The 72,089-nt window shown below is 42.8% G+C and overlaps 1 protein-coding gene and 1 long non-coding RNA gene across 3 annotated transcripts; both read left to right on the forward strand.

The window, feature by feature from the left end:
- Window positions 1–1,790: 1,790 nt before the first annotated feature.
- LOC134338200 (platelet-activating factor receptor-like) lies at window positions 1,791–33,324 on the forward strand. Of its 2 annotated transcripts, none has more exons than XM_063033856.1 (3): window positions 1,791–2,022; window positions 28,473–28,566; window positions 31,857–33,324. In XM_063033856.1, the coding sequence occupies exons 2-3, from the start codon at window positions 28,499–28,501 to the stop codon at window positions 32,884–32,886; spliced, it is 1,098 nt and encodes a 365-aa protein (XP_062889926.1). In that variant the 5' UTR covers window positions 1,791–2,022; window positions 28,473–28,498; the 3' UTR covers window positions 32,887–33,324. The 2 variants fall into 2 exon arrangements, with proteins under 2 accessions (XP_062889926.1, XP_062889925.1); XM_063033855.1 differs by lacking the exon at window positions 1,791–2,022 and adding an exon at window positions 20,833–21,103.
- Window positions 33,325–64,377: 31,053 nt separating this feature from the next.
- On the forward strand, window positions 64,378–70,497 carry LOC134338270 (uncharacterized). Its single transcript, XR_010016181.1, has 3 exons — window positions 64,378–64,474; window positions 67,103–67,162; window positions 70,198–70,497. It is a non-coding gene; the product is annotated as an uncharacterized LOC134338270 (long non-coding RNA).
- Window positions 70,498–72,089: the final 1,592 nt, after the last annotated feature.

Consider the following 72,089-nt stretch of genomic DNA (forward strand, 5'->3'; position numbering starts at 1 on the left):
CACAGACCTTTGATGGTCCTCGCAGTTAGCTTTTGGCGCGAGCCCTTTTAATGTCTTCTGAGGTCACCGACTGTGACCCCTCCGTTCCGGATACATTGGTTCTTCCGCGGTGAACCCGGCACCCAGGCAAGGGCGGACACACACACCGGGTTCCCGCCGATCGTACCTTTTCACCCTGTGCGTCTATGATCGGTCCCGCGACCAGACCTCCAAACTCTTACCAACTTGTGGGGGCACACCGCACTTCCGGGGTCTCATTATCTCGTGATCTTGTGGTGTCTGTCTTGCCTTAGCGAACCTGTTCCTTTTATCCCCCTGCTGGGGTATCGCCTATCCATCAAACTTCAAACAGTTCAGGTTCAAAGCAACCGGTCTGTCAATACTCGGGACGGTGTCTCTTTTCGTTAATCTCTCTGCTCTCTCAGTAACATTTTGAACGTTTCTCTATTTGTCTCTCTTATCTCTCTCATCAGCATCAATCTTCTGATAACTTGGTCTCTCGTCACATCCCTCACTTCCCTCCGCAGACTGATTTCCATCTCACCTGGTCATGGTGAGTTATTGAGTGCCGGCAGCCTTTCTGGTACCTCCTCTTTGCCCATCTGGAGTTTTCAAGTGAGATTTGAAACTTGTATTTTAGTAATCATGAGACACTTGATTTCAAATGATGTGCACATTAATTCTTCAAAAAGGTAATGGACTAGGTGCGGTATGATTTTAAGGATGAGGGATTTCAGCTGTAAGTTTAGACTCTTGATTACACTGAAGCAAGGAAGGTTGAGAAGATCTTTGATAGAATTGTGAGGTCTTGACTGGTTTGGAAAGAAAGAGTAGTTATAGGGAAGATGTGGGGAGGGGGCGCACAGTGGCACAGATAACAGAGCCACTGCTTCATGGTGCCAGAGCCCCAGGTTCAATATTGACCTTACACTACATGCTGTCTATGTGGAACTAGCACCTTCTCCCTGCAACTGCACGTGTTTCCTTCTGGTACTCTGGCTTCCCCCCACGTCCCAAAGAACCAGGGTGGAGTCACAAACATCCCAAATGTTAAGTGGCCTCTGTAACATGCTGGTGACTGGGGGAGTTGTTGGCGAGAATGCGAGAAGTATTAAAAGTGGGACTGACGTTCGGGTAATATACGTGGATGCCTGATGTTTATTGCAGACTAGGTAAGCCGAAGGGGGCCTGTTTCTGTCCTGTATTGCTCTATGACGCTTTTTATACTCCCACAAGACAAAGGTTCAAAGACCTGGAGGCAGAGATTGAGATACAAAGGGGATGTGAGGAGAAATGTTTATTAATCTGAGAGCAGTGATGATTTGGAATTCACTGGCGTGGAAATAGAGTCAATGAAGAGAGAGATATGATAAAGGGAATTGTATAGGCAATTGAAAAAGAATAATTTCCAAAGCAAGGGGTGAGAGCATGGAAATGGGGCTGGCAAGATTGCTCAGCCAGGAGCTGATGTAGACTCGATGGATGAAATGGCATCTTGCTAAATTGCAGCAATTCCGTGATCCCACATGTGAGTGGAGTGTTGGTTTCAGCCGGTGTGTGTCATGGTCTGGCTCCGATGATTTAGGAGCACAGCTGGTTCAGCATGTGTTGTTGTGCTTGGTACGTGTGTTTCATAGATCACCCAGTGGAGTCAGGTACAAGTACAATGGGAGGGATCATTAAAACCACAGAGAAATGATTGCTGTGAGCAGGTGCTTGTGTCGCTTCTATTCCAATTAAATGCATTGCACTGGTGGAAGCTAACTACCACGGACAGATGGTTTCTTCATTCAGGATTAGTTAACCAGGAAAATGAAGGAGATGTCATTTAGATGGCAAGAAGGCCTGGGCAAACTGTTCACTGTGCCTGAAGTCCACGTTCCCCAGGAACTACAGTGACTGCAAAAGCATGTCACACAGACACAGACATTTTGTTTTTGCAGTCTTTTTTTCCCTCCCTCTTCATTGCCTAATTTATTTCTTTGTGCGGTCTGTACCTGGATGCCAGACAGACTGCTGCAAGTAAGTATTTTATTGTACTTGCATCTTAATGTCCTTGTGTGCATGATGATAAACTCGACTTGCCTTGACTTCTTTTTCATAAATAAACTCAGTCTGAGGGTACTTCAGCCATGAAGAATTGTACAATTATTTCCAAAACACACTAAGGTCCAAGTTTTTATATATAGGCATCCGTTAGTCTCATGAGACCATGGATTTGCACCTTGGAAGGTTTCCAGGGCGCAGGCCTGGGCAAGATTGTATGGAAGACCAGCAGTTGCCCATGCTGCAAGTCTCCCCTCTCCACGCCACCGATTTTGTCCAGGTAAAGGACATTAGGACCCATACAGTAGAGAAATGTGTGGTTAAGTGCCTTGCTCAAGGACACACACGCTGCCTCAGCCAAGGCTTGAACTAGCGCCCTTCAAATCACTAGACGAATGCCTTAATCACTTGGCCACACACCAACACCACTACTTTAAAAGTCCTGCCTGTATTCACAGTTCACTCCTAAGTATCAAGTCATCTGAAGATCTGGAAGTTATGTCCCATAGAGCTGATTCGTTCAGAGTCCCCGTGAACCTATCCGCACCCATCAGCTTTCTTATGTATGAGAGATAGAATGATAGAAGAAGACAGTGAGGTGGTGGTTGGGGTGAGGGTGGAACGGGTCCAGAGGTAATAGTGGAAGTCTGGAGAAGAAGGTGGGATTGGAGATATGAATGGAGATTGGAGGTTGATGAGGGTTGAGAGGTCATGGTAGGGACCTGGAATAGTTTCGTTCCTTCTTCTGATCAGTCTGCACCCCGTAACGTGTTGTCAGGTTCCTCACCGGTGCAGATCACCTTTGGCTCCATTGAAACTTCATTGCCAATGAGGTCACATCAAGCTGCTGTCCTACGTTTCTGGAGAGCTAGGTTCAGTGCTGACCTTGGGCACTGTCTATGTAGACATTTCACCTTCTCTCTATGACTGCACGGGTTCCCTCAGGGTGATATAATTCTACTCCCCTTCCCCTGCATATCCCAAGGTTGTGTATGTTTCAATGTCAAAAGTCAAAGTTTATTGTTATATATATTTTTGTGTTTAATTACTTTTTAAAGTGTTAATTTTATCAAAGTCAAAATTCTATTAATTGTCATATGCACAGGTACATATATGCACATGTGCAATGAATAACTTGCAGCAGCATCACAGGAACATAGAGGCAGTGCTCACAAGAAAGACATGTATTAAACATAAATCATAAGTTTTACAAGAAAGAACACACAAATGTCCATTTTAGTGCAAAATAATTGAAGTGGTTATCGAGCTGCTAAACCGTGGTGATTAGGGTTGTGATGGTTGGTTCAAGAACTGAATACTCGAAGAGAGGGAGCAGAAGTGGTGTGGAGTTCGAGCTTCTCTACCTCCTGCCTGATGCTAGCTGCTAGAAGGTGACATGGTCTGATTAATAGGGATCTTTGATGATGGATTGTTGCCACCTTGAGGCAGTACCTCCAGTAGATACTATGAATCGTGTGGAAGGATGTGCTCATGATGTATTGGATTGAGTCACTGCTCTCTGCAGCTTCTTATGTTCTTGCACATTCAAGTTGCTGTAACAGACCAAGATGCAACCAGTCAGGATATTTTCAACATTACATCTGTAGAATTTTGTCTGAATGGTCAGTAACATGCTGAACCTCCTTTACTGTCGAAGAATTTAAAGACACTGGCCTGCCTTCCTTGTGATTGCATCTATGTGCAGGACCCAGGACTGGTCAAGCAATATGTTAACACCCAGGAATTTGAACTGCTGAACCTCTCCCTCAATGTTGACTGACACAGGTTTGCTCTCCTTCCCCTCCCTGAAGTCAACAAGCAGCTCCTTAGTAAAGCTGATTGTAGGTTAATTGGCTACTACTGTGCAGATGAACGGTATAATCTGAGGGAATATGTAGGGAAAGGAGTGGGACTGGCTTCGGATTTGTCTAAGTGTGTGCCTGGGGCAACACAGTAGCGAAGCGGTTAGCGCTATGCTGTACAGTGCCAGCTGTCAGATTGGAGTTCGATTTCTGTTGCTGTCCGTGAAGAGTTTGTGTGTTCTCCTTGTGACCTCAGGGGTTTTAGTTTCCTCCCATATTCTGAAGACATACGGTTGTGGGCATGCTACGTTGGTGCCAGAAGCGTGGCGACACTTGCGGCCTGCTCAACATGGCCTTCGCTGATTTGATTTGGTGCAAATGATGTGCATGGTGACAAATGAAGGTGGTCAGTAAAATCTTAGTGATTTCTGGGCCCGATGCTTCCCACTCCCTGGATTAAAGATATTAAATATTAAAAATAGTAAAAATTAGTAAATATTACGAATTTAAATTATAATTCATAAATAGAAAATAGAAAAGGGAAAGTAAGGTAGTGCAAAAAAAACCGAGAGGCAGGTCCGGATATTTGGAGGGTACGGCCCAGATCTGGGTCAGGATCCGTTCAGCAGTCTTATCACAGTTGGAAAGAAGCTGTTCCCAAATCTGGCCGTATGAGTCTTCAAGCGACTGAGCCTTCTCCCAGAGGGAAGACGGACGAAAAGTGTGTTGGCTGGGTGGGTCATGACCTTGATTATCCTGGCAGCACTGCTCCGACAGCGTGCGGTGTAAAGTGAGTCCAAGGACGGAAGATTGGTTTGTGTGATGTGCTGCGCCGTGTTGACGATCTTCTGCAGCTTCTTCCGGTCTTGGACAGGACAACTTCTGTACCAGGTTGTAATGCACCCAGGAAGAATGCTTTCTACAGTGCGTCTATAAAAATTAGTGAGGGTTTTTGGGATCAGGCCAAATTTCTTTAGTTTTCTCAGGAAGTAAAGGCGCTGGTAGGCCTTCTTGGCAGTGAACTCTGCTTGGTTGGACCAAGTGAGGTCATTTGTGATATTGACCCCGAGGAACTTAAAGCTTTTGACCTGTTCCACTTGTGCACCACCGATGTAAATTTGGTCGTGCGGTCCGCTACTCCAGCGGTCCCCAACCACCGGGCCGCAAGGCATGCGCTACCGGGCCGCGAGGAAACGATACGATTTGGTGATATGAGTCAGCTGCACCTTTCCTCATTCCCTGTCACGCCCACTGTTGAGCTTGAACGCACACGAGGTCATTACGCATGCGTCATCCATGTCAGAACGGGAAGGAGATGAACTCCTCGAGCTTGCAAATGACGGCGGGCTGAAAAGTATGTTTGACATAACATCTCTGCCAGCATTCTGGATCAAAGTCAAGGCTGACTATCCTGAGATAGACACGGAAGCACTGAAAACGTTGCTTCCATTTCCAACATATCTCTGCAATGAATGTGACGAAAACTAAATTGCGGAATAGACTGGACATAAGGAACCCATTTGAGTATCGCTGTCTCCCGTCACTCCTCGATAGGACCGTCTTGTTGCAGGAAAACAAGTATTCAGCCCAGGGCTCCCACTGATTCAGCGATATTGGTGCGTTGCAATGATTTTATATGTTCATATGAGGAAAATATGTGCTGTGTGTTTAATATCCAAATGTTACTTAAAATATTATGATGCTATTAACTTATAAGTGACTTATATAACCATATAACAATTACAGCATGGATACAGGACATCTCTGCCTTTCTAGTCCATGCCGAACGCTACACTCACCTCGTCCCACCGACTTGCACTCAGCCCATAACCCTGCATTCCTCTCCTGTCCATAAAGCTGTCCAGTTTAACTTTAAATGATAATATTGAACCTGCCTCTACCACTTCCACTGGAAGTTCGTTCAACACTTACTTCAAGCTCCCCTGTCCTCCCCGATAATTGACTTATCGCTATATTCATGCGAGGAAAATATGCGCTGTGTGTTTAATATTAAATTCATCAGATAAACCCTTTCAGAAACGAAATTGAGTGTATCAGCCACTTATCACCTATATTCTGGTCGTGATTAACACCCCGCCCCCGGACAGAATTGTCAAAAACGATATGCAGAAAAGAAATCGGCACGTGCACGCTTACGCATGCGCACTGGTGCCCGCGCAAGGCTTCATGGTCATTGTAGTCTTTCTCGGGGTAAACACAATGTATTTGACTGCTACTCTTGTCCGTTGGCAACCATTCCCCCCCCCCGCCCCCCCAGTCGGCCGGTCCGCAAGAATATTGTCAATATGAAACCGATCTGCAGTGCAAAAAAGGTTGGGGACCCCTGCACTACTCCTTCTGAAGTCAACAACCAATTCCTTCATCTTGCTGACGTTGACGGATAGGTTATTGTCTTCGTACCATGCCACCAGGTTCTTAATTTCCTCTCTGTACTCAAACTCATCATTACCCGAGATACGGCCTACAATTGTGGTGTCATCAGCAAACTTATATATTGAGTTTGATGGAAACTTGGCTACACAATCATGGGTGTACAGTGAGTACAACAGGGGGCTGAGTACACAGTCTTGTGGGGCACCGGTGCTCAGAGTGATCGTAGAGGAGAGCTAAGTAGGCCCTTCCTTCTCTGAGGCTCAGTATGCATTTGAATATTGAAAGAAATAACATGTTAATGGGTGGAAATGTCCTTCCTTGGACTAGTAACTTGGACTTTCTGGATGAATTTAGATGGGTTAAAACAAAGGCTGGATGCTGAACATGGAGTTCAAAGTATTTATGCTTCTATCAAATGGGTCTCCATTTAGCTATTATCAATTATACTTTTTATTTACTAGCATCTCAGCTGTTAGTAGATGAAGGAGCAGTTTAGATCCGACACACTGACCTGAAAGGAAATCTCATTCATGTGAAATCTTTTATGAGAGGGTCAGGCAGACAAGAGATGCAGAGGGACAGGCCAGCTCAGTGTGCTATTGAATCGCATTGTAACCTTGAGGGTGTGGCAGATCATTAACCTTTTTTACGTTTTTAAACTCTTATAAATACACATATATTTTGGAAGCATATTTTGTGGCTAAATTTAAATGCTCTAAACTATTTTTATCATGACAGGAAATTAGAATGTCTGCTTGGTACCCACACAAAATGGAAGTTTAATGTCATCCTAAATTCTTTCTAGAGTTACACTGCACTTTGCATTCCCACCGGGGTCATCCACTTTCCTGATCTAAAGCAGACTGCAGATGTCCTCTCAATTTATACAGAACTATGGATTATTTTGTTCTGTGACCTTGGGCATAGACCCAACAATTTCATTTGGCACTTTTTCAGATGTTATGGGGCATTCATACCAACATACATTCAAAGCACGATTCCAGTCAGTGAGTGGCCAAAATTATGTTTGTAAGTTGGGATAAAACAGTTCCTTCAAATTAAGTGACACAATACTTGCAATCATTCTGACTTTGATCAGATAGAACAAAAGGACTGAAAGAGGAGAGGGAAGGTTCCATCAGATATGAAAAGTCCATCGAGTTATTTCTGTTATCTCAGACTACTGAATCAGTACATTTCACCACATAAGTCACACAGTCAACCGAAGAAAAGTCATGACCAGTGCAAATGCAACAATTTTTAAAATCTAATCTTGTGCAGAAGGAATTCGTAGGAGGAGAGAATAAACTGCACCAAAACCTGACAAATAAACATTTATAATCTCCATTAACTGGGGGACCACTTCATCGAGCACCTCCACTTCATCTGCCAAAAGCAGAACTTCCCTGTGGCCAAACATTTTAAATTTGATTCCTATTCCCATTCCGACATGTCAGTCCATGGCCTCCTCTTGTGCAAAGATAGGGCCACCCTCAGGGTGAAGGAACAACACCTTATATTCCATCTGGGTAGCCTCCAACCTGATGACATAAATATTGACTTCTGCTTCTGGTACAAAAATATGTTCCCTCCCCCTCTCCTCTTCTTCTATTCCCCATGCTGAGGCCTCTTACCTCTTCACACCTGCCCATCACCTCCCCATGAGTCTCCTCCTCCTTCCCCTTCTCCCATGGTCCACTCTGCTCTCCTTTCAGGTTCCTCCCTCCAGCCCTTTATCTCTCCCACTCACCTGGCTTCACTTAGCACCCTCCAGCTATCCTCCTTCCCCTTCCCCCACCTTTTTATTCTGGCATCTTCGCCCTTCCTTTCCAGTCCTGAAGAAGGGTCTCGGCCCGAAACACCATTTGTTTATTCACTTCTATAGATGCTGCCTGGCCTGCTGATTTGATCCAGAATATTGTGTGTGTTGCCTTGGATTTCCAGCCTTTGCAGAATTTCTCATGTTTGTTATAATATCCCAGATAGTTAAGAATACTATTGGTGATTTTGAGGAAGAAGGATGGCTGTTTCTCCAGACTCCATTTCAATAGTAAGGAACTTCGACTAGAGTGTCTAGAGATATATAGAATTTAATAGGGCTTTGCAGACCTTCAGGCTGTTGAAGATACAAAGGCCCAACAACCAATTCCCAATTCACCACCCTTGTCAGCAATACTAGGCTGATCAAATATCACTGCTTCTTAAATTAGGGTCTGTGAATCCTTTGGCGGCATTCCCGGAAACCGACAGAGAGTTCCTCCCGCTGCACCCCTGGCACTTTAACGGATGTGCCCTAGTTCAAAGGCTATAGTTAGGAGCTGGAGACAGGCCCTTGTGCGGGTGAGATCAGTATGGAATCCTGTCAGCAGCAAGCGCAAGGCTGAATCAATGTAACTCTCTGAGACAACCATTTTAATTTTCATTATACATGAATTCCACGTTGCTGTAACATAATAGTGTTGTCAGAGAGAGTAAACACTACAACAGAAAGAAAGCAAGTTGAGTTTATTGTCATATGTAAAGGTGAAATGAAAAACCTTCTTGCAGCAGCATTGCGGGCACATGGCATCATATACACAATGTTAAATAAGAAAAAATACAAATTAACAAGATAAATCAGAATCTCTTGTCAATCCGCAGTCTCTTTTGATCTTGTGCATTGGAGCCTCCAGAATCAGGTTTAATATCATTGGCATATGTCATGAAATTTGTTGTTATGTGGCAACAGTACACTGCAAAACATAGTATTATAAAAACTGTAAATATATATATAGTATATTTATAAAGTTAAATTAAATAAGCAGTGCAAAAAGATTTAAAAAGTAATGAGGTAGTGTTCATGGGTTCATTATCCATTCAGAAATCTGATGGCAGAATGGAAGAAGCTATTCCTGAATTGCTGAGTGTGTGCCGTTAAGGTCCTGCACTTCCTCCATGATGCCAGCAATGAGAAGAGGACATGTTCTGGGTGACGGTGGGGTGCGGGGTGCTGGGGGGTGGGTGAGTTGGGTGGGTTTTTGATGATGGACGCTGCTTTTTTGAGGCAGCAATCCTTGAAGGTGTCCTGGATGGTGGGGAGGCTAGTACCCATAATGGGGCTTGACTGAGTTTTCAACTCTCTGCAGCTTATTTAAATCATGTTCAGCAGCTCCTCCCCACCCCCATACCAAACAGTGATGTGGCCAGTTAGAATGCTCTCCACGGTACATCTGTAGAAACTTGTGAGTCTTTGGTGACATACCAAATCTCCTCAAACTCCTAATGTAATATAACCATTATCATGCCTTCTTTGTAATTACGTCAATATGTTGGCCATAGGATAGATCCTCCAGATGTTAACATCCAGGAAGTTGAAATTGTTCACCCTTTCCACTTCTGATTCCTCTATAAGGACTGGTGTGTGTTGCTTCATCTTACCCTTCCCGAAGTCCACAATCAGTTCATTGGTCTTACTGAATTTGATGCAAGGTTGTTGCTGCGACACCACTCAACCAGCTGATTATATCTCGCTCCTCTACGCCTTTTCATCACCATCTGAAATTAGGCCAACAATAGTTGTGTCGTAGGCAAATTTATAGATGGTAATAGAACTGTGCCTAGCCACACAGTCATGGATGTAGAGAGGGTAGAGCAGAGGGGGAAGCACACATCATTGAGGTGCACCTATGTTGATTATCAGTGAGGTGGAGATGTTGAGAATCCAATGGAGATGCAACCAGGTAGAAAACTCTCAATGGTACATCTGTAGAAACTTGCTAGAGTCTTTGGTTACATACCAAATCTCCTTAATATCCTAATGGAGTATATGGGCTGTTCATGCCTTCTTCATGATTGCAAATATTATCACCTTTAATTCAATCAACACACAACATGCCGGAGGAAATTAGCAGGCCAGGCAGCATCTATGGAAAAGAGGAATCAGTCAATGTTTTGGGCCAAGACCCTCATTAGGATCTGAAATAATCATAAGAGCATAATAGTCTGTTTTCAATTCCTGTGCAGAATGCTTCTGAAACGTGTACCATGTGGGTTTCACACTATGGTCTTCTTCCACTTTAACCTATCAACAAATCTACAAAGGCATTGCATCTGTACAATAAAGCACATTTTGGTTAAGAGTTGTACTTACATCAGGAAGTGCATATTTGGTAAAATTTGCAGTTAGATTTTCCTGAGGTCTTTCAGATTGCTGAACCCAGTTGGGCACGAGTGTAACCATAGGAACAATTGCACATTTGGAATTTTGGGATTGGGTGGGATGATGATCTGGCTTCCAGACGTGAGTCCTGATGAAGGGTCTCGGCCTGAAACGTCAACCACTTACTCTTTCCCATAGATGCTGCCTGGTCTGCTGGGTTCCTCCAGCATTGTGTGTGTATTGCTAGGATTCAATATTACTTTTAACTATACAGTACTGTGTAAAAGTGTTAGACAATTATATATAACTAGGGTGCCTAAGACCTTTGCACAGTTCTGTTGTAATTTATGTATTGCACTGTACTGCTGCTGCAAAAAAACAACAAACACATTTCATGACATATGTGAGTGATGATAAATCTGATCCTGGTATTGTGGACTGAGAGTGGGAAGGGGGCAGGGGGAGGGGAGTCATTGTTGGGAAAAGAAGAAGGGGGTGGGGAGGGAGTGGGAGGCATTAGAACATAGAGAGATGCTCTGTAATGATCAATAAGCCAATTGTTTGGAATCAAATTATATGCCTGGTGTCTCAGGTCTGGGTGTGTCTGCACCTGTGCCCCCCACCCCCCACCGCTAGAACATTTTCTCTGCCACCTGTCCCACAGCCTCCTTGCCATTCCCAACAGCTGCATCCTTGCCAATGTGATTCTGCTGATTCTAAACATAACCCTCTCCAGTGATCATTCAGGGCCATTGGGTTCTGTAGAAACACCTGATCAATCCTGTTCACTTACTGGTTGCCAAAGAAGCCACTGATATAACACTATGCTATACTGGTCTCTATGACCTTACCTTCACTCTTGGTCCTGCCTCACCTGCGGCAGGTCTGTACCTCCCACGTTGACCTTATCAGCCTCCCTAATACAGGTCCACAATCCCTTATCTGAAATCCTTGGGGCCAGTTGCATGTCGGAATTCAGAATTTTTTGGATTTCGGAAAATTGATAATTATATTGATAATTAACCTGTTTCAGTGCTGGTGGACTTTAGGACCTGGGGGAGATCCAGACCTACACACATCCTCCCATATACTTTAAATCATCTCTAGATTACTTATAATACCCAATACAATGTAAATGCTATGTAAATAATTGTTATACTGTATTGTTTAGGGAATAATGACAAGAAAAAAAAACTGTACATGCTCAAACAACGAGTGCTGGAGAGAGAAATTCCAGGTTTTCCCAATCCGCGCTCTTTTACAAATACTATTACAGTTTATTTATAGAGTAATATACTGATAAATGAAATAGTGGGATAATTATAGACCATAAATACACTAGTACATTTTATTTCTAACAAAAACATTCAATAAAACATAAAAATATACAGCTTTAAACGAACCGAATGAAACACATGGTAAATGCCTTTTAGGAATAAATGTAGAACGTAAATACTCTAGGACATATACAAGTTCAAACTAAGCTAAATACGTACAGGTACCTCTAGTTAAGTTGCATTACATCTGGCAAACAAAGCTAAATACTCTACAGGTACCTGATGGGCCAGGAACAGGATTCTCAAGTTTTGAAGCAGCACTACGACAGACGGCATTTTTAAAGACTTCTTCAAGTGTCATCTGTCTCATTGACATAGGTTTATGTCTAAGCAATCTCTCTTTAACTGAGTAAACTGCCATAATCTCTTGCTCACTGATAAATGCACGTTGTTCAAGGCCAGCAATTAACTTGAATTGAGTGACGTCAGCTGTTGGTGCATCTAACAAGCCTTGTCACGACACGCTCCACACTCCACAAAAAAAAACTTCGGTTTCCGGAGCTTTTCGGTTTTCAGAATCTCAGATAAGGGATTGTGGACCTGTACTCATAGAGCTGAACTGGAAGCAAATCATCCCTGACTCTGTGGAAATGCCTACAAAGAAGGATTAAAACAACCAACACAGAAATTTGTGGAAGGCTGTCTGTGATAATTCATCTATTTTGAAAAAGCATCTTTTGATTAAGCGACTTGTGAACAATTACCATATTGGAGGGCTCCTGAGGAGGGACCATTTCTCCAGGTGGAATCCCTGATCTGTGAAGACTTCCCCCATTGTGGAGAAGATCACCTTGCACATTGGCAGTGATGAGAGTACTGACTCAGAGGATGTGCCCATGTCTGAAAGCCAGATCATCGTCCCACCCTGTCCCCAAATTCCGCATGAGCCTTTGTTCCTGTGGCTACACTTGCGCCCAACTGGATTCAGCAATCTGAAAGATCCCGGGAGTATCTAACTACAAATTTTCCCAAATAAGCACTTCCCAGGGTAAATACAACTCTTAACAAAACTGTGCTTTATTGTACAGATGCAACCCTTTGCAGATATGTTTATAGGCTAAAGTGGAAGCAGACCCCGGGGTGAATCTCACATGGTACAGGTTTCAGAAGCACCCTGAGCAGGAATTGAAAGTAGACTATTACGCTCCACGTATGATTATTTCAGACCATGTTGCTTGGCAGGCAGCCTCTAGGGATGTTTCAACAGAGCATAGGCAAACAAATATAAAACAAAAACAGAGAATTCTGGAAATACCCAACCAATCAAGCCATGTATGTGGGAAAAGAAACAAGCTCAGTAATTCATTTTGAGGACCCTTCTTCAAAACCATCAGATTTCATAGAAAAATCACACAATATAACAAATTTTATACTGTTACTTGGATTTCTGAGAGTCTTCGAGGAATATTTTTTTTGAAGTGTGACTCTTTCTAGCCAACAGTTCAATTACCATAATGAATTTCACAACAAATGACCCACAATATTTCAGGTGTCCAAAGGAATAATGCAATGGAGAGCTGCCACACAGATCAGACTGGTTTTCTGCAAACTCATCACCTTGTTTTGTCAGCATTGTGAAGTCTCCAAGCTCCACTGAGATTGCGCCAGGGGTCCCAATGCACAAACACTGATAAATTTTATTGTTGTCGTATGGATCGTAAGGATATTTCTACATAAAGATGAAAACTTTATGTATCGATATCATAAAGGTGCTGGAGGCAGATACGATAGGGTCTTTAAAGAGACTCCTGGACAGGTACATGGAGCTTAGAAAAAAGAGGGCTATGGGTAATTACAGGTAATTTCTAAAGTATATGTTCGGCACAGCATTGTGGACCGAAGGGCCTGTATTGTGCTGTAGGTTTTCTATGTTTCTTTGTCTATGTTTTTATCTGCTTAGGTGTCTTCAGAAACAATAAGGTTGGGAAATAGTGAAAAATGAAAAGGATTTTTTTGATTTATTTTGTAGCTGTCACTTTATACTGTGCCATGGCATTCAACTAAGTGACGCAAAGCTATCAATGTATCAAGGGTGGGTCAAATGGTAGCACTTTCTATTCTGTGGTGTTGAAGGTTCAAGTCCTACACCAGATACTCGTGTCCAGGAAGAGCCTCCCGTGCACTACTGAGGAAATGCTGTCCTGTTGGAAATACCGTCTTTCAGAGGAACCACCAGATCTCCAAGGCCCCACTTGCCAGAAGGACTAGATAGAAAGGTCTGCAACAGGTCTCTTTTTCAGAAAAATGAGGGAATTACCCAAGGTTGATGCTTATTCCTGCAACAACGCTCCCAAATCAGATTATCTGGTCATTATCACAATACTGGTTGTCAAAAGTCGCTGTGTGCAAATCACCTGCAGCATTTCTCCTTAACAGGTACACTTTTATAATACTTAATTAGCTGGAAAATGCAATGGGATGTCAAAGAATCCTTCCTTTTAGTTTCATTATAATAATTCCTTTTCAAATTTTGGATTTTTTTTACCTTTTTATTGCATTGACAATAAAGACTTTCCTTTTCATTCATGGTTCAATCATTTCATTCCTTCCTCTTACAAAGAGTTGAGAGATCCTGGCCTTCCAGCATGTGGAACCTGCGTTACAGCAGCTGCCTGTAGCATTCTCTTGTAAGAGCCGGCCTGTGTCTAAGACTAAGGTTATAGCTGAACAGCAGCTGCATTTGATTGAAGGGAAACTGTGCACAACTGTTGTGGAAGAGATTTAAAGGTGCCCCATGAGTACTTGCAGAGGAGCCGAGTTGAACTGTTAAGTAAATTTATTAATGGTTACTGGAAGTCATTTTTGATTTTGTTGTTTGTTGAGTTGGGTCCTTTCAAACTAAGTAATGGAATATATGCAGCTTTTCCACAATCCTAACTATTATTTTCATGGTCGCTAAGATAAATATTTCAATTGAAGTTTTTTTGTCCTTTATTTCCTCTCTTTCCCAGCATTTTCTCCCTTCCAGGTTTTGGCCCTGTGACTCTGAGCAACACACACAAAAATGCTGGAGGAACTGGGTAGGCCAGGCAGTATCAATGGAGGGAAAGAAAGATTGTCCTCTCCTATCAGATTCCTTCTTCTTCAGCCCATTACCTCTTCCACCTATTACCTCATAGCTTCTTACACCACACCCCACTCTTGAAGCATTTTGGCCCAAAACATTGACTGTTCCATTTCCCTCCATAAATGTTTCCCTAGCATTTTTTGTGTGCGTCTCTGGTGTCAGCAAGCTATTCAACTGTGGGATGATCACACATAATTCTCAGACATGACAAAATCTGCAGATGCTGGAAATCCAAAGCAACACATAATTCTGCTCTGTCTTCAATTAGTGTCAACACAACAGGAAATGGATGGCAGTCTGCTGTAACAAACAAGTGCAATTACTGCTTATTAATTCAGGGGACTTTCCAGATCTCTTTCACTCATCTATAGACTCTCTTAACTGGCCAAATAATTAGGAAATAATTAGAAATTATAATAATAGCCTATACACCTTCACTTACAACTTTCTTGCAGATCCGGTCACTAGATTACAGAAAGGATGTTGGGTGCAGAAGAGGTTTACCTGGATGCTGGCTGGGTTTGAGAGTATGAATGATAAAGTGAGGTTGGACAAGCTTGAGTTGTTTTGTTTTCTGTAGCATACAGAAGCATATAAAGCACGTGTACTTCGATAATAATGCACTTCAATAATAAATTTACTTTGAACTTTGCTAGGCTTTGTTTCTGCCATTAAGGAGACATCTGACAGCCACTTTGCATTATTACTGTCCATATCATATGGCAGATAAGGCTGAAAATATGGGAAGTGTATTCTTGTCGAGGTCTAGTTATATAATTGACTTCACTGCCATTTTTGTGCCAAAAGAGAAATCTTTTGATAATGTAGTGAGAGGCATAGATAGGGCAAACAGAATCTTTTCCCCCAGGTATAACTGTCATATGGGTGGGAGGGTGTGGAGATATGTCTCTCCTTCCCTCCACTAGCCAGTAGATCACCCTTGAACAAGATGTAGCACCTACTTCGCCCCCCCCCCCCGATCAGGGTCATGTGAAGCCATGGGGGGGCAGGTAGTGAATGGTCGTATAAGCAGCTGGTGCATATCACGTGCTGGTTAAGCGACCACTGACCCCAGGCAGACAATCTCTGAAGAGTATTGATAATGGCTGGGTCACCCTTCCTGTAAAGGCACTGCCCAGAAGAAGGCAATGGCAAACCACTTCTGTAGAAAAATTTTGCAAAGAACAGCCACGGTCAAGACCATAATCATTAATGTCATATGACACAGTGCATAATGAATGAATGAGTAAACGTCAGGTATTAAAGGCATGCATTTAAGATGAGAGGGGGAAAGTTTAATCGAGACATGCAGGAGAAGTTTCTATCCCCATACAGAGAGTGGTAGGTGAATGGAACAGGCCTCCTAGGGTAGTGCTGGAAGCAGATAAATTGGTGGCCTTTAAGGGGCTATTAGACAGATGAATGTGCTGGGAAAGGAGGGATACATGTACAGGCAGAAACAATTTAGTTTAATTCGGCATTGTGTTTGACACAGATATCACAGCCGAAGGGCCAGTTCCTGTGCGGCAGTGTACTTTGTCCTGTGTCCATTTCAACTCTAAGTGGACAGACAGTGACATTATCTAATGCTAATACTAAGGCCACATTTAGACAGAGATTGAGAAGCACACTCTTGAACAATCAGCTCGTTACTTAGCCTCATTCCTTCCCCACAGGGACCACTTTCCTTTGATCTTCACCCAGGAAGTATATCTGACGGAATGACTTTGAGAACTGAAGATGTACTGTAAATGCTGCAGGATATGAAAACTTCAAAGAATTTCAAAGGGTGCAAAGTGCTTTACAGCCAGTGAAGTAAATATAAACTACCTTGGCAATTACTGTGTAAGAAAAAGGTATCCGAAAGTCGCATCTTGTTGAATTTTGTCCTATGTACCGAGGTATGTATCTTTTTTTTGTAATTTATTTTTTATTAAAGTTCATCATCAAACAAACATTTCCATAAGATGTATTTCAGATATTGTACATATATATCATATAATCATATTTGCCACAAATCTCCACACAATATACACCTATAGAAAAGAGAAGAAAGAAAGAACAAGGAAAAGGAGAAAACTATGTACAGAGTAGGGAGTGATCTTATTTTTTACAACATATTCATTGATTTGTGAGAATAAAATCAGGCCTATGAGGTGTTATGTAGTTGAACCATTTTTCCCAGTATGAATCAAATTGTTCCAATTTATGATTAACAGATGCTGTTATCTTCTCCATTTTGTAAATGTCCATTGTAATTTCCATCCATGCGTTTAAAGTTGGGGTCTCCTGTGATAACCATTTCCTGGTAAGAGTCTTTTTACCAGCCACCAGCAGTATATTCATTAAATATTTATCTCTTTTCAACCATTCTTGAGGTACATACCCAAAATATATGGTCTTACTTTCTAAGGGTATTTCACATCTAAAAATGTCTTGTAGGGCATTATGTATCCCACTCCAATAGTCTTTGATAACGGAGCAATCCCAGAAAATATGATAATGGTTTGCATTTTGATTTCCACAATTTCTCCAGCAGACAGGGAGGTTACTATCATAATTGGATTTCTGAGAGGGTGTAATAAAATATCTTATCAAGTTTTTCCACCAGAACTCCCTCCATTTCTGTGAACTGGTACACTTCCATTGATACCTCCATATTATTGTCCATTCTTCCTCAGATATAATTATCCCTCCTTCCTTCTCTCATTTTGTTTTAATGTATGAAGTCGAATGTGTTTTAAGATTTGACAAACCCTAATGGAGGTTTAGGTGAGATCCATACGTAAGAGTGAATCAGTAGATAATGAGCTGTGGATCTGATTGGGTAGCAGTCTTAATGTAATTGGACTAAGGGTGATTGTGAAACTTTACCTCACTTTTTGTGGAACTATATTAGAACAAAGTGACAAAATGTGTGATTCTGGAGTCACATAATCAAAAAGGTGTCTCCAGGTGAGCTTGAGAGCTGGCATGAACTTTATGGGTTGTATGGCATGCTGCACTGTCATACGAAGACATGAAGTATAGCTGAGAGGAAGGGGTCAGCAAGTAATTAGTTTGTGATTGTAAGGTGTTGGTTTAAATGTGATATGAAGAATCTGGAAGTGCCGAATGAGTGTTTTGGCGTAGTCGGGTATTTGAAAGAGGGGATCCACTCTGTGCCTACTTTATTAGGTACACCTGTACATCCGCTTGTTACTGCAAATATCTGACCAGCCAATCATGTGGCAGAAACTCAGTGCAGAAAATCACATAGACATGGTCAAGAGTTTCAGTTGTTGTTCGCACCAAACATCAGAATGTGGAAGAAATGTGATCTAACTGACTTTGACCATGGAATAATTGCTGGTGCCAGATGGGATGGTTTGAGTATCTCAAAAACTGGATTTTCACGCACAACAGTCTGTGGAGCAGAGGTTCCTAAACTGGACCCCTTGCTGAATGGTATTGGTCCATGGCATAAAAAAGACTGGGAACCCCCTGCTCTAGAGTTTAAAGAGAATGTATGAAAAACAAAAAAAAAATCCAGTGAGCAGCAGTTCTGTGGGTGAAAATGTCTTCTTAATGAGAGAGGCCAGAGGAAAATAGTCAGACTGGAAGGCAACAGTAACTCAGAGATGGTCTCTGCACACCACTGTTGTAATGCGTTATAATAGCGGTGTGCAGAAGAGCATCTCTGAACACACAACACGTTGGACATTGAAGTGGATGGGCTAGAGCAGCAGAAGACCATGAACGTGCACCCAGAGGCCAGTTCATTAGGTACAGGAAGTACCGAATAAAATGACTACTGAGTGACTAACTGGGAGAAAGTTTCTGGAAATGCACGCGGAAGGTTTAGGATTCATCATGATTCCCATCAAACAGATCTACTCTAATAAGGAAGTCCCTGAACTGATAACTCCAATCATATTTTGGAGCAGGCTTTGATTACATCATTAAAAACCTCACTGGTGGAGCCTGATTCCCAAACACGAAATAAATCTGAACTTATACCGATGCTCTAATAGCCTGTGAATGCTTCAGGGCCTGAGGACAGTGGGAAGGCCGTGGGGTGAGAGTTTGCTACCCTCAATCATTCATTCACCCGGCTGAATCACCCCTTTAAAATCACCGAAAAGGTTTTCTTCATCTTAAATTCTTTGTTTAAAATGAAGTCTTAACTTATTATTGAGGAGTTCAGAATGGAGCAATGTGACAAACACTCCATAACAAGGCATAAAAAAAAGAGAGAAAATCTGCAGATGCTGGAAATCTGAGCAACACGCACAAAATGCTGGCCCGAAATGACGACTGTATTTTTTTCCGTAGATGCTGCCTGGCCTGCTGAGTTCCTCCAGCATTTCTACTCACACTCCTCTCCAAATGAATTTCCTGGTAAGGTTTCCATCCCTTGCGGTGGAGCATTTTGCCCTCAGCTATTGTTGTGTACGAGAGGGAGAGTGCAGAGCATACCAGGATGCCTCCATACGGGATACTCAACTGAACTTTATTGATAACCCTGCTTGTGCAGTTTGTGAACTCCTTCCATGTGGGGGTGGCACTGGAATAACATCATTAACTACCACTATAATTATTGAGTACAATTGTTCATAGATTCACTTTTTCCCATAGTGTATTGTGGGAAAAACGGCATCGTAGAGCAAAGGCTGCTTTCCAACAGTGGAAGGAAAATACTTTGCAGGTCAGACGAGCAGAGACTATGGGCTGAACAGTTAGCTGGAGCCTTTCACTAAGGCATGGTGAGATGTTAAAGGTAAGAAGCTTGAAGCAGATGTGCTGAAGGACTGAAGAGCAGTGGGACTAGCAGAGACAGCGATGATGGATGTTGTATGTGCGAGAGTTGATGATTAAATGAGGGAACACAGAGCAGTGCAAAGTGCTTATTCATGAAGTTAACTCCAATGGTGGCAGAGCTCCGGGTCAGTGTTTCTGCAGCGCCTGGAGGGTGATGGGTACGGATCGTCAGTGGCTCGGAAGTGGATCACGAAGGAAAGGCATCAAAGGAATGCTGGTGATGAGCATTACTTGTTCAGTGTCAGGCAGTTCGGAAGATTAAAGCATTCACATCCAAATTTATGTATGCTCGGGTAGAGGTTAACAAAGGTCAGGTAGTCACTCCATGGCAGCATAGTGGCATGGTGTTTAGCATTATGCTATTTACAGGGTGAGTGACCCGGATTCAATTTCCGTAAGGAATTTGTATGTTCTCTCCGTGACCCCTTGGGTTTCTTCCCACATTTCAGACGTACAGGGTTAGTAGGTTAGTTAGTCACATGGATGGGCAGTCTGGGCTCGTTGGGCTGGAAGGGTCTTTTACTGAGTTGTATCTCTAAATAAATAAATTTATATGTAGGATATGAGGTGACGAAGAGACGGTATTGAGTGGATCTACCTCACAGATGAAAGCTGGTCTCCTGGTGTAGGAGAAACTGTTTTAAGGTATTTGAGAACTCATCGAGAGAAACCTGCTATGATGAATGACAATGTAGGAGGCTTGCTGGAGGAAGATGCAGTGGTCACAGTCAAAAAGAATATCATTGGTGTTGCAGAGATAGTCAGGCTCTGAACTGGAGGTTCTCTGATAGGGCATTCCAAAGAGCTTGGCATGAAATGACATGAGAATGCAGCTGATTTTGTTTTTTCAAATACTTGCTGACTACAACTACCACCGTAATTTGTTAACAAGGCAAGCAGCTTTTAGACAATAACCATTTTCATTTTGCGATTCAGTCTTCCCCAGATTCAATCTGCTTCCTCCAGTGGATTAACTTGCCTCTATGAAGGAAGAACATTGTTCATTTTAACTATCAAATGTCCTCACAAACCATTAGCACTATTCCCTGATTAAATTATTACTGGGATGAGATATGTGACCATTTCCTCTTAGCCTGCAAACTAGATTAAAACACTGATACTGGTATTAAACAGAAAGTCCCGTAGACAATTAAGTGATAAAAAAAAACTCCACTAGCTCCCCGAAGTGCTAAACCAGTGTAGTCAGTAAGATACACGTACACACAGTAATTTACAGGAAATCAGAATTTTGATTAAAGTGGTGAAAAGAGATGAAACCCAAGCCGTCATAGAGTTCCAAAACAAACCACGAACCAATGAATTAGGAGAGGTGTGTCTAAACAGCAACTGTCAAAAGGGCTAGGAATTCCAACTTTGTTTTGGGTTTTCAGTTTACATGAACAATGACTGCTAGTGTGTAAATTGCACCAAGAACATGCCACTGCAAGATTATCATCCAGTTTATTTCTTCAGCACATTCTGAATCCACAGATAATCAATTACTGACTTGGGGACACTGGTGAGTACTTCAATTCAAATTTCTAATTTATTAGCATAAAGAGGCTCGAAGGTGTTTATACTTCAATCTTACCTCGTTTGCATCAGATAAAACTCCTTTACTTCGCTGTATAGTTGGCTGCCTGTTATTTTCTGTGCCTTTTCAAAGTACTTATCAAATGATGTAGGCAGTATAACCTGAGATGTTTATGTTGAGTTTCAACCCCTGACTGAAACGTGGGATGACTAAGGTGACCCCCGCTTGGAGCCCATCAGTGTTGCAGTGCCTCTCTCTGATTAGAGAATGAGAGTAAATGGATTGAATCATCTGTTGTTTCAGTCTTCGGTGTGGGACAGTTTACTTCTCTGGTTTAATGACTCCCCCCACTTTCTAATTTAAATTCAGAGCATGTTGTGTGGAGGAAGGCCATTAACCCATAACCTGCTCCTTAACATCATTTCTGTAATTCAAATTATACAAGCACACCAAGATTTTTGTAGAATGAAGAAACTGCCCAAGACTTTTGTAGAACCAATAATTTCAAAATTGAACCCATGTACACTACCTTATTACTTTTCTTTGTTGTACTTATTTTAATTTAACTATTTAACATATATATACAGTATACTTACTGTAATTCAGTATTTTTTCTTTATGTCTATTTCTCATATATTTCATTGTACAGCTGCTGTAAAGTTAAAAAAATTTCACAACATATGCCGATAATGTTAAACCCAATTCTGAAAAAGATAATAATGAGAACCCTCTATAATTTGCAAATTGCATTCTTGTTTTTTTTCTGTGAGTAGTCAGCAGATCAAAAGTGAATTTTGTCCTGTATTTTATTAGAGAGTAAGGGTTAATGGGTTGAGTATGAATTTAAGTATAATGGGCAATCTAGTTCGTATCATCCGAGTTATCCAATCACCAAAAGCTTATTCATCAGTGTGCATGCTGGCTAAATATAGAGCTTGTTCAAATTTCCCTCCTTGGCTTGCTATTGGTTGTCTGTTCTCTTTGCGTATAAAATAGGTACTGTTCACTTAAAGGAACATTGTCCTCAATTATGATGTCTTAGGTGTTTTATTGTGATGAAGTTAATTAAGGTTGTATTAGTTTAATGGCAATTGATGTAATAAAATGAATCTGAAAATGACATTTTGAGTACTTGTAGGATCAAATGCAGTATGAACTTAATCTGACATCACACTGTTTCATGTTGATTAACATTTCCAGCTTGCTCCAGATATCAACCCTACTTTCAGAGTTCTCTGATACAGTACTGTGCTCGAGCATTGTGTTCTGTGCTCACTATAACAACTCAGCAACTGATTCTCAGTCTCCATTTCATAGGTTACAGACACATAGCACTTTCTCAGTTTAACTTCTCACTGCAGGTTTGTATGGCTCATAATTTTTAACGACCTTGTTGAACCTAATTAGTTCCTTAACCACCCCCAATTACTCTTGAGAGTAATTGGGTCATTTAAACTTCTGGTGATTGCGTAACTTGGGTGACAATGAGTGGATTGCCCGTTTTTACTTATCATCGACACTATTTCCATTGAAGTTAAAATGAATCATGTTGAAACTGCAGGTGGTCTTGTCAGCTGTCTGGTACGTTGCTCACGTGCACAGCCAGTTACTCAGGGGCATTCTGCATTCGTTATGGGAGAGTATCTGTACTTACCTCTGGATCTCAGATTCCATTGACGGATTGAATTTAACAGACGTGAGTGCGATCCGCAGAAAGATATCCTCTCGTGCTTTATGTGCTGGCGTCCAGAGACAAACTTCTTCCCTTTGAATGGTGTTGAGGCACTCAGGCAAGGGGGCTAATGCAACCCAATCTTCTCTGTGCCTTGTTTAACATTAATGAATATATAAATGAACAGTAATCAGGCTTAACTGATTGTTCAACTCTTTTATTTTCTCATTTCCATTCTAGGTTGATTGAAGGCAGAGAGTTATGATTTCTCCCCTTACCTACAGACACTTTGACTAAAATTCACTAACTTCATAGTTTGAGAATCTGTTCTGGGTATTTTCCATTTTTGTGAATCTCGGTATCATGCATGCAGCAAATGGCTTTAATGTATTTATGATAATGCCAAACAGTTACACTTGTAAGCATAGTCATTGTGATAAGTTTGTTTCACATTGTACATCATGCAGCCCCCACACTATCGATCTGTGGTGAATTTTCTAAAATTACTATTACATCAATGTCAAACATAATGACAAAAAATGGCCGTGATGTTATTTCCACATGCTCCTGCGAAAACAGAAAGGCATGTCACAACATGTTTATTTATATGTTAATAAGCGAATGAAATTTAGTTACTGCAAACATATGCGAAACTAACATTCAAATATAATCCTAAATTGTCCGCATATAAATACGTCCCAGAAGTCAGCAGAAATTAAATGTCCTATGAATTTATGGAAAATACACTTCATTTTAAAATTATTTTCTTTTCTTTTCCTTTGCTTTTGTAGGATCTCCTTGGTCTGCAGTTTCCAGAGCTCCATCATTAGCGCCTGATGGTGCATGGGAGTGTCTGAGACTAATGTTTATTTAACATCTCTTCCTGTGGAAATTAATTGGTTCTCTGTTCATCACTTTCCCAGAGAGACATAAACATGCATCCCAACCATCTCCTATGTGCATATTGGAGTTAACATTTACCGGCTTCAATGAGACCTTAAAATGAAAGCTGTTTTGGAACTAGCATTTGATAGAACATAGAACATTACAGCCTAGTACAAGGCTTTCAGCCCACATTGTTATGCCAACCTTTTAACCTACTGTAAGATCAATCTAACCCTTCCCTCCTCACTATCCCTCAATATGTCAATCTAAAATTTCCTTAAATGTTCTAATGTATCTGTTTCTATACTGCCCCAGCAGGGCGTTCCCCACATCCAGCATTCTGTGCAAAAAATGTAGATACTGTGCAAACATCTTAGGTACATATATATAGCTAGGTTGCCTGTGTCTTTTGCACGAATCTGTAGTAATTTTATGTATTGTGTTGTTCTGCTGCCACACAAAAAAAATTCATGACATATGTGACTGATGATAAACCTGATTTTGACTTGGGTTTCTATTGTGGGATGGGGGCAGGGAGAGGAGAGTCATGGTTGGGAAAGGGGGAATGGAGAGGGGAGGGAGCAAAACGCACCAGAGAGACTTTTTGTAATGATCAATAACCCAACTGTTTGGAATTAAATGACCTTGCCTGATGTCTCAGTGCTGGGTGCATCTGCTCCTGTGTCACCCCCTACCTTTGGCACTCCTTCTCTGCCACCTGTCCCACAGCCTTCCTGCAGCACTCCACCCTTTCCATTCCCAATATCCTTTGAACCCGCCAGATTTACAAACTCGCTCTCCGCGCCATATTGACTAATAAGGTACTGTGCAGAAGTCTTAGGTACTCTAGCTACACGATACATACAGGTCCAAGACCTCTGCACAGGATGTACTTTGATATCCTCCCTATATTTTCCTCCAACCACCTTAAAATTATGCTCCTCATATTAGCAATACAAACGTCTACGCTTTAAAGTTGTAGCGGACAACTTTGTTGCTCTCTTGATCAGGGAACCACATTTTACATAAAGCAGAACAAAAAAAGCCTGTGCCAAATGCCAAGTGAGAACTCGGCTGATTACAGAATGTTCAAAACACAAATAATAAAGGAAGTAAGGGACATATAAGAGAAAATGAGAGAAAAATGGGCAGCAAACATAGAACAGAATCTAAAAGTATTTTACAGATATGTGAACAGCAATAGAGGTGTAGGAAGGGAGGGGAGGCTGAAGGGAGACGGAGGAAGGAAAGCTGCTCGTGGAATCAGAATTTATTATCACTGACACAAGTCATGAAAGCTGTTGCTTTGTGACAGCAGTTCAGGACAATACACAAAACATACTATAAATTACAATAATAAATATATATCAAATATGGAATAAGTTGTGCAAAAACAGTGAAGTAGTGTTCATGGATTCATTTATCACTTCAGAAATCTGACGGTGGAGGGGAAGAAACTGTTCCTAAAACCCTGAGTGTGTGTCTTTGGGCTCCTGTACCTCCTTTCTGCTGGCAATAATTTGAAGGGAGCATGTCCTGGGTGCTGGGGGTCCTTTAATGATCGATGTCTCCTTTCTGAGGTTTCTCTCTCCACAGATACTGCCTGATTCAAGTATTTAAGTATGCCTGCCATTTTACCTTTGGTTTTGCTTCAAAGTTTTAGAATTTGCTGTTTCAAGGACAGAATGGTGAAGAGGTTTGATTTGTCGTGGATGGAATTTCACACCAAGAAGTGTGAAGTGCTAGCTTTTGGCAGAAAGGATGGGAAGAAGCAACAAAACTGAATGGCACAATTTGAAAGAACAATAATTCATTGGCTGTGGAGGCCAGGTCATTGAAGTGGAGGTTGACAGGTTCTTGATTAGTAAGGACATCAAGGGTAATGGGGAGAAGGCAGAAAAATGGGGTTGACAGACATAATAAATAAGCCATGATAAAATTGTGGAGAATTCTTGATGGGGTGAATAGCCCAATTCTGCTCCTCTGTCTTATGGTCCATGGCCAAGAAGAGCAAGGACATTTCAGAGTGTATATACATTGTTGATCGGAAGTAGTGAGTCAGATTCAGAAAATGATTAAAAAGAATCTGGAACCCTGAGCTCTATAAGGAGAGTAATTCAGTACAAGAGCACAGAAGTCAAGGTGGATCTTTATAAAACACTGGTCTTAGGCAGATGGTTCATGCACCATAAAGATGAGAAGGCTTTAGAGTGGGTACAACAACAAAATACTGAAATGACAGCAGAGCTGACGGACTTCAGTTATGTGGATAGATTAGGGAAGCTGTCTTTGCTCTCCAGTACAGGAGTTTCTGGGTGCCTGATGGTGATATTTAAAATCATGGCAGGTAAACTGGGTAGAGGACAGAAAATGGAGGTGATTGTCAAAGAGAATCAAAACAAACTGCAGAGAATTATTTTATGCAGTGAGTATATGGACACTGAGGCTTTCATCTTAACCACTTAGCCACATTTACCAAGCAGGTGGTGTACCAGTTTCATAGGTGTCAAGGTTATTTGCAGTGCAGCTACAGTCAACGTGTTGGAAAGGTATGAACGGATAGCAATTGTATTTAGATCTCACAACGCTGACCAGTTTAGGAGATCATCCATTTTGACTATCGAGCAATCGAGTGTGGCACAGACTTCGCAGCTGCTAGTGTGATAAACATTCAGCAAGTGTATGTTTCATTTCAGACCACGAACCTCAGGGCTGTAATTAGAAGTCCAGGCTACAGTAGGCTTTTCACGTGAATGAGAGCCAGAGCAGGTGGTGTCTGGGTAGGTTGTAGTCTGACTAAAACATCACAATACATTGTTTCTTCTTAGAATTCTGATTTCCAGTGTCAAACTCAGCACGCCTTTTCTGTCATAATCAAAAACTCAGCAACTGTGGAAAGACAAACGGTTAATGTTTCAAGTCTGGGACCTTCGACATAATCAATCTTATCTTCACTTTTTAATCCACAGCAGTTTGTGGAGAATACGGGTTAATGCTCCACACTTTTACCAGCTTTACTGTGAAATTGGGAGGCATGCACCGGGCTAAATTCCAAGACTCAAATTTTATTTTCTCCCTGGGAGGAATCTCTAGTTCAGGCACCTTTGGGACAATAAAGTAAAGGGGTGGAGGAGGGTAGACACGAGTTTACCTTTTAATCTGACACAGCACAATTGCACACATTAATGCTTTGTGACTTCCAGCAATTCTGCTACTGGCAGCAGGTGAGGAATTGTGACCAAGATCACTCCCTTGGAGATGATCGTGGAAAATAGCTGGCATCCTGGGCCTGGTTTTTGGAGGGGAGAAAGTCTACCACTACTACCAAGTTACACTTCTTCACAAACCACAGGTAGAATGTACTGATTAAAGTCTGCTTAATCTTTTGCAAACTATAATCAAGACGCCTTCATTTATTGGTCTGCCCTGATTTGGTCTTGAAAACCTAATCCGTTTTTCACAGTTGTTGACTTTTGTATCTCGAATCACTTTCGTATAGGCACATATAGAAATGTTGAACCTCTAACACCCAACATTTTTTAATTATCTCAGCCTATCTAGCGCGGTAGAGTTGGAGACAGTATGCTTAGCGTTTTAGCATGTGGTTATACTGAATGATACATAGGGGATTTCTGCAGGATGTGCTATGCTGTTGTTATTGATTTCTTATAAATGTGTCATTTACGCAGAAAGTGTGTCGTAAACTCAGCAGATGTTACTGTGGTCCTGAATGCCTGTCTCACATGGACAAACATTGTCAGTTGGTAATTGTTGGTACTGCAATTCACTTTGCCATTCATTTAGAACATTCTGGACAAATAATGAGAACTCCACATAGTAGATTCAATGAAAGGCTATCAGCCTAAAGCAGTTAGCTCTACTCTTCCCTCCACAGAAGCATCTTGACCAACTGAGTTTTTTACGGTTTCGTTATTTAATTGTTGAATGGTGGAGTTTGTAAAGTACAGGGTTTAACATCTCCTACTGAAGGATAATCCATCCTGAGATAAGGCAAGTGTCATACTGAAAGAAAAATGACATTTAGGAAGAAAAATAAAACCATAAGAGCTTTTACAAGTGTATAGAAAGGAAGAAAGTAGCTGAGGTAGAAGATGTGGGTATGAAAGAGACAGAAGAACTTAATCACAATTGCTGGAAAAATGTACAAGGCAAACTAGTGGGACTGTAGGCTGACACGCCCCTGAACTTGATGATCTGCCTCCCAGAGCTTTAAAATGTAGGAGGTGTAGAAGTAATGGATGCATTGTTTACGATCTTCCACAATTTCTTAAATTCAAGGAAGTTCCAACCAACTGGAAAATGATAACTCTAATCACTACAGTTCAGCAATATTATGGCCACTTCGACCACTTTGCATTTAAATTGACATTTTTTTGTTCTAATTATGTTCTTTCTTGTAAAAATTGTGTTTAAGTTCTGTTTTCCTTATGAATGCTTCTTATATTTCTAAGTACCTGTGATGTTGCTGAAAGTACATTTTCATTGCAGTTGGTCATGGGCTGCAAAAGGCTCTTGAACCTGGTGTAAACTGTAGCACTTTCTGACATACATTTCAAAGTTGCTGGTGAACGCAGCAGGCCAAGCAGCATCTGTAGGAAGAGGTGCAGTCGACAAGGAGAGGAGACAAGGGTCTCGGCCTGAAACGTCGACTGCACCTCTTCCTACAGATGCTGCTTGGCCTGCTGTGTTCATCAGCAACTTTGATGTGTGTTGCTTGAATTTTCAGCATCTGCAGAATTCCTGTTGTTTCTGACATACATTGTTCCATTCTTACAGGCTGTGTGCTGCAGAGGGATCCAGCTATGGAAGAAGCTATGAATGCAACATTGTCGCTGCGGTGGAACGTGACTGACGAGCCCTTAAATATGATGTAAGTTTGCATTACAGTTTGGCTGTCCAGTGTCCATTACTAAATAGGACGCTTATTAATGTTGCGTCTCTGCCGACTACCACGTTGGTGTTGGCTGCTCCCTTCAAAAAAAGAGAAAGATTACAAATGCATATTCCAGAACAGTAAATTGATTCGTTTCTGTCTTGCTCACTGAGGGAGAAATTGTAGAAAACATCCTCCTTTTAGTATAATACTGCTCCTAAAAATAAAACTTCACTTAAAATGCTCAGACTTTACCTCATGCTGCCATCTATTTGAACACTCTGTGGGTGAGACGGTAAGTTGGTTGCTTTTTTCCACCTCCATTCAATATGATGCAGAAGTAAGCAACACATCTTGTGGAGATCTGACAGCTAACGGTGCCTTCTGTTTGAAAAATATCACATACTGTAGAGATACCGATGGTGAGAAACTATCTCATCATTTTGATTACATATCTCACACCTGCAAAAAGGCATTCTCCACCGATTTCCTGACAGTGAATGGAATGTGTGAAAATATTATTGCATCAGAGGCAATCTTTTCCCATCAGGTAAAACAGAAAATAAACTTAAATAAGGTGCAGAATATGATAGGTTCAGTGAAATATACAATAGAAAGGTGTAATTGCGATACTCAAACTCTGACAAGAAATAACCAGCATCGGAAACAGTTTGCTCTTTGGTGGCTGTAGGACCTGTGCTGTGTTTTGGAACATGGAGCCACCCAACTTTAGCTCAGATTCAGTGCTGAGCTGAAATCAGTCTAATTCACATCATTCAGCTGGTTCCATACAGTCAGATGACACTATCATGTGGTGGGCTGCCAGGAAAGAGTTCAGTCAGTTCTGAACTAGATATGGATAGTTGATAAGTTTGTGGCATAAGGTAGAAGGAGTCAACTTTAGACAATGACTACAGTTACTGGTATGTTAAAGCAAGCATTTTCAGGTTTTTCTTTCCTCTCAAAAAGAGTAAATTAATTAAATAGGTGCACGTAGCTACTGTCAGCTAATGCGATTATTCCCCCAACGACCTCCCTGCTGAGGTTGATAACATGCACATCATTTGAATGAGGTTGTCCTTCACCAACTGCAGTCTAATGACAGTGTGTCCCACTTGTACTGAGAGAAGCCAGCACTGTTTGTAGTTGCTGCAGGAAAGTTGACCTGGCCGACCAAGTCCAAGGTCAATGAGCCCAGTGCTTGAAGTCAACATCAGATAGAACCATATTAGATTATAGTTCTGTGCAAATATCTTTGGCACATATAGATATTGCTATGCTACCTAGTACAATTACACAGTACTGTATTTGTCAATATGAAGTGGAAGGCGAGATTGTAAATCTGGCGGGAGCAAAGGATGTTGGGAATGATGAGGGTGGAGCGCCACAGGAGGGGTGTGTGACAGGTGGCAGAGAGGGAGTGCCAGGGATGGGATGTGGCGCAGGTGCAGTCAAACCCAACCCTGAGATGTCAGGCAAGGTAATTTGATTCCAATCAATTGGTTTATGAATCGTTACAGAATGTCCCCCCGGTGTATTCTGCTCCCTTCTCCCTTCTCCCAACCATGATTCCCGTTTCCCGGACTCCTTCCCACTCAGAGTCCAGAATAGAGACCCATATCGGAATCAGGTTTATCATCATGAAATTTGGGTTTTTATTTGTGGCAGCAGTACAGTGCAGTCCTTAAATTTCTATAGCGCGGTGCAAAAGTCTTAGGCACCCTAGCTATATATATATGTATGTGTGTGTGTGTGTGTGTGTATACACACACACACACACGCACATGCACACATGCACACACGCACACAGGCACACACACACATATATACATAGCTCTGCTGGCTACCCTTACCTGGTTTAGCACGTCCATTAAAGGGGTCACATGCAAAAGGCTACTTGGAGCAACAGGGGAGTGCTGAGTGTCCAGTGGGGACCAAAGGTGAGAGAGCTGCCCCAGAATGGACCCGACAAGCCCCTTCTCCAGAGGCGCTACCCCTCCCTGGACACCCATACACCCCAGCAGTATGGGCTATATCGTAACTGCTGTCTATTCTACAATCCCTTTGGTATTCACTTCCATAACTGTAAGTTCTTGATTAAAAGTGTGCAGTTTACAGTAGAACACAGGTTTATCCCATGTTAGCTAAAATGCATCAGATTACTACTCACAATACATAAAGGAATTTTTTCATGTAAACTTATTAAAATTAAAGTAATTCTGAAGAGAATTTGTCAATTAAGACCAAAGTGAAATTCTTGATTATATATATTTTTCATATGTTTTCTTTAGTCATAGTCCTGTCTGCTCCTCATTAAAACAGCTGCTTCTCCTTTCAGCTGCAGTGACAGACATAATGATGGGGCTATTACAGCATTAGTCTCCCTGTGGGCAGTTTATGACATTGGGATCAGGCAGCAGTAAGGCAGGAACATATGGCTATAAATCTGATCAGATTCATATGTACATTACAGCTGCAAGTGAAGCAGGAAAACGACGACTGTGTGGAGCGTGAATACATTCCATTCTTATACTTGGTATATTTTGTCTTGGTACATTTATAAGAGGCCATCAGATATCGGAGCAGAATTGGGCCATAGTGCCCATGGAGTTTGTTCTGCCATTCCAATATTACTGATTTATTATCACCCTCAACCCCAATCTCCTGCCTTCTTGTAACCTTTGACATCTATTAACCTCTGCTTTCAATATACCCAATCATTTGACCTCCATTATCTTCTGGGACAATGAACTCCACAGACTCATTACCCTCTGGCTAAAGAAATTCCTCGTTGTTTCTGTTCAAAAGGGGCATCCTTGTATTCTGTGGCTGTGCCCTCTGGTCCTGGGCTCCCCCACTCTCCATGTCCAATATCTAGGCTTTTCAATATTTGATAGATTTCAGTGAGATTTCAGCCCCTTCCCCCATTCTTCTAAGCTCAAATACAGGCCCAGAACCATCAAACACTCCTCACATATTAACCCTTTCATCCCCAGCATCATTCTCATGAACCTCCCCGGGACCCTCTCCAATGCCAGCACATCTTTTCTCAGATAAGGGGATGATAACTGTGGCTGATAATAACAGTTAATTGCTTATGAAAGATTTTGGCTAAAATAGCAAAATCAGAAAATGTTCCTAAATTTAAATTTTTCCCAGAGTTTTAAACTTGACTTAATTTTCAGTTAGTAATTTTTCAAATATTTGTTGAATGCACTTTTATGATGCCCTGTAATTTCTAAAGTGTACCTTTTGAGTTAACCCATGGTTTTTTTGTTGTTCTACAGAGAGACAGCAATGAACTACAGTGACAACCGCAGTTTGATTGAGAGAGCTGTCCATGAGGCATGTATCACCTGGCACCCAGTTCAGAACTTCATTCTCCCACTCGTCTACGTGGTGGTTCTGTTTGTAGGACTCTTCGGCAACTTCATTGCACTTCTCATTTTCCTTCAGAATGCCTGGAAGATCAAAAAAGCGATCCGAGTGTACCTGATTAATCTTACGCTGGCAGACATCACATTCAATGCCACTCTGCCTTTCTGGGTGGTTTACTACTTTAAAGGTGGAGACTGGATCTTCTCAGAAGCCATGTGCCGGATGGCAGGAGTGTTCTACTATGTGGCGACATACAGTGCCATGACCTTTATGATCCTCATTAGCATTAACAGGTACTGCACGGTACGAATGACAAAGCTCCCAATTCCTCTGAATGAACCAACGGGATCTCTGTACACCTGCGGCTTCGTCTGGATGTTTTGGTTAGCTTGCGGCATTCCCGCTTTGATGCAGCGACAAACGAACAGGTGGGGACTTAACGCCACAAGGTGTTTCGAAGAATACTCTGACAGAAGAAGTTACGTGTATGCATCTTTCGTATTCTTCCTCATATCCTTCTTGTTCGTCCTACTGAGCTACATTTCAATTATGAAAGCTCTTTCCTCCCAGGGGAACGCTCTGAAGGGCATGCATCGAAGGTTGGCAAGGTCAATGGTGCTAGGAATGCTTATTGTATTTTTGGTCTGTGTTTTACCTTACCACCTTTCCCTAATCCCCTGGGAGCTAAGCAGGGCTAACTCCAAAGAGGCAGCTGGCTGCTCCCCTCTCAAAGGCATAGACATAGTGCACAAACTGAATTTGGCTCTGCTGAGCATGAACAGTTGTGTTGACCCCATCATCTACTGCTTCTCTGTGAAGAGATTTCGCCGAGAGTTGAACAAGATATTCAGAAAACTGGTCCGCCGTTTGCCATTTCAGCCACATACGATCGAGCCTTCAGAGACTCACATCAGGTCAAATTCACTCACTACCTCATAAACTTCAAGTGATAAGAACTTGCATCACATCTTAAGTGATGTGTCAGCGTCAATTTCGTTCCAGTGCTTTACACCTCTTCAGCTCAAGTAGAATACCTGAGGCCTTCCATGGGTGAAATTACTGTCAACTTTATTGTTATAAAGCACCACTGGGCTCTTTCCATTTGCACCCAGTACCAGACGAAACTTGACGGCTCAAAAGATGGTTGTGACACTTTCGATGATTGAAGAATGGATTCTCATCTTCTATTTTTAATGTATAAAAATGCAAACATGGACATTTTCAGTATTTATTGCCAACTTCTGTGCCTGGAGCATCAAAGACAAAAATATGGCATATCTGTCACATTGATAGTTTTGATGGAACATTGCCTACATGATAATGTATTGGGGATATTTTGGTGTGGGAGATTTTCCAAAAAAGTTTACCACTTCTAATGTAACACGTGAAAAAGCAAGAAAGGCACAAAATGCTTGTATCTAGTGTGGGAGTTCTTTCTCATCATGGCTCCTAACATAAATATTCCACTCCTGATAACATCAAGGAATTGCAATTCAATGCATGACACTCATATTTTTCGCCATTGCAAACAATCATGGTCATACTGGTTTCTTTGAAATGTAGTTTACGAGCTTAATTTTGTGACACTTTTGAACACAAAGTGCTTCATAAATTTGTGTTCTGTTACTTTTTTAAAGCTCTGATATATTTATGTTTTTGTTTGTACACTTTTAAATCTTGACCTTGACTTTGCTTAGTTACCTTATTGAAGGTAATTAACACAGGAATCCAGGCTTTCAGTTGTTAATGAGAATTCCATGAAGCCTTATTGATTATGTGGTTGATGCTTGCAAATGAAAGCTTACACACTAAGTGTAAAACAAATCTGCAACTATTTATAGAAGAAAAAAATCAGTTGCTGAATAATTTGATGCATTAAATATGCGCTGGTAGTTTCGTCCCCATTCACCATCCAGTCCATTACCATTCTCCCACTCACTCACCATATGCTGAATATATTTCGAGCTACCAGCTAACTTGGTTTTGCAGGAGATTTGACACTTTGCCTCAACAATACGTTTGCAACATACGAGCTTCCCTGCTCTGCATTTAAAGGCAATGCCTTGTTACATTTTCTTTAATACTTTTTGCTTTTACTTTAAGTTTGTATTCTATGTATCATTTTGTCAACATATTCACACTATGGAATTCTGAAGACCTCTTTTTGGGCTTTGAGGCTCTGGTGAGAAATATTACATTTTTTCAAATGACTTTGCATTGCTGTGTTCTCAAGACCATGACAATAAACCTATATTGCACCTTCCTGATTGTTTTATTTTTCCAGGAAGAATTTTCCCCAATGATCCATCTAGGATTATGTGCAAACTCATCTTTGTCTGAGTTCAAAACCAAGAAAAACATATCAGGGCAGAGAATTCCACAGAAGCAAAAAAGTTAAGTCTTTACTTTAGATTTCCAGTATCTGCAGTTGTTTATTTAAAGTTTCATTTTCTGTAGCATTCTGACTGATGACATCTTCTAGTCATTCATAAAATGGTGGATATGTGCCACAAATCCAAAGGCCTGCACAAACAAATTGGAGATTTGACCTCAAATCCCATAATTTGTAAAACCTTACCTACAATCTTAAAAAAAGTAGCATGTGATTTACTAATGACCTTCAAAGAAGGAAATCTGCAGTCTTTCTTTGACTTACTTTTATTGGTGAATCCAGACTATTTTGATTGACTCCTAAATGTGCTGAAATAGCTCAACTAGTTCAAAGGTTGCAACAAATACTGCTTTGCCATCATGTATAGATACCCTGAAATTATATTTTACATACAAATACAGAACACAATGATTAAGAATAACATCTGGAAGGATTGTTTCAGGCCTATAGAGAATCAAGCCCTGATCACAGATGGAGCATTTCCGGTAACCATGGAGATGTAGCTTCCTACATTCCAGCTGAAGATTAACATCATTGAGAATCAAATAATAGTTTTGGTTTGGAAAATACATTTTCAAAATAACATCAACCACATTTTACTTTATGGAGCCCAATATTTGCACGTAAACATGTACAATGTCAGATATTTGAGATAATTGACAATGAGTGTAGAGCTTAAGGTGGTATCATGAGTATTGAATAGAAGATCAAAGACATAGATCAAAGCCTTTTAAGTTCTATAATTGAACCATTATAAGCTACATAACAGTATAGGCTACACCTATTTCATAGGTATCTGTGATCCAAGCATGGTTAGAGAATGAGAAGTGCAGTTACTGAACAGGAACAGATGGCCATTGATATTTGGGAACTTTGATATCTGCCCTTTAAACAGAGAAGTAAAATAGGGAAATTCCTACAAATACCCTTTTATTAAATAGAAAAAAACCTGAGAAAACAATTTCAAACCAAGCCAAAATGTTCAAATGATTTGTGGCCAGAAGTGTGATTAATACAACCTGGATTACTAATGAATATTTCTATGTAAAATGATACAATAAGAAAACCAAAATGTGGCACTTGGGAACTACAACTTAGATGTAATTTGTTCTTATGTGGTTACACTATTTCACTGGTTTAATGCTTGCTGTTCTTACAATTGTTGTGAATCGCATTGTAAATTATGCCTTGTATTCTAATCTTGCTTTATATAACTGGTCTTTAAAATATAATTTTAATATCAGCTTTATTGCTTGTTTCTTCATTGCTAGGCTATTCAGTAAACATCACGTACAGGCTAGGGCTCCTTTTTGCAGATTTTTAGTCTAATGAGTAGTTGAGGGTGGTTGATTGGGGTCTAGAGGACATTCAGGGATAAATTCAATAACAATTCGCAGAGGGAATTTATTTAGCTACAGGCTAGTTAAGAACATATGATCTCCAGATAGCTCAAACAACAGGAATTCTGCAGATGCTGGAAATTCAAGCAACATACATCAAAGTTGCTGGTGAACGCAGCAGGCCAAGCAGCATCTATAGGAAGAGGCGCAGTCGACGTTTCAGGCCGAGACCCTTCGTCAGGACTAACTGAAGGAAGAGTGAGTAAGGGATTTGAAAGCTGGAGGGGGAGGGGGAGATGCAAAATGATAGGAGAAGGCAGGAGGGGGAGGGATAGAGCCGAGAGCTGGACAGGTGATAGGCAAAAGGGGATACGAGAGGATCATGGGACAGGAGGCCTAGGGAGAAAGACGGGGGGGGGGTGACCCAGAGGATGGGCAAGAGGTATATTCAGAGGGACAGAGGGAGAAAAAGGAGAGTGAAAGAAAGAATGTGTGCATAAAAATGAGTAACAGCTGGGGTACGAGGGGGAGGTGGGGCCTAGCGGAAGTTAGAGAAGTCAATGTTCATGCCATCAGGTTGGAGGCTACCCAGACGGAATATAAGGTGTTGTTCCTCCAACCTGAGTGTGGCTTCATCTTTACAGTAGAGGAGGCCGTGGATAGACATGTCAGAATGGGAATGGGATGTGGAATTAAAATGTGTGGCCACTGGGAGATCCTGCTTTCTCTGGCAGACAGAGCGTAGATGTTCAGCAAAGCGGTCTCCCAGTCTGCGTCGGGTCTCACCAATATATAAAAGGCCACATCGGGAGCACCGGACGCAGTATATCACCCCAGTCGACTCACAGGTGAAGTGATGCCTCACCTGGAAGGACTGTTTGGGGCCCTGAATGGTGGTAAGGGAGGAAGTGTAAGGGCATGTGTAGCACTTGTTCCGCTTACACGGATAAGTGCCAGGAGGGAGATCAGTGGGGAGGGATGGGGGGGACGAATGGACAAGGGAGTTGTGTAGGGAGCGATCTCTGCGGAATGCAGAGAGAGGGGGGGAGGGAAAGATGTGCTTAGTGGTGGGATCCCGTTGGAGGTGGCGGAAGTTACGGAGAATAATATGTTGGACCCGGAGGCTGGTGGGGTGGTAGGTGAGGACCAGGGGAGCCCTATTCCTAGTGGGTGGTGGGAGGATGGAGTGAGAGCAGATGTACGTGAAATGGAGGAGATGCGTTTAAGAGCAGAGTTGATAGTGGAGGAAGGGAAGCCCCTTTCTTTAAAAAATGAAGACATCTCCCTCGTCCTAGAATGAAAAGCCTCATCCTGAGAGCAGATGCGGCGGAGACGGAGGAATTGCGAGAAGGGGATGGCGTTTTTGCAAGAGACAGGGTGAGAAGAGGAATAGTCCAGATAGCTGTGAGAGTCAGTAGGCTTATAGTAGATATCAGTGGATAAGCTGTCTCCAGAGACAGAGACAGAAAGATCTAGAAAGGGGAGGGAGGTGTCGGAAATAGACCAGGTAAACTTGAGGGCAGGGTGAAAGTTGGAGGCAAAGTTAATAAAGTCAACGAGCTCTGCATGCGTGTAGGAAGCAGCGCCAATGCAGTCGTCGATATAGCGAAGGAAAAGTGGGGGACAGATACCAGAATAGGCACAGAACATAGATTGTTCCACAAACCCAACAAAAAGGCAGGCATAGCTAGGACCCATACGGGTGCCCATAGCTACACCTTTAGTTTGGAGGAAATGGGAGGAACAAAAGGAGAAATTATTAAGAGTAAGGACTAATTCCGCTAGACGGAGCAGAGTGGTGGTAGAGGGGAACTGATTAGGTCTGGAATCCAAAAAGAAGCGTAGAGCTTTGAGACCTTCCTGATGGGGGATGGAAGTATATAAGGACTGGACATCCATGGTGAAAATAAAGCGGTGGGGGCCAGGGAACTTAAAATCATCGAAAAGTTTAAGAGCGTGAGAAGTGTCACGAACATAGGTCGGAAGGGATTGAACAAGGGGTGATAAAACAGTGTCGAGGTATGCAGAAACGAGTTCGGTGGGGCAGGAGCAAGCTGAGACAATAGGTCGGCCAGGACAGGCAGGTTTGTGGATCTTGGGTAGGAGGTAGAAACGGGAAGTGCGGGGTGTGGGAACTATAAGGTTGGTAGCAGTGGATGGGAGATCCCCTGAGCGGATAAAGTCGTTGATAGTGTGGGAGACAATGGCCTGGTGCTCCTTGGTGGGGTCACGATCGAGGGGTAAATAAGAGGAGGTATCCGCGAGTTGTCGCTGTGCCTCGGCAAGGTAGAGGTCAGTACGCCAGACTACAACAGCACCCCCTTTATCAGCGGGTTTAATAATAAGGTTAGGATTAGTGCGGAGGGAGTGGAGAGCAGAGCGTTCCGAAGGAGTGAGGTTGGAATGGGGACAAGGTGCGGTGAAGTCGAGACGGTTGATGTCCCGTCGGCAGTTGGCAATAAAGAGATCCAGAGCAGGCAGAAGACCAGAGCGGGGTGTCCATGAAGAAGAGGAGGGTTGAAGACGGGAGAAGGGGTCATCGGTGGGGGTGGAAGAGTCCTTGCCGAAGAAGTAGGCTCGGAGACGGAGACGGCGGAAGAAAAGTTCCGCATCGTGGCGAACACGGAACTCGCTGAGGTGTGGGCGAAGGGGGACAAACGTGAGGCCCTTACTGAGAACAGAGCGTTCTGCCTCCGACAGTTGAAGGTCGGAGGGGATGGTAAAGACCCGGCACGGATGAGAGCTGGGATCAGAGGGGGGAGGGGGGAGGCTGGGGGTGTCAATGGAGAGAGGAGGGTTGGGGTGAGAGGAAGATGGAGCCTCTGAGGGCCCAGGAGTTGACGGTGGGATCTTAGGAAGACGGGGTTGCAGAGTGGTGGTGGGGGAAGGGGAGACGGGAGTCACAACAGCAGCACATAAAGACCCGGCCTGGAGTTCAAGGCTGGAGTCGCAGTTGGTGGTTGCGTAATCATTTCGAATGTGTCCATGGTCGTTGCTGGAGTCCGGGTTTTGAATATGTCCTGAGGTGTTGGAGCCGCCGAGATCAATGGCAGGCGCCGCAATTGAAAGTTCATGCCTGCTAGCGTCGGGGCCGGCAGGCTCTGGAGTCCGTAGATGTAAGATCTTGCGATCTTTGCCTAACATGACAAAGTCAAAAAAATGGCGATTGCAGGCGTGGATCCGACGGAGGATGAAATACCGGGTAGGACCATTACAGACGGCGAAGAAAGTGTCCCGAAGGTGTGGAAGGGTCTGGGATAGGGACACCAAGTACCTCCTCATGGCGGAGAGCGTCGCCTTCAGAGCTTGACGGGAGAAGCGGCGAGAGGCAGAGTCAATAAAATGTGAGTACCTGGGATCCTCAGAAGGTCCAAATTGAGAGGCTTGGAAACGAATCCTAAAGCCAACTGGAGTAAGTTGGCGACGGAGGCACGTTCCAAGAAAGGATACATGGCTGTGATAGCGAGTCTGAGTCAAAATGTGGTCGAAAAGTTGAAGAGCCGAAGAAATTACAGATGGGGAGCAGTGAGAGATGGTTTCACTGAACTCCCGTCGAAGAGAGGATCTAAACTTCTTCGGTGTAGGCATCACCGGAAGAGGCTTCGCAGTAGTAAATTTAAACGCAAACAACAGGAATTCTGCAGATGCTGGAAATTCAAGCAACATACATCAAAGTTGCTGGTGAACGCAGCAGGCCAAGCAGCATCTATAGGAAGAGGCGCAGTCGACGTTTCAGGCCGAGACCCTTCGTCAGGACTCCAGATAACTGTTCGATTATAGTTGCCTCATCATCATCTACCTGACATTGTCCTGTCCTGTCCTGTCCACCAAAGGCAGAATAAATCTCAAAATTACTGCCCAATCAATGCGATCACAATCATTAACCAAGTGATGGGAAGCTTTTGTTGATTATGCTGTCAAGAGGTTAATTAGTCACAAATGTCCATTTGGATTTTGCTCGGGCCAACTCCATTCCATAACTCATCACAGCCTTGGTCCAATCCTGGAACAAAGAGCTATACTCCCAGGGTGAGACAAATATAGTTGCATTTGACATCAAATCAAAATTTGATTGACTGTGGCAACAAGGAGCCCTGGTAAAACGGCTGTCAATGGGAATCAAAAGGAAACATGGTTGGTGTCGTAGTTTGCACAAAGGAAGCAGACTACCATTGTTGCAGGTCAATTATCCCAGCCCTAGGACATCACTGCTGGAGTTGCTCAGGGCCATGACTTTAACTAAGTCTAACCTTTTTCAACTGCTTCAACTTTGCTTGTTTCAGATCAGAGATGGGATGTTTGGCGATGAGTTCATAATGTTCAACTCCATTTGCATCTCCACAGCAAATGATGTAATCCAAGCCTATGTTAGGCCTGGACAACATTTAGACATGGCTTGATTCAAAGGAGATGATACTTATGCATAAAAGAGGCAGGCTATGACCGTTTCCAACAGGAGAGAGATTTAAAGGACCTGTCATACATATCCAATGACAATATTAGCTCTGAGCTGCCATCATCAGCATCTTTGGGATACTGTTGACCAAAATCATGACTGGACCACCTACATAAATACCATGGCTACAAGAGCAAGTCATAGATTGGAAGTCCTCTGGTGAATGATTCACCTCCTGACCATCCAGAGACTTTCTATCATCTACAAGGCACAAATCAGGAGTGTGTTGCAAAGTTTCCATCTGCACAGAGTAGTAGAGGCCCAACAATGTTTAAGAAGGTTGACACCATTCGTTGGCTCCCTACTAGCCTCTCTATATTTTTACTCCCTCCACCACTGGCTGCAGTGTGTAGCATTTACAATGTATGTAACATTTACAACATGTGCCACAGTTATCTACCTAGAGCATGAGTTCCCAACCTTCTTTATGCCATGGACCCCTACCTTTAACCGAAGGGTCTGTGGACCCAAGTTTGGGACCCATGACCTAGAGTATTTCAACAGCCCTCTTCCAACCCATGATCTTTACTATCCACCACCTGCAGGGTCTGCTTCAAGAGTTTTCCGATTTGGAAATATTTCATCAATTCTGCATAATCCCTCCAAGAGGACCGCAACCTTGTTGTTGGGTTTGAAGGCTTCCGTGCCTCAATGACCCAGTCAGGGCTTTATGCTTTGGCTCTTGGTAGGGTCACCCATGCCAAGCAGGTCAAAGGGTAGAAGCCAGACTAAGAGTGGTCCATTGGTCTTCCAGGTTCAGGGGTTCAGCTCAGAGCAAATACTGGGGGCAGGGGGTAAAACAAAATTGTTTAGAAACAGCAGTGAAAAGTCCTTCTACATCTGAGTGGCCAAGGACAGACAGAGATGGAGGACCTTCATTGCTGCCCTGAACACCAGTGGCATAATGGGGGGAAAGTAAATTCCTTCATCATCACTGGATCCACACGGTGGAGCTTCCAATCTAAGTGCATTATGCAAGTATCTTCTCCAGAAAGACTATGGTGCTTAAGAAGATGGCCCAACACCATAATGAATAAATTAAAGAGATTCCGAAATGAGAAACACAGGTGAAATATAAAGGGAAGCTGAATAAACACTGGAGAGTGAAAGGGACATAAAGAAAATCTGAGATGGTTAGGTGGGGGTAGGGTTGGGAAGAGATTCATGCAGAACAGGAACAGAGGTTGGAAAAGATGATTCATTACTGTGCTAATTATTCCATATACATCCTCATAATTTCAAAACTACTTCCTTTCTTTTCCTTCAAAGGACCACACCTTGTACATTTTTTTTTTTGCAAATTGAGTAATATGAGTTCGTCCAGTAGGCGCCCATGCTTTTAGCAGCAAATATCATTCAGCCTGCTTTTGGGTCGCCCTCCTTGGTGCATTAGATGAAAGAGGGCTACCGGACTGCCAGTATCAAAGGGAACAAGGTTAACCAGAAGTATTCACGGTGCCATTGTGAGCAATTTTTGGCTTCTTCAACAACACTTTTCTGTCAAGTTGTAGCATTTCAAAATCAGTCCAATGCCTGAACTTTGAAAATCCTCTTTATGTAGGATGAATGCTAAGCAATCTCTTTCACAGAGCCCACACAAAGTAGAGGGCGGACATTACATTGCAATAATTGATGCACCTCAGTTGTTGCTAAATGGAACAGTGCTTGATTCACAAACTATCCAAAACATGATCAAAGTTTCCATTGTTGCAAACATAATACTCATGAATTTTCATCCATTACTTTGGCAAGTGTTAGCCCAAACAGAAAAAGATGGTAACTTTATTTTGGAGTTCAATTGTTCAAAGGTGTTGCGGAGATTTTCATAAATAACTAGTTATGTTTCCAGGGGTTCCCAACATTTCTAATGCCATGGACCAATACCATTAAGCAAGGTGTCCGTAGATCCCAGATTGGGAACCCCTGAGATAGACTTTTGGATTCAGACTCAGCCTGAACTTTAAGGATGTCAAGGAGGAGACTTGTTAATTTACACCTACGTTCTCAAATGTTCTTATAGCACAAAAAGAGGCCATTTGGCCCATCAACTTCATGCTAGCTCTGTGAGTAATTGCACCTATGCCATTCCCTCATTTATTTCACAGCAATTTTTACCTTCTCTCATTCTACCCTGCTGCTTCTCTTGTTCACCTTTGGCACTTGGGAGAAAAGTGATACACCCAGAGAAAAATCCACGTGAATACTAAGGGAGCAGGCAAACTCCACATAGATAGCACAGGAAGTCAGTATCAAGCTTAGCTTTCTGGTCCGGTGAAGGAGATCATAATTTTTCAAGTACTTGTTAAGTAGATGAATTGGTAAATATTTGAGGGGCAGGAGTTTCCCGGGTCTTGAAGATTTGCCAATAATTGAATAGTTCTGCTGGGCACTAGTATAATCAGAATCAGGTTTAATATCACTGACATCGATTGTGAAACGTGTTGTTTTGTGGCAGCAGCATAGTGCAACACAGTCTCCGTTCAGAAATCTGATGGCAAAGGGAAAGAAACTTTTCCTAAAACATTGAGTGTGAGTCCTTTTGGCTTTACCTCCCCTCTGATGGTACTAATAAGAAGAGAGGGTGTCCTGGGTGATGGGAATCCTTAATGATGCCTATTTGAGGAGGCTGCTTTTGAAGATGTACTCAATGCTGGCAGGTCTAGTGCCCGTGATGGTGCTGGCTGAGTTTGCAACCCACAGCAGCTTTTTTCAATTCTGCACAGTGGCCCTCCATTGCAGGCAGTGACGAAAATATTTAGAATGCTCTCCACAGTACATCTGCAGAAATTTGCTAGAGTCTTTGGTGACTTAAAACAGCTTCATATTCTCCATCAGCACAGGTGCACCACGAGGCTGTGTGCTTATCCCCCTGCTCTACTCGCTTTACACTTATGACTGTGAGGCTAAGCACAGCTCCAATGTCATATTTAAGCTTGCTGACGACACTGCAGGGTAATGCAATGGGCAACAGATGACACATATTGTTCACAATAGAAAATGCTCTACATAATTCACAAACACCCTCATTAAGTGGTTCTGTTTAGGAGGTGGTGTCTGACGTAATGACGTCAAAGTAAGGTGACTACTTTTGGTTTGTTCGTAGTGGAGGTAAAGGAGTGCAGCTTTTTTAAAGCACAGAAAACGACTCTCGCATGTTTTATTCACAAAACCCTACACTGATGGCTCTGACATTCTGAGATGATTCCAGAGCTTCTCAGTGATATGTCGACCAACACAGTCGTTTTGAAGCTACCTGTGGTTTGGGAGCAGCGTGCCACATGCGGTTTGCACAGACGGAAATCCCATTCGCAGGGCGAGAAATCACAGAGGGCAATACCCACTCAGTCTGGGATCGCTAAGTAGTTCCACTACAGCCAGAGTGACGAGTCCACCTACATGTGATAAATTTGTCACTCTGAAAACTCATCTCTTACAGGCTTTCAGACTGTCTGACTCTGAGCGTGCCAAATAGTTGTTGTCCTTTACCCGTCCTGGGTGACGCTAGGCGATCAGAACTAATGGAGTACATGTTGTCTCTCCTGGGCAATCACTAACCCTGTTTTATTTTTAAAGAACTCTTCATGCAACAAATGCCTGATCAAGCTTACACAGCACCCATGAAGGACTATAGGGAGTTTACTAAAATGGCCGATATTCTATGGCCATCCAGGCAGAAGTGCATTGTTCCTCCACTTTTCCCTGCCTCAATAAACCCTGCCAGAAGAGCCTCCGTCAGGCTCACAGGCGCAGACTGGAACCAGGCAACACCAGGCTTATGACTTTACCGTGCACGTTTCGGTGTGAATGCCAAGAAGTGCCGACCACCACGCAGCTTCTTCAGTGCCAGCACATCGGGACATCGTAGATCTCTCAATGTGGTGGATACCAGCCGCCGGGCTCGCCTATTGTTCATTACAGGCGATGCTTCCTGTGTGACACACTCAAGTGAGTGCACTGCCGGGTTCTCCCATTGATTAAAAAGTGGAGAGTGACAGACCATCGCTGGAGGCCTCCAATGGGATCAGATCCGGATTTATGGGACACGATGTTTGACGCTCTGCTTCAGTGGATGGTGCTGCACATGGGACTTTGTCTTGGCTAAATTTGCAAGTCCTCTGCTCGACGCAGAATTCCTGTGCTCCAAAGGACTATTAGTAGATCTTAAGAACTGCTGGCTGGTAGACACAAAGGTCTTTGGGTTGTTACCCTGTACGCCCAGTAAGTTCCCCATGATGACTCTGTCACGTACCCCATGACGGGAATAAAGAACCAGTAGAGATGGAAAACATTTTGGAGTCCAATATTGCTATTAACTAATAATATTTATTAGTAACTACACAATACAAATATGAATGTAGATAAATCAAACAGGTTAGCAATGATTTTATATATATATGTAAGTGTGGAAAAATATATGAAAATCAAGGTTCTTCAAGTCTAGGGGTAAAAAGATACAGTCTTACGATGATGAGTAAAGTTCAGTTCAGTTCATGGTATTGAGTTGAGTAGTGATAGAGAGAGAGAGAGAGGGAGAGATTTGAGTCTTCAGGTGAGCTGGTGCCATTGATCTTCTCGTTGTCCTCTGAAATCCTTTAAAACTCACCGACTGTGACCACAACAAAGGGGACCGGTTTCCTGTGGTGGTGCTATCACCCAGGCAAGGGTGGACACATGGACAACTCCCCACCGGTCACTGCCTTTTCTTTTCGCTGCAAGAGCGACTGATCGATCCGCCTGATCGACCCTCCAAAAACCCACATTTTCTGCGGGCATAACAAAGCTGACTCAGTGTCCAAAACATGTGTCTGAGGTCTATATTTTCTGACCTCCTGTTTATCTCACCGTGCTGAGCACCAACTGCCATCCAAATAACTCCTCCTTCTCTTCTCTGTGTAAGAAATGCACAAGCAGGCAAATGTCCTTGAGAAGTATTAACACGCTACCGAAAAATCATAACACTGATTGTCCATCAAATAATGCCGCCTTCGGTCAGCATAGCAACTTACGAGCTGCTTGGTGCCATCTCCAACTCAGCAGAAATCCAAAAGTTAGCCAGTTCTTTCTCGTGCCTTAAAGTGACAGTCCAACAGTTAGTCTTCGTCTCTCTCTCTCTCTTTTCTTTTCAAAAGCACAGTTCATAGACCCCGTCACAACTCTGTCTAGTGCATGTACTACCACATGTGAATTCACTCGCCTGCTCTGAACCTCACCAAGCCCACGTTTTCTACTAAAGTCATGAAGCACGGGGTCAAGCACCACATTTCCATAACTGGCTCACTGGTCCACGCCTGTGCACGTAGACTGGACTCAGAAAAACTGAATGGCGCCAAGGCTGAGCTTGTCAACGTGGAAATGCTTGGCACTGTACTCAGATCGAATAGTCCTTGGGCTTCACCCCTCCGCACCGTCCCTAAGCATGATGGTGGGTGCTGTCCGTGCGGCGATCGCTGCCACTTCGCGAGCCCACCACCCAGATCATTACTGGTCCCACATATTCAAGACTTTTCAGCATGTTTAGCCAACAAAATCGTTTTTTCTAAAGTGGATTTCGCCAAGGGCTACCATCCATTTCCAGAACTGCAGCTATAACCCCGTTTGGCCTATTTGAGTCTCTGCGCATGCCATTTGGGCTGATAAATGCAGCACTGACTTTCCAGTGACTAATGGACTCTGAGTTAAAAGACTTAGATTTTCTTTTAGATGACCTGGATGACATACTTGTCACCAGTGCAAGCAAAGCGAACACTTATCACATCTCCGCACAATTTTCAAGCCAACATGGGCTGATTATTAATACCGCTAAATGCCAGTTCGGGTTGTCTGCTACTGATTTTCTTGGCACCTGCATCTCTGCAGAAGATGTGACACCCCTGACATCAAAAGTCGCTCTATTTTATGGTCTCACAAACAAGAGAAAATCTGCAGATGCTGGAAATTCGAGCAGCACACACAAAATTGCTGGAGGAGCTCAGCAGGCCAGGCAGTGTCTATGGAAAAAAGCACAGTCGACGTTTCAGGTCAAAACCCTTCCATAGGATTGGAGAAAAAAACTGCTGAGGAGTAGATTTGAAAGGTGGGGGAGGAGAGAGAAACACCAGGTGAAACTTGGAGGGGGAGAGATGAAAGAAAGAGCAAGGAAGTTGATTGCTGAAAGAGACAGAAGGCCGTGGAAGAAAGAAAAAAGCCGGGGGGAGGAACCACAGAAAGAGGTGATGGGCGGATAGGCGGGCAAGAGATAACTTGAGAGAGGGAAAAGGGGATAGGAAATGGTGTAGGTCGGGGGAGGCATTACTGGAAGTTTGAGAAATTGTTGTTCATGCCATCAGGTTGGAGGCAACCCAAACAGAATATAAGATGTTGTTCCTCCAACCTAAGTGTGGCCTCATCATAACAGGGGAGGAGGCCACGGAGGGACATATCGGAATGGGAATGGGAAGTGGAATTAAAATGGGTGGCCACTGGGAGAACTCGCTTGTTCTGGCAGATAGAGCATAAATGCTTGGCAAAGCGGTCTCCCAATCTATGTCGGGTCTCATCGGGATACAGGAGGCCACATCAGGAACACTGAAAACAGTATATGACGCCGTCAGACTCACAGGTGAAGTGTCACCTCACCTGGAAGGACTGTTTGGGGCCCTGAATGATAGTGAGGGAGGAAGTGTAGCACTTGTTTTGCTTGCAAGAATAAGTGCCAGGAAGGAGATCAATGGGGAGGGATGAATGGCCAAGGGTCGTGTTGGGAGCAATCCCTGCGGAAAGCAGAAAATGGGGGGGTGGGTAGGGAAAGATGTGTTTGGTGGTGGAATCCAATTGGAGGCGGCAGAAGTTTCGGAGAATTATGTGCTGGACTTGGTAGGTGAGGACAGGAGGAACCCTATTCTAGGTAGGGTTGTGGGAGGATGGGGTAAGAGCGAATGTGTGTGAAGTGGAAGAGTTGTGGCTGAGGGCAGCATTGATGGTGGAGGAAGGGAAGCCCCCTTCTTTGAAAAGAGAGACATCTCCTTCATTCTACAGAACAGATACGGAGGAATTGAGAAAAGGGGATGGCGTTTTTACAAGTAGCAGGGTGGGAGGAGGTGTAGTCCAGGTAGCTGTGAGAGTCCATTGATTTTTAATAGACATCGGTGGATAAGCTGTTTCTGGAGATAAAGACAGTGAGATCAAGAAAGGGAAGGGAAATGTCAGAAATGGACCAGGTGAACTTGAGGGCAGGGTGGAAGTTGGAAGCGAAGTGGATAAAATCGACGAGTTCAGCACGGGTGATTTTTCACTGCCCCACATGACCAAGGGACTACAAGAATTTTTAGGTATGGTGAATATTTATCGCCGTTTCATTTAGTACACTGCTGAACTTATACACCCCTTGTATAGTGCCCTTAAAGGCAGTGCCCCTAATTGCATTCTTGAGTTGTCAGCGGATACGACCAGAGCATTTGACGACACCAAACGAGCTCTTCCAACATATTATTCTCCATAACTTATACCACCTCCAACGGGATCCCACCACTAAGCACATCTCTCTCTCCCCCTCTCTCTGGTTTCTGCAGGGATTGCTCCCTATGCAACTCCCTTGTCCATTTGTCCCCCCCATCCCTCCCCACCGATCTCCCTCCTGGCACTTATGCTTGTAAGCGGAACAAGTGCTACACATGCCCTTACACTTCCTCCCTTACCACCATTCAGGGCCCCAGACAGTCCTTCCAGGTGAGGCGACGCTTCACCTGTGAGTCGGCTGGGGTGATATGCTGGGTCCGGTGCTCCCGATGTGGCCTTCTATATATTGGCGAGACCCGACGCAGACTGAGAGATCGTTTCACTGAACACCTACGCTCTGTCTGCCAGAGAAAGCAGGATCTCCCAGTGGCTACACATTTTAATTCCACGTCCCATTCCCATTCTGATATGTCTATCCACGGCCTCCTCTACTGTAAAGATGAAGCCACACTCAGGTTGGAGGAACAACACCTTATATTCCGTCTGGGTAGCCTCCAACCTGAACATTGACTTCTCAAACTTCAGCTAATGCCCCACCTCCCCCTTGTACCCCATCCATTATTTATTTATATACACACATTATTTTTCTCTCTCTCCTTTTTCTCCCTTTGTCTCTCTCACTATACCCTTTGCCCACCCTCTGGGCTTCCCCCCTCCCCTTTCTTTCTCCCTGGGCCTCCTGTCCCATGATCCTCTCATATCCGTTTTGCCAATCAACTGTCCAGCTCTTGGCTCCATCCCTCCCCCTCCTGTCTTCTCCTATCATTTTCGATCTCCCCCTCCCACTTTCAAATCTCTTACTAGCTCTTTTTTCAGTTAGTCCTGACGAAGGGTCTCGGCCTGAAACGTCGACTGCACCTCTTCCTAGAGATGCTGCCTAGCCTACTGCGTCCACTAGCAACTTTTATGTGAGCTCTTTCAAACATGACCCTGCTGGCGCAACTGCTCCTGAAATCACCTACAGCCATCACTCCCATCGCCTCAGACTAGGCTGTGTTCTGAGGTCATCTTAACTCAAAATGTTTTGATGAGTTTTTCGGCATCAGGATTTCCATTGGGATGGTGGGATGATGTGCAATTTGAAGTGTGAAGCCGAATAAAAGGATATGAAATTTCCAGAATGTTTTCTCAGCTATTGAGAACAGCCTGCAGGAGGCCGTGGAGCTCCTCGGAGGCTGGGTGCAGCTGTAGACATGATGTGGGGAGGTAAGATAGATGAGGCATGATAATGCAGTGGTTCTTTCATCAGGGAAAAGGTACAGGAACCTCAGGACCCACAGCATCACGTAAGCTTCTGAAACAAGTAACCCAGGTCACAACATCCCTTCACCAATAGATTTATCTGCAAAATGAACAACCTCAGGATCACTCAGGATAAACAAGTTTTCGTCTCACATTTGCAATCCCAAGAGTGAACATATTGCTGATGCATACCACATGATTGAACAGGAACTGCCATTGGAGCCAATAAGGAAGTTGTTGATTGGGCACGTTGAAGAACCTGGGGTTCAGATTCCATTTGTAAAGGAAGGATACTTGCATGGAGCTAAATACGCTCAAGACTGTGGAGATGACAGTGGACTTCAGGAGGAGACTCCCCAATACTCCCCCCACTCACTATACTCAACAGTATTGTGTCTGCTGTGGAGACCTTCAGGTTTCTGGATGTCACAATCTCCCAGGACCTGAAGTGGACACCCAACGCAGATACTCCTATCAAAAAGGCTCAGCAGAGGTTGTATTTCCTACGTCAACTCAGGAAGTACAACCTGCCTCAGAAGCTGCTGATTCAATTCTATTCAGGAATAATTCAGTCTGTTCTCTGTTCGTCCATCACTGTCTGGTTTGGATCAGCTACCAAACAAGACAAGAATAGACTCCAAAGAACTGTCAGGGCTGCGGAAAGGATTATTGGTGTGAAGCTGCCCTCGATCCAGGACTTATATGCATCTAGAGTCAGGAAGCGAGCAAGCAGCATCATTGTAGACCCATCACACCCTGGACATCACCTGTTCCAACTCCTTCCTTCTGGTAGGCGCTTTAGATCACTGTATGCCAGGACAAATAGGTACAAGAACAGTTTCTTTCCGTATGCCATCAGTCTTATGAACACTTGAATTTTAGTCTATTATAAACCAAGTCCACCTGTACATACACTGGTATACAGCACCTCATTGTATATCGTTCAGGATTATTTGCACTGTTGTTTTGTTTGCTTTTTGATTCTGTACAGCGAGAGCTCAGGGAAACCGGTATCAAATTCCCTGTATGTGTCCACGTACTTGGCGAAAATAAGGATTTTGATTCTGATTTGTCTTTGGATGTGGTTGGGATGGGGTGGATGGTCAGGAGGACGATCAGAAAAATGGGATAATGGAGGACGAATGGAAACAAACACCTGGTCTTAAAAATATTGGCAACAAAGAGTGTTGGTGTGCGGGAATGAGCAATGGTGATCGAATAAGGTGAGGCTCTATTAAAAATACTAAAACAATTATTCCGCCTCCATTTTAGATTTGTGTGTTAGGCGCATGCGAATTGCAGTTCTTGGCTGAGAAGTAGAAACTCAAGTAATTTAAAAATGAGCATTGCACATTGCTTGCTCATGCCTTCATCTATTTTTCAGGAAATATGTTGCTGATGCATATGTACTAAAAAAAAATTTCATTACACTCCAAAGCATGGCCTCACCAGCATCTCTATAGCATTATGAGTGCACCAGTTCAGATCAGAACCACCTCTGCTACATTTTTGGGCTATAGTTGTTGGTAATGATTTTGATATTGGCAATTACATGACTAGACTTAACAACGCCTAACTCCATTTTGGTCATGGGAGTCCTGCAGAAAACGGGAGAGTGACTTGCTATTACTTATATCCTTTTGTGCTCCATGGAGCATGCAAAGGGGAATATAACATCCAGATTAATGTCACAGAATAATAGACTCTGAAAACTTACCCTTGTTCCTCAATCACACTTTATTTACTTGTGTACAAGGAGAACAGTCGGCTGGTGGCGCAGTGAGATCAGCGCCAGGCTCGAGAACGGAGGTTCCAGAGTTCGATCCAGTGACAGACCGCTCCCGAGCGCGCTCTCCATCCGTGCCGGGCTGATGTCGAGCTCGCAACCCGACCTCGTAAAAAAAAACACACTGCCACCTCCAGTTTAAATTCCCACACGGAATATTGTGGAGGATCAAATACCCAATACCCAATACCCAACAGCATGGCCTCTGTCACCACATTGTTCTGAAGTTTGAACAAAAAAAAATTCCCATTTTTATACAGAACTGACTACTTCATATTGACCAATTGGTAATATTGGTATGTTCAAATTCCTTATTTGCATGATCAATCACCAATAACTCTACGGGAATACAGATATCAATCGCCAATATAATCTAAATGTTAAAGGCTAATAATACTTCAGAATTAGTAAAGAAACTGACCAGTAACAAGGGTCATCCTAGAAAGCTTCATTTGCTTCATTATTTTGACTACATATACCAAATGGTTCTGCTCCCCTGCTGTGCAAAGAGAAGTAATGTTCTTCAATGACTTTTCTTATCTGGCTGAATGCACACAATCTGTAAACTACGCAACACACATCAAAGTTGCTGGTGAACGCAGCAGGCCAGGCAGCATCTCTAGGAAGAGGTACAGTCGACGTTTCAGGCCGAGACCCTTCGCCAGGACTAACTGAAGAAAGAGCTAGTAAGAGATTAAATATCGACTGCACCTCTTCCTAGAGATGCTGCCTGGCCTGCTGCGTTCACCAGCAACTTTGATGTGTGTTGCTTGAATTTCCAGCATCTGCAGAATTCCTTGCGTTTGCGACTCTGTAAACTATCCTTGCTTGGACATTGCCTTGCTGCACAACTTCCTCAGTTCCAAGCAGACTGGGGTGGATTGACTGGAGATTGGGGTCTGGCCAAACTTTTCTTGCAAATAAGCAATATTTCTACTTTCTGATTTGTTTTTCTTTAAATTTAGATTCACGAATTTCGATGAAGTCAGAAAATGATGGAAATATTCATCAGGCCCAAGGTGGATCTAACAAACTGAATTATTGTTTCTGGCCAATGGCCTTTTATCAGTCCTGGAAGACTTTAGAGGCATAAATTTTGACTTTTATGTGCTGTTTACTTCAGCCTAATTGGATGACATAGAAATTTTCCCAGAACAAAATGTGTCAACGACAATTTCTATTTAATTTTCCATCAATCAGCAAAGTCAGCTGAGAGTCAAGTTTGGGCACCTGGTATTATTTTCCTCTCTAATGATATGGTTTCCAGTGGGTGGGGTAAGTGTTTGATACTCAGTGGGGAGTGATTGGGTGCACACAAGATAATACATGGGACTTACCCTCATGATGTCCCAGTCCTATAGCATTAATATAATCCTGTTTCTCAGTTGTGCAAACAGAGTCCACTATTTTTATTAATGCTCTTTAATTTCTCTGGCAATACTCCAAATGGAACACTGCACAGGGAATGATTTAATTAGATAAGGAAACTCAGCTTTGCACCTCTGAATTTTTTTCCATTTTTGATGGAATGTCAGTGGGCCAAAACAATAAACCGCCCGTGTTTTTCTGAGCAGAAATGCACTCTTGGCCTGATCATTACTTTTGTTTTTTTTTTGCTTTCTTTGTTACAACGTGAAAGCCTGTTAATATAAGAAAATATACATCACTTTTATATACATAAGAAAGTCTGCAGATGCTGGAAGTCCAAAGCAGCACACACAAAATGCTGGAGGAACTCAGCAGGTCAGGCGGCACCTATGGAAATGAATAGACAGTCGACGTTTCAAGCTGAGACCCTTTTTCAGGACTGAGAAGGAAGGGGGAAGATGCCAGAATAAAAAGGTGGGGAGAGGCGGTGACGGGGGAAGGAGCTAGAATATCAATTTCTCCTTCTAGTAAACCAATTTAGATTGGATTAGATTCAACTTTATTATCATTGTGCTGAGTACAGATACAAAGCCAATGAAATGCAGTTAACATCTGACCAGAAATGCAAAGGATAGTGTTATTTATGTAAGGGGTTTCTTCTTTTATGTTACTGCGTAGTCTGATTAAAATGGCTTCTTTGTTATGTTATAATTGAAATGGCTTCTTTGTTATGTTAACTGCTGAGAAAGTCCTCCTGCCAGCAGATTGTTTGGATCATATTACCGATAAGAGGGTGAACAAACCAATTGGGATAGATGTTATTCTTTTTTTGTGTCTGTAAGTTAGTGTGATGCGCGTGTTTTTGGGGAGAAGGCGGGAGAAAGAGACAGAGGATGGGACCAGGTGCTGTGAGTCCGCTAACAGGGTCAGACCCCGATGCCCAGGGTGTTTGGTGAGGAGAGGAGACGGAGGCGGACTCGTGTGAAGCGTCTGGTTGACCACCGTTGTTGGTCCCAGGCGGCCAGTCGAGGTGGTCCGAGGGGTCGCAGGGTGAAGAAGGAGGGTCCTGAGCTCCAACTGTTTGTGCACAAAGAGATTGAACTTTGATAAGTGTGGCACCTTTTATTTTCCTTTTATATTTTATTCTCTATTAATTATATAGTTCCAGTAATATCTATAAACTGTAAATCATTTAATCGTATCTGGTGTATTGTCTGTTATTTGGGCAGGGTGGGGTACATCACACAGCATCCACACAAACTATTACCCAGTTTGGCAGGGCCGAGGGCTGTTTCCCTAGATGACAGCGAGCTGAGCGACCCTGAGGCTGGCCGGAGGGGGCTACATTTACAAAATAACTGCGAATAAAAAGTAAGTGCTACAGCACACAAATATGAAAGTACTGAGACAGTATAATATGGATGCAATACTGCTTAGCGCTGTGATGTGAGGTTCAGCCGGGTCACAGCCTTAGGGAAGAAGTTCTTCCTGTGCCTGCTGGTGCGGGAGCGGAGGCTCCTGTAGTGCCTACCGGATGGGAGGTGAGTAAAAAGTCCAAGGTTAGGGTGAAATGCATCCTTGATAATGCTTTTCACCCTGCCCAGGCAGCGTTTATGGTAGATGCTCTCAATGGTGGGCAATTGGGTGCCGATAATCCACTGGGCAGTTTTTACCACATGCTGGAGTGCTTTGTGGTCCGATACGGGACAATTGCCATACCACACTGAGATGCAGTTGATGAGTATGCTCTCAATGGTACAGCGGTAAAAGTCTGTCAGGGTCCTGGGACAGAGGTGAGCTTTCTTCATGCTCCGCAGGAAATATAAGCGCTGTTGTGCCTGACTTAAAACCCTTGACCTTTCCCACCCCGCTTGGCTTCACCCATCATTTTCCAACTAGCATCCTTCCCCTCCTCCCACCTTTTTATTCCGGCATCTCTCCAGCATTTTGTGTGTATCACCTTGTATGCAAAATGACAGAAGAAAACATTTTCTTTCTGAAAGAAGCCTCCATATGAAAACTTGAGGATACCAATGAAGCTTTAAAATACTGTGCTGAAGAATTTTAACCCTAGAAGAATGTTAAATGTTATCACACTTGGGGAGAAGGAAATATGGATCAAATTAAAATGCAGTAAAACCAAATATGTGGCAATTAGTAATGCTATTAGTTTTTTTGAAAGTAAATACAAAGGAAGCCAATGAATTTACCATGCTATGCAAGCTTTTGAAAGTGTAAAAGCATAATCTTTATGTGTAGCACAGCAGGTCTTTAAACTCTCAAATATATATCCAATTTGTTTTTGAAAGTCACCAGTGACTCAGCTACCCATGCAATTATAAGGCAGTACGATCCAGATCACAACAATACCCGTAACTATTTCTGCACATATCTGCTTTGATTTCTTTATTGCAGTTGTGTTAAGCGGTTTCCTTTTATTTTTAATCAATGAAAGCAGATTAAATGATCGAAACTGCTTATCCTATTAAATTCTCCTCTCTGGATGTACTGCAGTTTCTAAACTGCTATTTCTTGAACTTGATTAGTTTTATAGGGCTGGTTTAGAATAATGACCGTGCAAAATATCACTTTAAATTCTCATCAGAAAAGCTTTCTCTATTAAATTTAATAGTTACAATCTTATTTGGTTCCTTAAGGGTGTTATAGCTTGGGGTAGTAACGGGGACAAGCTCCCACTACCTATTAAATGCTCTCAATGGTATGCACCTCAGATAGCCTCTGACAACCAAGTCCATCTCCTGGCCTTCACATGTGGCTTAGCTCCTAAGCCCAGCAGAACCATTTCTACTGACAGGAGAAGGGGCAAAGGCAGGTGACTGCCTTAAAACCAGCTGCTTCGGGCAGATGGGGCTTGTCAGCCGTGGTTGGCAGTTCATCAAGGAGAAGGAAAACTCTGATCTCAAACCCCCGCTGCCTTGCAGCTACACCCACTCATGGGTAAACCCTGAGGGAAAAATCCAGAGTTGGAGGCCCTAAGGCAGTCCTACTTGGAGTTCAACGATGACTGGCCACTCGTGCGACTCTGCTGGTGCCGAACTGTATCCATCGTTGCCGTTCTTTTGGTTTCATCAGATGCGTGAAGGGGAGCTTACCACGTGGGTAATAGCTTGCTCTCCATATTGTCGTGCCCAGGTTTGTGTAACTAGACAGCTTAGATACAAAATCCATGGTCAACACTGACCTATGGAGGCCTATCTTATATTTAAAACCTTTAGCTTTAAACTCCACACTACTTATTGTATAAAACAACTAAATTCCATGTCTACATTATTAAAATAGAACACAGAACAGTACAGCACTGGAACAAGCCCTTCGATCCACAATGTTGTGCTGAACCGATTAAATTATTAATCAAATAGCCAACTCTTCTAATCTCTCCTCCCCACATAATGTCCATATTCTTCGATTTTTCTCACATTCATTTACCTATCTAAACATTTCTTAAAAGTCTCTGTTTCTGCCTCTACCACCATTCCAGGAGGCATATTCCCAGCACCCACCACTCCCTGTGTAAAATATTTGCCCCACACATCTCCTTTGAAATTGCCCCCTCTCACCCTAAACGCATGCCCTCGTGTTTTAGACATTTTAGCCCTGGGAAAAAGATATTGTCTGTCTAACCTATCTATGCCTCTCATAATCATATAAACCTCTGTCAGATCTTTCCTCAGCCTCTATCACTCCAGAGAAACCAGCCCAGGCTTGTCCAACCTCTCTTTATAGCACATGTCCTCTAATCCAGGCAGCAGCCTGGTAAACCTCTTCAGTACCCTCTCCAAAGCCTCAACGTTCTTCCTATAATGGGGCGAACAGAACTGTATGCATACTCCAGATGTGACGTAACTAGACTTTGATAAACTACAACTACTACTACTACTACTACATCGACTCAGGCCTAGGGGGCCGGCGTCGGGCACGATGACAGACTCTCCATTTCTCCCTCTCCCTCATCAGTGTGCTCAGTTCATCTACATTAGCCACGCCGCTGTCTTCTAGGAGCATGTTGTCCATAGTCTTGGGAGGGCGCCCAGGGTTCATCCTCCCGTGCTTGGGCTCCCAGATGATGACTAGGCTGGCAGGTAGACAATGCCTCACTAGTTGCAGCCTTCTCGCCTCGATTTTAGTGGAGAGCATCTGTAGGTCATTATAGAGCTCGACGTTCGTCATGTGCTGTTGCCAACTCTCGTCAGGAGCCATCCAGAGCATTCGTGTATAGCAACTATCTGGAGACTTTCGCATCGTCTTGGTGAGTGTCCACGTCTCGCATCCGTACGTGAGAATGGACTCCATGACTGCTATGAAAATCCTCTTTTTAAGCCCTCTGGTCAGGTTCGACTTCCAGATTTCCTTCATGTCGCTCATAGCCCTCCACGCCAGCGCCTTCTGTATCTTTATGTCCTTCTCCGAACTCATCATTCTTGACCCAAGGTACTTGATGTCAAAGATTTTCTTAATGGTATCATTCTTTATGGTCTTGAGAGTACCTTCATCGCAGTTAAACGCCATGTACTCTCTTTTTAGCGTTTAGGTGAAGTCCAACTTTATTGCACTCAATTTCCACTTTTGTCAGTAGCTGCTGTGCTCCCTCCATCTGGTCAGAGAGTAGGACTATGTCATCTGCAAAATCGAGATCTGTGAGCATAGCTGGTCTGACCCTTTTGGTTTGCCATGGTTTTATGGTAAAACCAAGCTTGTCATGATCTTTGGTAGCTTGACACAGAGCATAAACAAGGACAGTTATAAAGATGTAGGGTGCCAGAGTGTCTCCTTGCAGCACACCAGCTAGGAGCTCAAACACTGCTGTTTCTCCATCTGGTGATACATCTTTCGCCATGGTTTTGGTATAGCTGGGCTCTATTGCTCTCAGTAGATGGTCTGGCACTCCGTAAGCTTTCAGGATCTTCAGCATTTTACCTCAGTGAATGGAGTCAAAAGCTTCACAAAAATCGATGTAAGTAAGCATGGCTGGTAGGTTGTTCTTCTTGACTTGCTCGATGATTCTACGGAGAGCAAGTAATTGCATTACTGTTGTGCGCTTCTGCTGAAAACCATTCTGATTGAATCTTAGCTTAGGGTCAATGGTGGTGCGAATCCTGTTCAAGATCATCCGATTGTATAGCTTTGCTAAGATGCAGGTCAAGCTGATACCGCGGTAGTTATCTGTCTTCGTGAGGGATCCAGACCTGAGGACTGGGATAATGTTTGAGAATGACCACTGTGCTGGTTTGTCGCCTTTCATCAGTGCCGTATTACATATGTCCAGCAAGGTGTCGTCCAGGTCGCAGTTCTTCAGGACATCTGGTGGTATCCCATCTGGTCCGGCGCTCCTGCCCTGTTTGAGTGCATATTTGGCCTTCTTCAGTTCCTCAATGGTGAATGGTTTGATAAAGCTATAACACAACTTTCTGACTTTTGAGCAACACACATCAAAGTTGCTGGTGAATGCAGCAGGCCAGGCAGCATCTTTAGGAAGAGGTACAGTCGACGTTTCGGGCCGAGACCCTTCGTCAGGACTAATAGTCATGACTTTTGAACACAATGCCTTGACTAATAAAGGAGTTCATAGAGCCATAGATTCGTAGAAAAGTCCTGCACAGAAACAGGCTATTTGGCCCATCTAGTTCATGCTGAAACCATTCTAACTGCACTGGGACCATGGCCCTCCATACCCTTACCATCCAGGTTCCTATCCAAACTTCTCTTAAATGTTGAAATCAAGCTGGCATGCACCACTTGCTTATTCCACACTCTCGCCACCCCCTGAGTGAAGAAGTTCCTTCATTTTTCTTTATAGAGACCAAACAAATCATTTTTAATCTTCCCTGTCTCAATGAAAGGAGATTTAATTTGTTCAGCCTTTCCAGAAAGTTGAATTATCTCAGTTCTGGTATCATGCTTGTAAATCTCCTTTCTGCATTCTGACTTTAATCAAATATTCATGTTTAATAGGACCCACTTTTGACCTCAATGTGCAATTATCTTTTTTTTTTACTAAACCTCATGTTGTTCACTGAAAACACCCTTTCATTCAGCCTTTACTGGAAATCTAAAATTTAATATTTGATTTTATCATTAAGATTCCAAAATACTGCTTATATTGTTCAAAAACTTTTGATATAACTACAAAAAAAGCAATAAACAGGTAAACCCAGGACAAGTACTTAATTACAGTATAAAGAAAACAAATCTAAATTAGAAAAATAAAGTAAATAAGAAGATACTTAGCCCTAAGAAAAGTTTTTTGCAATACTGTAAAGTATACTTTACTGTTGACAAGTTTAGCACATTGCAGATCTCTGTTAGACATCCAATTCATTAACAGCTAGAATTCTTAGCCAGTTAAAAAAACTGATGTAAATGAAGTGGCATAATACAGGAAATGTGTACTCTAATTAAAGGAATAACACTTGAAGAAGCAATAATGATGAATGGAAGCAAATGATCTCCCAACTAGCTTCTCAATCTTTATGTAGGTATAATTTAGAAAAGAGCCGGGAAAAAGTCAGTATCTGGAAATTCATCAGAAGTCTTTTCATGAGTTTAGGATGTGATCAATCATAGACAAACATGGAAAAGTCTCTATATGCTGGAAATGCAAATGCCAGAGGAACTAGCAGGTCAGGCAGCATCTATAGAAATTAATAAACAATTGAGGTTTCAGGCCAAGAAACTTCTTCAGGATGATAATAATAGATAATGTTTTACAGTGCCCTAGTTTTTACCGAACATTGACTTGAACCAGCATGCTTTGTTTCACCTCTTCTTATGTCTGCCTTCGAATTTCCTTGTAAATTGTATTCTGCGGAGGTTGTCACTTTTATCTTTTATAAAACTGAAGCACTTACTCTGTCACGATATTACCCCGGGGAGCAAGTTATTATTATACTTTACTGTTGACAAGTTTAGCACATCACAGATCTCTGTTAGACATCCAATTCATTAGCAGCCATTGTAGCCAGTGTAACCATTAGTAATAATTAACAGCATTGTTACTTGGACAGTTCTGGTGGACTGATGAGTTATGACTATGAGCAGATATTACACACCAGGTGGCCAACAATATTTGCTGTATTGTGCCATAAAATGGAAGAATATAATTGGATATAGTTGCACGTGGCTTTGTCTTGAAATATTGCTGCCAAGCACGGAAGAACCACCAACTTATTTTAAGTTTTACAATTACCAAAAAAAAGCTAACTGGCCAAACTACGTTAATTCAAAAAACATCCAATATTTAGAAACATTCATGTATGTCTTGAGAGATGCATTTGGGACATCTTGTGAAGGTATTTTAATCAAATCAATTCTGCCCTGGTTTGTAGTGATATTTTAGTGGTTGTCTTCCAATCAGTTTAGAGTCATAGAAAAATAAAGCGCAGAAATCTAGACCGTGCTGAACCATTTAAACAGTCTATTCCCATCGACCTGCACTGGGACCATAGCCCGCCATAGCCCTACCATCCATGCACTAATCCAAACTTCTCTTAAATGTTGAAATTGAGCTCGCATGCACCATTTGCACCAGTAGCTCATTCCACACTCCCATGACCCTCTGAATGAAGAAGTTTCCCCTCATGTTCCCCTTAAACTTTTCACCTTCCACCCTTAACGCACGACCTCTGGTTGTAGTGCCACTCAACCTCAGTGGAAAAAAAGGCTTGCTTGCATTTACCTTGTCTATACCCCTCATAATTTTGTATACCTGTATCAAATCTCCTCTTAATCTTCTATGTTCCAAGGAGTACGGTCCTAGCCGATTCAATCTTTCCTTATAATTCAGGTCCTCTAGACCCGACAACAGTTGTCTGGCTTATTTCTGACTAAGTTTAGTGGCTTATTTTGAGGATAGACTCCAATATGTTTGTGGGTGAATTCACTTACATGTTATAATATAGGAAGATATGTTTCTGCTCATCAAGTACATGAGGATTCCTAACAGAGCCATTGCATCATTCCAATCTCCCCTACCTCCTCTTATTTTTCCTGTAACCCTGCAGCATATTCTCTCTCACATGCCCATTAATACCCCTTGCAATTCTTTTTGCTACTGACTTACATAAGGGACAATTTTCATTTGCCAGGTCACTCACTGGCACATCTTTAATTGAATATATAATGATGGAAATGTAGGGGTATTATACCCATCCAAACTGATAAATATATTCTAAGAAGGGGGAGGGAACGTCAACTCAGACCATGAGAGGCCTGTGTCGGGCATTTTCATGCCTTACAAGGCGCAGATTGGAAGTCTATGTGGGGCACCACTCCTTGTACAAACTAGAGCAATGTGTGTTTAAGTACCTTGCTCAAGGGCATAAACACGCTGCCACAGCTGAGGCTCGAACTAGCGACCTTGAGATAACTAGACAAAAGCCTTAACCACTTGGCCACGTGCCCAACACATTCTAAGAAAATGGCAGGTTTATTTTGGTCAGGTATAGTTGATGAACATTTGGGGTATTTAGCGGTATGAAACACAATAGATCAGGTTATTGGAATGACATGACAAGGTACTTCCTGATCACGATGGCTGAGGTGATTTGGTGACGCTGGTTATGATGAGATCATTGGAGCAAGTGCAGGAAATCTGTGAATTGCTGAGGTGCTTATGGAAGAATTTGTTGCTGAGTTTGATTTGGTGCATTTTGTGAGGATACATTCAAATTGGAGCTTTTGATACTTAATGAAGTGTGTTATGACATGTTTTTATGTGTAAGTATTATGTGAATGTGTGCAGGACTTGATGTCTTGTGAACATTGTGCTCTGAAAGTAAGGGATTTACTGATGAATTATGAAGCACTTTCTTGAGAGATTGGCTGATTTGTGAGTAATAGCAGTAGCAAGCAACTTTGTTGATGTTCACGCAGATGAATTTGCCAAGAACCTCATTTTGATTTTGAAGTCTGATGTGAATCCCAATTGTCATTGTCAGCTATTTGACACATTGTGACATTTTTTAGGCTTTCAAACTAACTTGCTTATTATTATTAAGAGAAAAAAGTACATGATCATCTTTCAGATGGTGTTTGAAAGTTTAACATAACCAGAGTGCCCTCAAAATGAAAACCACTGCATCGCAAATCAGCTGAAGATCCCTAATTATTTATTTCCCATCAGCATTTCAATTCAGTGTAGTTGCAGAAAAGAAAGATCAGAGGATAAAAGAAAATTTCCGTCAAACTTTCATACAATGCATTACACCTTGACTGAGCCACCTTCCTGGGTAGAAAGTTTCAAAGATTCTAAAGAATTTCAAAGCCTCAATAGTCATGGTTGAAGAAATATTTTTCTAACGCTGTTCTGAAATGTTGTATCTGTATCTACTCTGCCAAGGCTTTCAAGAATTTCAAACCAAATCATCCCTTGTCAGCAAACTCAAGCTATTGCTCACAGCTAGTTATTGGATATGTTCTGCCAATACAGCTCTGCTCTGCATTCTGTATCAAATGCATGTGAGTTGCCATCTAGGATTCTCATCCACACAAAGCCAAGGCTGCACCAGGATTATCAAGTCCAATTTCAGTCTGCTTACCTGAGAAGGTAGAGGGGTGGAGATATTTCTCTACCAAAGGAAGTGTAAGGTGCTCCTTCCCTCTGCTAGCCTGCAGGTTACCCTTGAGCAAGGTGTTGCCCCTGCTTAACACACCTCCTACCCCTCCACCATCAGTTCAGGGTCATGTGAAACCATGCGAGCAGAGGGGGAATGGTATTATGAGCAGCCGGTACATATGACAGGTCCTGGTTATGTAGCCACAGATGCCAGGCAGACAATCTCTGAATGGTATTGAAAATGGATGTGGTCACCCATCTCGTAAAGACACTGCCCAGAAGAAGGCAACGGCAAACCACTTCTGTAGAAAAAATTGGCAGGAACAATAATAATGGTCATGAGACCATCATCACCGATGTCATGCAACACAATACATAAAGATGATGAAAAGGGACATTTTTGCGAAAGAAATAACATACAGCAAATATCCACCAGAGTGATTTCTGAGGAGGCAGGTGTTTCATGTGATGAGAGAGTTAGGATGTTAGGCTTTTATTCTTTAGAAGTTAAGAGGATTCAGCAAAGTAGATATGGAGAGAATGGGTCAAGGAAGTTGGAGACGAGGAGGTTTCATGGGTGGCAACTCAGAACAAGAGAAAGGGCATTTAGTACAGAAATAAGGAGAGACTGATTCACGTATAAAACATAGAACATGGGCAGGTACAGCACAGGAACTGTTCACTCATCCAAGATGTTGTGTTGAATTAATTAAATTAATAATTGTATGACAACTAAGGGCTGGCTGGTCGAGTAGTGGCATCAGCACTGGACTTGAAGTTCAAACCCAGCCGGCTCCCAACCTGGGCAGCCACAGTATCTGCGCGGAAGAAAGGCCTGGCAATCTACTTCCGTATCTGGCCATGAAAACCCTATGGTCCATAAGGTCACGAAGAGTCAGACTCGACTTAACGACCGAACAATAAATGACAACTAAACAAATCCATTCTGCTCCACAACACTCATATCGTTCCATTTCCTGCACATCCATTTGTTTATGTAACATAGAACATAGAATAGTACAGCACAGTACAGGCCCTTCAGCCCACAATGTTGTGCCGACCCTCAAACCCTGCCCCCCATATAATCCTCCACCTTAAATTCCTCCATGTACCTGTCTAGTAGTCTCTTAAACTTCACTAGTGTATCTGCCTCCACCACTGACTCAGGCAGTGCATTCCATGCACCAACCACTCTCTGAGTAAAAAACCTTCCTCTAATATCCCCCTTGAACTTCCCACCCCTTATCTTAAAGCCAAGTCCTCTTGTACTGAGCAGTGGTGCCCTGGGGAAGAGGCGCTGGCTGTCCACTCTATCTATTCCTCTTAATATCTTGTATACATCTATCATGTCTCCTCTCATCCTCCTTCTCTCCAAAGAGTAAAGCCCTAGCTCCCTTAATCTCTGATCATAATGCATACTCTCTAAACCAAGCAGCATCCTGGTAAATCTCCTCTGTACCCTTCTCTAAGGGTCTCTTGAACAGCACTCCTGTATTTGACTCCATCCGTGGCAACACACTCCAGGCACCTCACACTCTGTTAAAAAAAAAAGCTTGAACTTGCCCCTCTTATTACCTCTGGTAATGGACATTTCAACTCTGGGGAAAGCATATTGCCTGTCTTCTCTATCCATGCCTCTCATAACTTACAAAGTTCTATCACAGCTCCCTTCAGCACCTGCCACTCCAGAGAAAATAACCCACTCAGTCCAACCTCTCATTATAGCATGTGCTCTCCAATTTAGACAGCATCCTGTTAAGACTCTTCTACACCCTATCCAAAGCCTCCACATCCTTCCTATAATGTGGAACTCAGAGGGTGGACTTTTTGTAGAGTTGAGAAGGTTGATTCAAATCTGAAGTGAGTAGATTTTTCACAGAAGTGGATCAGCCACGATCCTATTGAATGGTGGATCAGGCGTGTAAGGTCAAATGGACTATTCTGGTCTTGTTTCTTATGTAACGTGTCGGGGACTAGTTTATCTTTAAAGCTGGCTCTAATAAATTCATCAATCATACTACCAAAAACGATTTGAACATCACTCAGAAAATGCCGGAGGAAGTCAGTGGGCCAGGCAGTATCTATGGGGGGGGTGGGGAATGATCAGTCGATGTTTTGACCAACTTTCAGACTCCCAACATCTGCAGAATCTGTCTTGCATCCAAAAGGGCTTGTAGTTTTCTGTTTGTATTTCGATTGGAAGGTGTCCAACTAAAGGGCCATGGTCTCTTGTTCAATTCAGTTCTTAGAGGGCCTGACATACTTCCAACTCCTCGTGTTCTTATACTAAGTTTTCGTCTTTAGCTACAAAATAGTGTTTCTCTAAAGCAGAAGTAATCTTTTCACATCACGCACTGTCAAATGGACTTGTTTTAGAATATATTCCCTTATCTTCAAAAATTAATCACTAAACCAATCATGTTACCACGCATAAATTCAGCTTCCTCTGTGTATTCCTCTGTGGTGATTACAGAATTGTACCAATTAAGATCGATCGCTTCCTGCTTGGATTTTTGGCTGAGCCTGCTTTTCATTCAGGTAAAAAAAATGCTGTAGATTTTGTGTTTAAAGTAGACACTAGATGGCAACAAATATCTCTGGTTAGGCCACAATGTATTAGGACTCAGTCCCTCATCTGATATAACTCAGAGTTAGCCGGAGCTACACCTGCGACAGCAGGGCGCGGTTGTCAATGACAGGTGACATTTCCCATAATTCCCCGCCTCACAGAATCTGCCCCGAGCTTTGAACCAAGCCACTTGGGATTGTGGGCCATCTGTTTGGCACATGCGCAGTGCAAGTTGGATGTCCCAGCTGTGTGAATGGTTCGCCGGTCGTGCTCAATCATCCTGACCTCCGGTCCAGTGGAAAGTCTAGGGTCAGTGCATAGAATGGAGTTGGACTGTATGCCAGTAAACTCTCAGTAGTTGTATAAAGAGGTTGGGAACAGAGTAACTGCACTTCAGTTCTGTTGAAAGCCTCTGACATAGGACAACTGCTGCTCGCTCCCCACTGACGCTGCCTGGCCCACTGAGTGTTTCCAATGTTTTGTTTTGCTTCAGATTTTCAGTATTTGCAGTAACCTGCGTTCACATTTTTAATTTAAATTGACTTTAAGTGAAGAAGATTACTTGCCATTTAAGGGAAAATGGGCTATGAGGAATAATGAGCAAGAAGTCAGATTGAGTATATTGTGTGCAAACGTGGAAATTTCTTGTATATTAATGGAGAAATTGTCTTTGATGTTTATTCAGCAACCAGTGCAGTGGTGTTAAATCTCATCAACATGCAGAAAGCATTGACATTTGTTGATAACGCTTAAAAACATTTATGGAGTAGCTAGTAATTTGCTGCTGCAATTTGAATAACGAATTATTTCTTTCAGCTTCCTTTCTCATTTCCCCCTTCTGTTTTAGCCTTGGCTCAGTTAGTTGCCTTTATGGGCTGTTTCAGTCGTGACTGCATTTCCACAAAGCATATTAATGGCAGTAAGGACATCCCGTGGTTGCGAAAGGTGCTATAGGAATGCAAAAAGTTTTTTTTGTATATCTGCATGGGTCAAGGAGCTGTTTAAAGCTGCTTTGAATATTTCTTGAGGAATACATGCAATGTGCTGGAAGAAATCAGCAGGCCGGTAGAAAGGAGTAAGCATTCGAGAGTAAGGGGGAAGAAGCCCGAATGGGAAGGTGGGGGGAGGAGAAAGAATACAAGCTGGCAGGTGATAGGTGAATCATTTCATCTCCAGTCCTGATGAAGGGACTAGGTCTGAAATGCCAACCCTTCATTCCTCTCTATAGATGCTGCCTGACCTGCTAAATTCCTACAACACTCTGTTCCTCAAGATTACCAGCATCTGCAGAATCTCTGGTGTTCTTGAATATGTCTTTGCACAATGGCAGTTTCTAGAACATGCCTCCAATTCACTTGTGTTATTTGGACAGAAGCGGAGCGATGTTGTGTTAGTTGATGCCAGAATTTGAAGCAGGAATGGGCGACTCAGTCCAAAAATTCTCACCTTGCCAAGAGAAAGTAATTTACCTTACCTCTGCCTTCAATGGATGACTTTTTATAGAGTAACCCCTCATTCTAGAATTTTGCACAAGAGGAAACAAACTCTCTATATGACCCTTGTCAAGACTATATATTTTTTTAGATTATGAAGACACGCAGTCTTCTTTTATTGTCATTTAGTAATGCATGCATTAAGAAATCATACAATATTTCCTCCGGTGTGATGTCACAAAACACAGGACAGACCAAGACTTAAAAAAACTAACAAAACCACATAATTATAACATATGGTTACAACAGTACAACAATACCATAATTTGATGAAGAAGTCCATGAGCACAGTAAAAAGTTCAAAGTCTCTCAAATGTCCCACATCTCACGCAGATGGGAGAAGGAAGGAAAACTCTCCCTGCCACACCCGACCACGGTCCGACTCTGAGTCATCCGAAAACTTCGAGCTCTGATCAGCTCTCCAACACTAAGTACTGAGCGCCATCTCTATCCGAACGATTCGACCTCCATCTCGGTCGCTAACAGCAGGCAAAGCTGGGGATTTTGAGGCCTTCCCTCCGAAAGATTTCCGATCATGCAGTAACAACAGCAGCGAACTGGTGTTTCAGAAATTTTTCCAGATGTTCCTCTGTGCTTTCACGTCCGTCTCCATCAAATCAGAATTGTCCACAGCCCCTACTTAACGGATATAATATCATTTTTCACTGGAGGGCTGTGCACGCACGGCGCGCTGCTCTCTCTCCTCCCGCCGTGTATGTTCCAATTAAACTTTTTCTTCCTCTTTTACATCCTTCCTAAGGTATGGAAGTGAAATGACACACCCATATTATGTGCTGATGAAACTGTCCATTACATTTACTGCAGAGCCTGCTGTCAGCCATTAACCTACGCACATTGATCAACAAATTGTCTAAAGGTTTTTTATTTAAAGAATGCACATATTTCAGAGTCCCCTAGAGTGCTTGAAGGGTAACAGAATGCTGTATTGTACCGAAATGCAGAACCCAATATATGCACAACAAGGCCCCATGTAAGTAACAAGATAGTAACTAGATTACCTACATTAATGGTGCTGCTTGTGGCTAAATACTGATCAAGAATTCATTCAACCTCCACGAGAGGGGGTGAAGATGAGCGTGTGAGAGGTGAGGGGGAGTGTGTGGAGTGAGTTATGAGGGCTGAGGGGCTGAGTGTGCCCAGGCCACCAGAGGGCACTCACCACCCCTCCCACCTCAGGCACAAGCAGTGTGTGTGTGGGATACTTAACCTCTTTTTTGTTCTTTTCCTCTTGTTTTTTTCCTTCTTTTTCATAGTCCACCTGCTATGAGTCATTTTTGTGACCTCTTTTATTCTGGACAACACAATAAAGAGAATATGAGGTTAATATAATCTCCATGGTGACGGAGTACAGTCTGTAATGCGAATAGGGAACTTTCAGTACCGTAGTCCATACTAACTAAGGCATTTTTCTGTTGATCTCTAGATGAAGCTGGAACTTACAGACACATGGAGACACAAATACTCTTCTAAACCTCCTGTTGTGGTATGTAATTGAGTCATGAAGTTTCTTGTTTAATACTTTTTAGCATTGAGGCAGTGCACATAAACCAGGGCAGCTCAGTAAGTGATCTAATCTGTCTGAGTCAAGAAGGAGAGATGTCAATCAAGCACCTCCTTATAACCCTACCATTGCCATTCGTGCATTTGTCAGTTCCTTGAATAGGTCAGGGTCACCCAATTTGAATGTCACAGACCCGGACTTCAGTAAGGAGTAGATCTCTCAGTTCGTCCTTGTTTTCCAGCTGGTGGACATCTGGATTGACCCCTTTAGTACATCAGGGGCTCCCAACCTGGGGCCCATGGACCCCTTGCCTAATGGTTTTAGTCCATAGCATAAAAAAGTTTGGGAACACACTTACTGATCAAATATGTGACAACTTATGCAAACTCACTTCTGTTGGCCGCTGAGTCCGTGATCATGGACTAGTCTATGGACTCAAAATAGTTGTGTAGAAGCTCATCTGTTTCCCCAGGCCAGCACTACATGACCTCCTGTACTGGATTCTCAAGTTTCAATTTTTGTTGGTACGCAGGGAGAAGGACCATAGACTTGAATTACCATTTGCTATGTTCTCATTGGCCTTGAATGACCATTTGGTATGTTCCCATTGGCCTTGAATTACCATTTGTTATGTTCCTATTGGCCTTGAATCACCATTTGCTATTTTCCCATTGGCCTTGAATCACCATTTGCTATGTTCCCATTGGCCTTGAATCACCATTTGCTATGTTCCCATTGGCCTTGAATTACCATTTGCTATGTTCCCATTGGCCTTGAATCACCATTTGCTATGTTCCCATTGGCCTTGAATCACCATTTGCTATGTTCCCATTGGCCTTGAATTACCATTTGCTATGTTCTCGTTGGCCTTGAATGACCATTTGGTATGTTCCCATTGGCCTTGAATTACCATTTGCTATGTTCTCATTGGCCTTGAATGACCATTTGGTATGTTCCCATTGGCCTTGAATTATCATTTCCTATGTTCCCATTGGCCTTGAATTACCATTTGCTATGTTCCCATTGGCCTTGAATTACTATTTGCCATGTTCCCATTGGCCTTGAATTACCATTTGGTATGTTCCCATTGGCCTTGAATTACTATTTGCCATGTTCCCATTGGCCTTCAAATTCTACAGATACATCACAGAGAGTCTCCTATCCTATCATGGCTTGCTATGGCAATTGCATTACCTAAAACAATGAGTAATTACAGAGAGCTGTGGGCACAGCTCAGTCCATTCATGAAAACAGGCCTCCTGCCCAGAGCTTCTGTCCACATATGGTCTGTTCTCTGTCTAAATATCTAGCTGCCTCAGAGAAGCAGTCAACATAATCAAAGACCCCTCCCACCCTGGGCATTCTCTCCTCCCCCACCCCTCCCCATTGGACAGAAGTTAATAAAGATGGAAAATATGTATCACCAGGCTCAGGGGCCATGTGACCATTGAATAAACCCTGTACGATGAGACAGCTGCTCGACCTCACATCCACCTGTTCATTGTCCTTCATCTACACTACGTACTCTGCACTTCCTCTGTAACTGTAGCTCCACCTTCTGCATTCTGTTACTGCTTTTCATATGTGCTACCTTAGCGTACTTGTGAAATTACCTAAAGGGATGCACGAGAAAGTTATTCACTGTACTTCAGTACACTGTGTGACATTAACAAAGCATTTTCCAATATCTGTGCATCAGGGTAAGACTTTATATCTAACTAGGTCCTTCTGGACATTCGAGCCACACCGCCCCAGAACCCTGATTAACCCCAACCTAATCACAGGACAATTTACAATGACCAATGTACCCGGTACATCTTTCAATCGTTGAAGGTAACCAGAGCGCCCAGGGAAAACCCACGGCGTTCCACGCATTCCTTACAGAACGGCGCCGGAACTGGACCCTGAAATCCGAAGCACCCTGTGCTGTAATAACGTTGCGCAATGCTACCGTGACGCCCTGTTGACTCATCAGATAATATCAATAAATGTGCTGGTGTGGCCAGGGTGATATGTAAGAATGGGAAAGTACGTAGGGGTCTGGAGAATGGTTCACAAACAAGAAACAATACCAGTATCATCAGGGGCAACTTTGAGGAGATAGGAAAAAGGGAAATTGTTCTGAGTTGATTCCTTATTCACTGGAAGTGAAGAGTGTGGGCTGGCGATCTGCCTTCTGCATTCTACCTGGGTTGCATGTGCACAATGGCACATCAGTAATGACTGCACCTTCCACCAGTGGGTAAGAATGAGACTGATTATTCTAGGCGTTCAAACCTCTTGATTCAAGCCTGCTGTCAGCTGAGAGATTTTCCATTCAAGGCAAAACCTTTTCCTGAGATAAAGATAATTGATTTCCTATGTACACCAGAAGACCAATTATAAGATCTATTACCAGAGGTCTTTTCATTGAATGTAGCTGGATAGATAACTTGCAGAATGAAAGGAGAAAATTGGGATAGAGTTTGAGTATAACTTGGACCTGGTGATTGCTGAAAATCTGGAAAGTTTTTCTTTCTAAGTGACTGCAGATTGAGTGCCAAGTTTGTATAGATGTGATGAGAGGGATCAACATATCTATCATCAACTGTGATATATGTTTCAGAATTTGGAGCTATCCTGTTAATATTAGTGAGTAAGTAGTGGTTAGCACGACGCTCTACAGTACCAGTGACCTGGGTTCAATTTCTGCCACTGCCTGTAAGGGGTTTGTACATTTTCCTCATGAGCACGTGGGTTTCTTCCCACAATCCAATGACATATGGTTGATCAGTTAATTGGCCATTGTAAATTATCCCGTGATTAGGTTCGGATTAGATCGGGGGTTGCTGAGCGACTCACCTTGAAGGTCCAGAAGGGCTGGTCTCAATAAATAAACTGTGAAAAAAAACAATGTTGACGAAACAGACTGCATCCAGACTTGACAAGAATGTTTCCATAATGAAATCAGTAAGTTAGCAGTAACCTGTAACACATGAAGTTGTTTCCAACCTTTAACAATTACTTATTTTTTGTAGGGCAACACACACAAAATGCTGGAGAAACTCAGCAGGCCAGGGGGCATCTATGGAAAAGAGTCGACGTTTCGGTCCAAGACCCTTCATCAGGACTCGTCTTATTTTTGGTTGCTGTTTGATAAACCATCAACAACTTTAACACAATAGGCACCTAACCATTCATTGCAGAATCCTGCACCAAAACTTGGAATTGTGGCAATACAATCCTCCGACTGTGTTGGTCTTTGACCCAAAGCAACGCATTTCTCTGTATGTTTCGATGTGCAAGTGACAAATTAATAAAGCTAATCTGAATCTTTAATCATTAAACTAAAATATCATGCTTTTAGCCTTTTATTCAGACTTCCATCAACCAGAGAAAAGAATAGGCAAAGGTTTGCAAAAATAAGCAAAGATCTGCAAATGCTTATAACAGCACTATAAGTGTGTCACATGAATGATCAGAAAATGACACAAATCTTTAAATCACTAAAATCTGCAATATTCTCATATTTAATCAATGTAGAGGAAAAACACAGGCAGGATATGGTTTGTGGTCATATGATATTGAGGTGTCTCTTTCCACAGATATTTATAATGACCTTGAATCTGTCAGTATAGCCTTCACTGTGGGCTGCAGACTGGAGTGGGAACCAATAGCCTTTCAATTTCAAGATGCAGCCTCACTCACAGAGGGAATTGACACAAAGTCACCCCTCTTCTCATAGACAGTTGCTGATAGAGATCTGTCTAGCAGGCATGATTTCAGTGCAGGGTCAGAGAACATTTGACCTCAGTTGATCTGGGATTCTCTCCTTGTTAGCTAAACAGGTAAGGATTTGGCAGGAATACAAAGAGAAGCGGTTGGCATTCTACTGGTAAGCAGACTCAAGGTCAGTCTTTCAAATAAACAACTTTATAAAATGAAACTACCCCGATCAGGGCAGCTATCAAATGTGGCATTTAAAACAACAAGGTAATCTGTAGATTATGTGTGGGCTGTGTGATAGTCTGTTAAGATAGGCACAAGGATTGTGATATATTAACCTAACTTAAACTAGCAATATGTTGACCTTTTACTACCTGAGAATAATATTCATGCATCTTGCAGCCAATGCTGTTTGAAAGGCCACCATCCCCTGCTTTACTGCAGTCTGTTCCGCTTTAGACCCCAGCGCCCCTGACTACATCATGGCTTTAGGGCTGAGGTCCAAGCAATGGTGGCGTGAGGTAAATCCAATCCTCTATAATTCAGTATGTGGTGCCAACACCCTCACTGATAAAGAATTTGATGAGATGTGCCCACATTTGCTATGAATGGTATTTTTGTACCCAACCATCTTCTTTTGTATAAGGTTTGATGCCAAGCAGTGGAGTTTTTTCCACTTGATTGTTGTCTTTCTGTCAGTGGCAGGTACTTTCAACTCATATCTGGAGTCTTGCTCTGGAGCAAACCTATGATTGGGTATGGAGATAAATAGTCTTGGTAGAACGGATTATGGATGCTCAGGTTATTAGTGGGTGAACGCCTCTTAGCAGCATTGTCCTAGAATCATAGAAATGTAGAGCATAGAAACAGGCTCTTCAGTCTATCAAGTCTCTGCCAACCTTCTGCCACCCATTTGCAACAGTCTGAACTTCAGGACATGGTCAGATTGGCCAGAGGTGGTACTATTCATCTTGATGGACATTGATGTCTCGTGCAACACTCACAGCACACTGGAGGAACTCAGCAGGTCGGGCAGCATCCGTGGAAACGATGAGTCGACATTTCGGGCCGGAACCCTTCGTCAGGACTGAAGAGGGAAGGGGCAGAGGCCCTATGGAGAAGGTGGGGGAGGGTGGGAAGGAGAAGGCTGGTAGGTTCAGTTGAAAAACCAGTAATTTGAAAGACATAGGGGTGGGGGAGGGGA

The sequence above is a fragment of the Mobula hypostoma genome, chromosome 26, assembly GCF_963921235.1.
Source record: "Mobula hypostoma chromosome 26, sMobHyp1.1, whole genome shotgun sequence".
In the NCBI taxonomy this organism is placed as follows: domain Eukaryota; kingdom Metazoa; phylum Chordata; class Chondrichthyes; order Myliobatiformes; family Myliobatidae; genus Mobula; species Mobula hypostoma.

Excerpts from the sequence above, each read along its gene's own strand:
- LOC134338200 (XM_063033856.1), top strand. The coding sequence starts at position 28,499 with ATGGAAGAAGCTATGAATGCAACATTGTCGCTGCGGTGGAACGTGACT. Across the intron at positions 28,567-31,856 it reads GACGAGCCCTTAAATATGAT|AGAGACAGCAATGAACTACA; the intron begins GTAAGTTTGCAT and ends GTTGTTCTACAG.